The following is a 72089-nucleotide window of genomic DNA, read 5'->3' on the forward strand; positions in this document are numbered from 1 at the left end:
TTGAGTGAGGCCCACGGGCCCACACATGAGGGGAAGTTTAAAACCCTCCAAAAGGTTTCACACATCTGGTGGCACCCTCACATGACAGAAACTGTAGACAGGTTTTCAAAATGGGTAGAGGCAATTCCTACAGAAAACTACAGAATTAGAGGATGATAGGTCAGTCATTAAGTGGCTACAAACTAAGTTAATACCCAGATATGGTATACCAAGGCAGATAAGATCTGACAACCACACATTTTAGCAACAAACACCTGGAAAAGGTGGAGGTAAGATTCGGAATCATGCACAGATTCGGTTCAGTAACATCCACAGTCCCAACCAAACATTTAAAGCTAAAATAACAAAGGTTTGTGCAGGAACAAAATTAACATAGGTCCACCAAGGGAGGGAGGTCATATGCCCTCCCTTGATGTACAACAGATAGAAATGACTGATTATGTGATGAAATTGACGGAATTTTCTGCAGCACTCTCTTCTCAGGTGCGGAAGGCCCAAGAGGGGGAGCTGTCGGGAAGTACGCTGCCACTGAAGGTAAAAGTGGGAGACTGGGTGAGGGTAAAAGTCCACAAGAGAAAGTGGCTGGAACCCAGGTGGACTGGACCGTACGAAGTGAAGGAGGTTACTTCACACTCAGTCCAGGTCAGAGGTAAATCAGGCGCACCCTGGCACCATCTAACACATTGCACACCAGCCCCCACTCCTTCTAGAACACTGACAGAAGTCAGAGCTGATTTAAGCAGCAAAACCACAATTTGATACCAAACATGTATATTCCCTTATGGAACAACGAACCTCGACCAGGTAGAAGGAGGAATCTTTCCCCCTGGGCAAGGTTAGGTATCTCTGATTGTTTGTTCATATGTCTTCTGCTAGGGACAGGGTTAATACTCGGTACCCTATTATGGCTTTTGGATAAACAAAACACGCAGACTCCCCTTGATACTTTAACCTCCAAAAACACCTCAATCACCAACACCTCGGTGCAGTCACGTGTTAGACGTGCTGCAACCGATACAACATGTACTCCCAAGCAGGCTAATAGCATTGTTTTTTGTGTACCCTTAAACACCACCACTACTATTTCATTAAAATGGGAAACACTGAAGGAAGTGCATGGTGGTAGCTACAGTAGGTATGATTGGTATATGACTAGAGGGGGTTGGAATGAGTGGTCATGGAAAAATCTAGTAGCTGAAACCAGAGTTAATTGGGCTAGCTATTCAAAAGGGGAACAAATTCTTAGATGGAGGAAGAAGATAACCCTCACAAAGAATGTGAACAGGGGTCTTACCATTATCATTCGAGCAGGAGCAGAGGAAAATTGTCAGGATTTTATACTAGCACCATATATGGGTTCTGGCTCTAGACAAGCACGTTGGAAAATAAATGTATGTACCAAACAGCTGTACAAGCCGTCTGCTGTAGTGGTGGGGAACGATAAAAGCAAACCTAAAAATGTCACAGCAGGATTAGGGGTGGGAGGACAAGTTGTTATGTCTACTACTCCCCGCACCCCTGATGATGATTTTTTCACTGCTACAGGTATTTCTGGATATTTTAACAATTGGCTACTACTAACTGAGCAAGCAGCAAACATCACACGTAAAAGCTGTGTTGTCTGTATGGGAGCTAGACCCTTATTGCGAATTGTTCCGGCTGTAATTCTCAATGACTGTATATTACCCCTTATGAAAAACGATAATCCTACATCAAACTGTACCGAGTGGGATAAAATTTATCCTTTAGTGTCTAAAACCGATAAAAACCCTATTTTCTCCTCTACCGTAGCTAAGGCTAACTTCACCTGTATTAATATGACAGGTGTGGGGATGACACTGGGAGATCTGCCTGAAAGATGGTGTGGTACTACCCTTCCTGGAAATGGAAGACTTAGATCAGTCTCCCGTGCAGATGTCTGGTGGTGGTGTGGGGGAACGACCCTATTTGATAGACTTCCCACCGACTCAACTGGGACCTGTGCCCTTATAAATCTCTTGTTACCAATTTCAGTTTACCCCATAGGTGTTCACGATTTGATCACTCGTATAAATGACCAAGGCCCTAGAGAAAAGCCCAGCCGGACAAAACGCGCGGAAGGGTTCCCAACCAGAGATTCAACATACATAGATGCGATTGGGGTGCCCAGGGGAGTACCAGACGAGTACAAATTAGTAGACCAGGTATCAGCTGGATTTGAATCCTCTTTTTGTTGGTGGTGTACCATTAATAAAAACGTCGATAGAATTAACTACATACATTTCAATGTCCAAAAGTTAGGTAACTGGACCCAACGAGGTTTTGAGGCAGTCCATGGACAGTTAGCTGCCACTTCTCTCATGGCTTTTCAGAACAGAATTGCTGTAGACATGCTATTGGCTGAACGAGGGGGAGTGTGTGCCATGTTCGGGGAACAGTGTTGTACTTTTATTCCTAATAATACTGCTGCAGATGGAAGTTTGACAATTGCTCTAGAAGGTTTGAGGACTCTTAATGGTAAAATGAAAGATCATTCTGGGGTTGATACCTCTATGTGGGATTCCTGGATGGATGTTTTTGGTAAATATAAAACCCTTATTTCATCTGTATTAATTTCTATTGCTGTTTTTGTATCAATTCTTACATTGTGTGGATGTTGTTGTATTCCCTGTGCCCGCACTCTGATTAACCGTATAATAACTACTGCTATTGCACCAATTCAAAATGACCAAGCCCAGATGTATCCGCTTTTGGGAACTAATGATTTGGAACTGGACAATTTTGAAAGTGACTATCCTCCCTTATATAATATTAAAGGTGGATGGGCCTGTCATGATTACAAACCTGAACAGCGACAATTGGAGGTTAGCGATTTCGAAGACCAACTCTGATTGTTGTGTTCACTCACTAGAGGGGGACTAACATTGTTTAATTAACTGGCCATATAATTAGTATGCTAGAGGGGGATGGTTGAATTTTTTTACAATTGCATTATGCGTTATCATGTGTTGTTTTCTTTCTGCATTATTGTTTTTCTTTTAAGACTGATTCAACTATGCTTCATGCCACCATAAATAATGGATCACGTCTGGGAGACGTGAAGAGGGGGATTTGTCGTAGTAAAAATAATTTGTTATAGATTGGTCTGACTAAAATGTTCTGTAAGACCCATTTGGAGCCTGTTTTCAATAAATGCTGTGCCAGGTCAGAGAGCAAAAGGTCAGAGAACAAAAGGACAGAGAAAACCTCATCTTATCACCAAATGGCCTAGGAATGTGATAATAGACAACACCCCCACCTCCGGCCATAAACAACAGATACTCCTCAGGAGTTCCCTGGACACACACAGACATCTCAATGTGGACGCACACTCATTCTCAACCCCCCCCTCTACTGGTCGGGTGCCAAGGGCAGAGGACTCTGCCGTGCACCAATGGGGTATCTGCTCTGGACAGAGCAGACCCGCCTCCTACGCCTCGGGAACCAATCAAGGGACTAGAAGAAGGACCCCTTCCTCTATGTTACATTGTATAAAGTAATGCTGTAACTCTTTTTTATGATCCCTTCTCAACTGTCTCCATAAGAGGCAATGGAAAATGGGTCCATGCATGATTCTTGAGCAGTACCAGCTATCTCTGTTTTAATAAACTGCCTTTTGCTTAAGCAAATTCCTCTCTGTCTAGCGTCGATGGTTTTGTACTTCCTCTCCAAATTATGGTTTCACCAACACCCCTAGCCCATATGTCTTTGGTTGGGGCGACCGCGGGGGAAAACAAAGCCCCCATGTGGACTGGGGGCACTGCCCCCACAGCCGAGAGCTACAGCTCTAAGCACCATAATTTCTGACCAGAAATGATCCGGCGAACGCCGATCAACGGACCGAGTTACCCTAGGGATAAGAGCGCAATCCTCTCCCAGAGTCCCTATCGACGAGGGGGTTTACGACCTCGATGTTGGATCAGGACATCCTAATGGTGCAGCCGCTATTAAGGGTTTGTTTGTTCAACGATTAAAGTCCTATGTGGTCTGAGTTCAGACCGGAGTAATCCAGGTCAGTTTCTATCTATGAAGTGATGTTTCCTAGTACGAAAGGACCGGAAAGAAGTGGCCCATGCTTAAGGCACGCCCCACCCCCACCTGATGAAGGCAACTAAAACAGGCAAGGGGGCACACCAAGGTGTGCCTGAGATAACGGCGCGCTAAGGTGGCAGAGCCCGGTAATTGTGAAAGGCCTAAGCCCTTTTTCTCAGAGGTTCAAACCCTCTCCTTAGCAATGATCACGACCCTAATTACCTCTCGGGTATATGCAACTTCGGAAGGGACCTAAGTTGTCGGCCCCTATGGGCTGCTTCAACCCATTGCAGATGCCAAGGCTCGTGAAAGGCTACTTACTTACGTTACTGAGGGGCTGTCTGGCCCTCCTAAGCCCCCAGGTCCTGCCATTATTGGGTCAGTGGTTACTAACTTGTTTGGCCCCCAAGGTCCCCCAGGACAGGATGGTGCTCATGGTCAACTAGTAGGTCCTCAGGAGATTCCCCCTTTCAATATGTGGTTCTAAACTGTATACATGTTACAATCCCAGCCAACTGACACTCTGGCGCATGCTGATGATAAGTCCAATAGTAGATATCACAAAACTTTTTGGATCAGCTTGAATTTACACTAATTTAGTAATAATGCTTTTACCCCTTTTATAATTGTTGTATTGGTTGACTGTCCTTAGTACAACTGTCTTACCCCATCATATAACTTCAAATAAAACGTTTTAACCCATTCTTTGTTTTAGTCATATACACTACCGTTCAAAAGTTTGGGGTCACTTAGAAATGTCCTTGTTTTCCATGAAAATATAGCAAAATGCATAGGAAATGTAGTCATTGACAAAGTTAGAAATAATGATTTTTAATATAAATAATAATTAAGTCCTTCAAACTTTGCTTTCGTCAAAGAATCCTCCATTTGCAGCAATTACAGCCTTGCAGACTTTTGGCATTCTAGTTGTCAATTTGTTGAGGTAATCTGAAGAGATTTCACCCCATGCTTCCTGAAGCACCTCCCACAAGTTGTATTGGCTTGATGGGCACTTCTTGCGTACCATACGGTCAAGCTGCTCTCACAACAGCTCAATAGGGTTGAGATCCGGTGACTGTGCAGCCACTCCATTATAGACAGAATACCAGCTGACTGCTTCTTCCCTAAATAGTTATTGCATAGTTTGGAGCTGTGATTTGGGTCATTATCCTGTTGTAGGAGGAAATTGCCTCCAATCAAGTGCCTTCCACAGGGTATGGCGTTGCAAAATGGAGAGATAGCCTTCCTTCTTCAAGATCCCTTTTAACCTGTACAAATCTCCCACTTTACCACCACCAAAGCACCCCCAAACCATCACATTGCCTCCACCATGCTTGACAGATGGCATCAAGCACTCCTCCAGCATCTTTTCATTTGGTCTGCGTCTCACAAATGTTCTTCTTCACCTCAAACTTGGATTCGTCTGTCCATAACACTTTTTTCCAATCTTCCTCTGTCCAGTGTCTGTGTTCTTTTGCCCATCTTAATCTTTTCTTTTTATTGGCCAGTCTGAGATATGGCTTTTTCTTTGCAACTCTGCCTAGAAGGTCAGCATCCCGGAGTCGCCTCTTCACTGTTGACGTTGAGACTGGTGTTTTGCGTGTACTATTTAATGAAGCTGCCAGTTGAGGACCTGTGAGGCGTCTGTTTCTCAAACTAGACACTCTAATGTATTTTCCTCTTGTTCAGTTGTGCACCGGGGCCTCCCACTCCTCTTTCTATTCTGGTTAGAAACAGTTTGCGCTGTTCTGTGAAGAGAGTAGTACAGTTGTACGAGATCTTCAGTTTCTTGGCAATTTCTCGCATGGAATAGCCTTCATTTCTCACTTTTGAATGGTAGTGTAAGTCTTTGTATTGCTTGTACCTACTGAGACATATGTTTAAAACAGTAATTTTACTCCTAATTGTATGGTCAGTCTTAAACTCTCATAACTTAAAGGGCTGTGAAAACAATGAACACGATATTGGAATGCAACCCAGGGGCGTATTCATTAGGCCGAGTTGAGTTGCAAAATGTTTATTAAACGGAAGCAAACAAAACTGGGAGGGACCTACCTTTGTCCAATAGAAACGTGTTTTTCTCTGTTTGCTTCCGTTTGGTTCTTAAACGATAAACGGTTTCCGTAATGAATATGCCCCTGGTGCATGTAGGATCTTCTGGGCCTTTCCCAATCAAGGAGGACAAAACTTGCAGCCGTGCACCTCACTGAAGACAACTACTGTGGATTTGGAGTAGGATATTGTGGTAGTACATCAGGGGAGTTGGTTGAGAGAATGCCAAGAGTGTGCCAAGCTGTCATTAAGGGAAAGGGTGGATATTTGAAGAATCTCAAATATAAAATATAATTTGATTTGTTTAACACTTTTTTGGTTACTACATGATTCCATATGTGTTATTTCATGGTTTTGATGTCTTCACTATTATTCTACAATGTAAAAAACTGTAAAAATAAAGAAAAACCCTTGAATGGGTAGGAGTGTCAAACCTTTGACTGGTAGTGTATATATTTTTATTAGGTTTCTAAATACGAGGTTTATGGGCACAGAAAGCACATCTCTCTTGTTCCATATGCATATGAGCACTGTGCATCAAGGCTGGATATGCTGCACTTCCGTTGTCAAAATCCATGCCATAACCCAGGATTTCCCAAACTTGGTCCTGGGGCCCCCTATTGGGTTCACGTTTTGGTTTTTCGCCCTAGCACTACACAGCTGATTCAAATAATCAAAGCTTGATGATGAGTTGGTTATTTTAATCAGCTGTGTAGTGCTAGGGCAAAAACCAAAGTATGCACCCAGGACTGAGTTTGGGAAACCCTGCCAAGACCACCCACTGGGCACAGACTTCAATTCAATGTCTATTCCACGTTGGTTCGAAACAACGTTGATTCAACCAGTTTGTGCCCAGTGGGCAGCTTTTGGTTGGTCTTAAATATCCCCACCAGCGCATACTGAAATTTCACTTTGGCGCACGATTTTAAGGACACACCTCAGATATTGCCACACCTCTCACCTCAGCGCAAGCGAGCTCATATAAGACAGTTAAATTACCAATCCTGGTGCTAGGGTTTGAAAATAGAAGAGCGCCAGCTTTAACAGATCGAAATTGCAAATAAGCAAACGAAATTGCTAAATTTGACAATTGCGTTGGCTTACGCCAGACGGAAATAGAGCCCATCATCTTCTCACCATGAACGTACAGTGAGTGTCAGACCAGCCTCTGTCTGAGCCCCTTAGCCTTGACCAAAACTCTCTGTGGCATCTGCATTCCCTCTGTCCTACTCCTCACAGCTTCCGGCTACACGTCACCTGGCTGATTAGGACAGAGCTGGAGAGCAACCCCTTCGGCCTGTTTCGTACCTTCTCATCCTGTCAGCCCCAGCCCCTTCAGATATAGATGGAAGAAAAAAAAAATATATGTAATTGGTCACATACACATATTTAGCAGATGTTATTTTGGGTGTAGCGAAATGCTTGTGTTCCTAGCTCCAACAGTGCAGTAGTATCTAACAATTCACAACAATACACACAATCTAAAAGTAAAATAATGGAATTAAGAAATATATAAATATTAGGACGAGCAATGTCGGAGTGGCATTGACTAAAATACAGTAGAATACAGTATGTACATATGTAATGAGTAAAGCAGTATGTAAACATTATTAAATTGACTAGTGTTCCATTATTAAAGTGACCAGTGATTCCATGACTATGTACATGGGGCAGCAGCCTCTAAGGTGCAGGGTTGAGTAATCGGGTGGTAGCTGGCTAGTGATGGCTATTTAACAGTCTGATGGCCTTGAGATAGAAGCTGTCTTTCAGTCTCTCGGTCCCAGCTTTGATGCACCTGTACTGACCTGTCCTTCTGGATGATAGCAGGGTGAACAGGCCGTGGCTCGGGTGGTTAATGTCCTTGATGATCTTTTTGGCCTTCCTGTGACATCGGGTGCTGTAGGTTTCCTGGAGGGCAGGCAGTGTGCCCCAGGTGATGTGATGGCCGCAAAATTGCTTAAGTTGCTCCCAAAGGCCACCAGTCTTCTCTGCAGACCTGGGTGTGGCTCTTTCACACCTGTTTTTGTCCAATAATAACAGTGCAGTATGAGTTACAGCCTCAGTACTATTACGAAACTGTGTCAGTGTAATATGTACCCATATCTGCCATATTCTGTAACCACATTGGCAAGGTTTATTGCACTTTGCATTTCACTGTATATGCTTGTGTCCCTCATATATCTCTTTGTGTATATGCATGCAGGCATATTTATGTGCTCGTACTGTAGCCTCCAGCTGCAGGGAGAAGTTCATTCTCTGACAGAAACAGTTGTGAGACAGACACACCCAGGTAACACCCTTCTGCAAGGCTGGAGCAGCTGTATAAAGGGGTCACCTAGCCATTGTGAGCAGACACTTTGCTGTCAAAATGGTCAAACAAAATATTGTTGAATTAATGAATTGGATAAGCAGTAACTACAGGAGTCTTACTTAATTTCACATTTTGATACGTAACAGGGGTGGTAGTAGTGTCCATGACAACATGCAATGTTCCAACTTTTATTACTGTGTAAAGTGACTCTCAGAGCTTGACGTACTTTGGCTTATTGTGATGATATGACGATAATGATGACGATGATGATGATGACAACAACTGGCAATATTCTGCCTTAGAGAGAGACAGGGCTGTGGAGGCCATTATTGAGCTGTGGTAACTGGCAGCTCATATCTACTTAGGACCTGACAGACAGCCAGGTTTACAGAGAATGGTTGCTAGAGCATGTACAACACAAACTATCTCACAGCAACATCCCATTTTTCCTCTCCTCTCTCCTACAGTGTTTCTCAACATGTTTTCAAAGATCCTGAAGTGAGATGCTGAGTTTCTATCATCATGTGGAACACACTTAAACAACACTCAAAATTCCTCTGTAAAAACAAGAAAGAGAGAGTGAGAAGGAGACAGAGAGGCTAAACATGCACTCACAGTATCTCCCATGTCCATGAGTGTGAAAGTGAAGTAATGACAAATCTAGACACAAGAAAAGGCCATTGGGGAACCATAGTTCCATGAGGTATAGCATGTCACAACATATGAACACTGAAGTTATACAGCTATAGCATTGTCTATTTGCATAATGCTTTGGTATGTAAATGTGGTAAGTAACAAATGTAAGAACTAATGTGTACTGGGCCGGTAAAAATTGTAGTAAGGAGAGAGAGCAATGATAAGAGAGGCCAGCGTAGAGGGGGGATAGAGGTACTGTATTGTAGGACAGTGATAGCACCTGCATGCTACTGTAAGTCTTTGATAGCAGGGGAAGCTCTCTGCTCCTATCTCCAGCTCTCATCTCTCCCCTTCAATGGAGCTTAATATTGTTTTTGTTGCCTTTGTTCATTGGGCTTAAAAATTACATTAGAGTAAAAGTCAATGCAGCGTCTTTTCACACAAACCTGCCAGAAAGGTTATGGCTCCAATACAGTTTGATGGCTATGCTAGAAGATGGAGTGACAAAGAAAAACACAGTTACACATACACAATCCACACATAAAACTCTCACATAGCTAGAATACGGGTTATTATTCTCACTCATATACTTGCATACAACTTCAGTTTAAAACAATTATCTTCTCCTATCTGTTTGTTCTTACTGTGTGTGTGTGTGTGTGTGTGTGTGTGTGTGTGTGTGTGTGTGTGTGTGTGTGTGTGTGTGTGTGTGTGTGTGTGTGTGTGTGTGTGTGTGTGTGTGTGTGTGTGTGTGTGTGTGTGTGTGTGTGTGTGTGTGTGTGTGTGTGTGTGTGTGTGTGAGTGAGTGAGTGTTTGTGTGCTTTCAGAGTGTCTGTGGGCTGTTTTCTCTACCTCTCCTGTGATAGCATCTCTTTGAACCTTATCTCCCTCTGTGAGTGATACGGACCGAGTCTCCCGCAGACAATTCCCCCGCCCTCTCTCCTCACGCTCCAACACAACACATTAATTCATCCCCTTCCTCTTTACAACAAGACACACTCATTCCCCCCTCACCTCACTTTTTTTTAAACAGTTATTTTAGTTTCATGACGGTCTTTATCCATGATCGTCGGTTACACGATTATACGGTAATTGTGGCACCCCTATCACCCCTCTCTACAACTCAATGCACTCATCTACACATCCCTCTCACTCACTACAACATACCACATTCATCCACCCATCCCCTATCCTCACTATTTCCTTAAGATGCACTCATCCACTCATCATCCTTTTCCCTTTCCAGCAGAGCCAACCTCCCACCCCTGTACAGCAACATGCCTCTCTCCAGTCGTAAACAGTTCTATATAATCCAGACAAGAGCAATCACTGCCTGAGCTCCATAGTGGATCTTAGTAACATACCGTTACAGCAAAAACAGGAGTCAGAGCATATACTGTAACTCTCATGCAGGGAGTTACAGGAATGGCCATGGGAATAGGTCAAACCCTGAGGACTCTGCCGTGATGAGGTCCAACACACGTGCCGTGCCACTCCCCAAAACAGAACAGATCATTCTATTACAGGAACACAGTGACTCCATCCGTCTTCAGCCCAATTGAGAGCTGAGGCAGGTGGGGACGATGACAAGACATGAACAATCGATTATCTACACTCAAGATTTCTCAACAGTTTTGAGTGAAGGGGAGGGGGTGTCTCATGATTGAGTTAATTTAATGAAAACATGCAATGGGGTATGTAAAACACAGTCATACATCGACTGTTAGATGTACAGTATCATACATACTGTATGTGTTGCTGAGTTATTTATCGCTTATGGAATTGACTGCCATGGTGATGAAGCTGAAGATAAAGCTCCAAGAGCTAGCGAAGATGAGAGACTTTATCAAAAACACTTGTCTTCGGGGGGTGCGTCACAAATGTAGGCCTAACCACATAAACAGTCAGGGGTGAGCAGCTGTCAATGTTCGTATTATAGTACTTTGAGGATTCATGTTTACAAAGATATCACTCTCCATTTACATGAATCAGGAGAGAGCAAAGAGGAAACTAGAGTGGAGGACTAGGGGTGTATAAGGGGGAGGAGATGGCGAAAGGTTGAGAGGTGTGTGTGTGTGTATGAATGAATGCGTGGGTGTGCATGTGTATACATGTGCATTTGTTTGTAAGGGATGTGTTCCAACTGAAAACAGGGATTGATCCTGAGTGAGTGACTGTCCAAGTGCACTTGGGGGGTAGGCTAAGTGGACTAATGCTTACACAATAGGGCTTTGGCCCAAAACTGAAACAATAAACACAGAATCGAGTGAAATGGTGGGGATTGTGAAAGTCAATTCCATAAGCGATAAATAACTCAGCAACACATACAGCTCTCATGAGGTGCTGCCGATCACTAAGCCATCTAACTTCTCATAGAGACGTCCCACTTAATCGATCAACTTAATAGTTACGTGGAAAATGCAATGTCATTACCACAGGAAACACATACTTATGCAATCATGCTACAAGTAAAATTGGTCTGCCTTGAAGACCCCATACCCATCAAGTTCTGAAGGATGAGAGCACCTCTTTACAAAAGGACAACAGTGGCACCAAGTGGCACCAGTGGTAAGTGCATCATTATCTTCTGCTTTGGGGTTTATTGGCAGACTACAACCCAAAAAGGTGTATTGCCATCACCTACTGTGCGAGATGAAAACATAAGATCCCCCCCAAAGAAATATTAATACAAACTACCAAAATACACTAAACAAATAAACATTTTTCTTCTGTTAAAATCAAAAAGCCAACTCTGCTGTCTTCAACCAGGATCTCAGCGATCACTGCCTTATTGCCTGCGTCCGTAATGGGTCCGCGGTCAAACGGCCACCCCTCACCACTGTCAAACGCTCCCTAAAACACTTTAGCGAGCAGGCCTTTCTAATTGACCTGGCCCGGGTATCCTGGATGGATATTGACCTCATTCCGTCAGTAAGGATGCCTGGTTGTTCTTTAAAAGTGCTTTCCTCTCAACCTTAAATAAGCATGCCCCATTCAAAAAATTCAAAACTAAGAACAGATATAGCACCTGGTTCTCCTCAGACTTGACTGCCCTTGACCAGCACAAAAACATCCTGTGGCGTACTGCATTAGCATCGAACAGCCCCCGCGATATGCAACTTTTCAGGGAAGTCAGGAACCAATTCACACAATCAGTTAGGAAAGCAAAGGCTAGCTTTTTCAAACAGAAATTTGCATCCTGTAGCACTAACTCCAAAAAGTTTTGGGACACTGTAAAGTCCATGGAGAATAAGAGCACCTCCTCCCAACTGCCCACTGCACTGAGGCTATGAAACACTGTCACCACCGATAAATCTACAATAATCGAGAATTTCAACAAGCATTTTGCTACGGCTGGCCATGCTTTCCACCTGGCTACCACTACCCCGGCCACCAGCTCTGCACCCTCCGCTGCAACTTTTCATTGGACACTGTGTTAACAAACCTCCAAACGAGCTTCAACGCCATACAACACTCCTTCCGTAGCCTCCAACAAGCTCTTAAACACTAGTAAAACTAAATGCATGCTCTTCAACCGAACGCTGCTTGCACCCGCCCACCCGACTAGAATCACTACTCTCAGCGGGTCTGACGTAGAGTATGTGGACAACTACAAATACCTAGGTGTCTGGTTAGACTGTAAACTCTCCTTCCAGACTCACATTAAGCATCTCCAATCAAAAGTTAGATCTAGAATCGGCTTCCTATTTCGCAACAAAGCCTCCTTCACTCATGCTGCCAAACATGCCCTCGTAAAACTGACTATCCTACTGATCCTTGACTTCGGCGATGTCATTTACAAAATAGCCTCCAACACTCTACTCAGCAAATTGGATGTAGTCTATCACAGTGCCATCCGTTTTGTCACCAAAGCCCCATATACTACCCACCATTGTGACCTGTACGCTCTTGTTGGCTGGCCCTCACTACATATTCGTTGCCAAACCCACTGGCTCCAGGTCATCTATAAATCACTGCAGGCAAATCCTCGTCTTATCTCAGCTCACTGGTCACCATAGCAACACCCACCCGTGGTCTGCGCTCCAGCAGGTATATCTCACTGGTCATCCCCAAAGCCAACACCTCCTTTGGCCGCCATTCCTTCCAGTTCTCTGCTGCCAATGACTGGAACGAACTGCAAAAATCTCTGAAACTGGAGACTCTTATCTCACTCACTAACTTTAGGCGTCAGTTGTCAGAGCACCTTACCGATCACTGCACCTGTACACAGCCCATCTGTAATTAGCCCTATCCCCAACTACCTCATCCCCATATTGTTATTTATTTTGCTAATTTGCACCCCAGTATCTCTATTTGCACATCATCTTTTGCACATCTATCATTCTAGTGTTAATGCGAAATTGTAACTATTTTGCACCATGGCCTATTTATTGCTTTACCTCCATAATTTACTACATTCGCACACACTGTATATATATTTTCTGTTGTATTTTTGACTTTATGTTTTGTTTACCTCATATGTAACTCTGTGTTGTTGTTTTTATCGCACTGCTTTGATTTCTCTTGGCCAGGTCGCAGTTGTAAATGAGAACTTGTTCTCAACTGGCTTACCTGGTTAAATAAAGGTTAAATAAAATAAATAAATAAAAAACTCAGATCCCTACTCAGGCTCAGGAGCCTTGCGGAGGGCGGGATATCTTCCGACACCAGTACACTTTGTAGGTCTTTCGTTGAAAACTCTTACAGGCCCAAACTTTTCTTACTCGTTTATTTTATTCATGAACGCCACAAAATCCACCTTTTTCACACACATCGTATCCGGTTCTCTTGACAGGCAACAGACATTCTCAATGGGCTGTGGGGCCTCCACTACCTTATCTTCTACTACAGCATCACTTGTTCTCTCAACTCTTTTAAATCGCCTCCACATAGGAGATGGAGATCCTGACTTTTCCACCTAAATCGCCTTCACCCTTACAAGGCACTCCATGAACTCAGGATCACAGTAGTAACTGTCACGCCCTGACTCAGGGGACGCTTATATGTTGAGTCAGGGTGTGTATATTCCTTGTTGTGTTTTTTCTATGTTTGTGATCAAGTATGTATAGCTCTATGTTGGCCGGTGTGGTTCCCAATCAGAGGCAGCTGTCGCTCGTTGTCTCTGATTGGGGACCATACTTAGGCAGCCTATGGGCACTATTGAGTTGTGGGATCTTGTTCCGGTTAAAGTTTGTTGTATTGTACCTTAGGACTTCACGTTTCGTTTCGTTTATTGCTTTGTCGTGTGTTTATTTAGTTGAATAAACATGTACGTATATCACGCTGTGCCTTGGTCTGTCCCGTCATTGAACGAACGTGACAGAAGATCCCACCAAACGAGGACCAAGCAGCGTGCCCAGGCGGAGCGAATAGCCATGTCACAGGTGGGCAAATTGTGGTCATGGGAAGAGATATTTGCGGGGAGAGGACCATGGGCTAAGGTAGATGCCCAGGCAGGAGAGGTGCAACGGCAACACAGAGGAGGCCGGTCGAGGAGGAAGCCCGAGAAGCAGCCCCAAGAAAATGTTGGGGGGGGGGCACACGGGGTGGTTGGCGGAGCCTAGTGTCAGAGCAGAGCCAACTCCCCGTACTCACGCGAGGAAGCGAATGACTGGGCAGGCTCCGTGTTATGCGGAGCTACGTACTGTGTCAGTCCTGTACGTCCTGTGCTTGCACCACGCACGTGCCGTGCGAAGATGGGCATCCAGCCAGGATGGGGTGTGCCGGCTCAACGCTCCTGGTCTCCAGTACGCCTCCTCGGTCCCGCATATCCTGCACCAGTTCTACGAACTGTATCGCCAGTGCGCGTGCACAGCCCAGTGCGTCCTGTGCTGATGCCTCACACATACTGTGCGGAAGTAGGCATTCAGCCAGGACGGGTTGTGCCAGCTCTCCGCTCCAGACCTCCAGTCCACCTCCACAGTCCGGCCCGGCCTGTTCCTGCTCCTCGCACCAAGCCAGTGGTGCGCGTCGCCAGCCCGGCCCGGCCTGTTCCTGCTCCTCGCACCAAGCCAGTGGTGCGCGTCGCCAGCCCGGCCCGGCCTGTTCCTGCTCCTCGCACCAAGCCAGTGGTGCGCGTCGCCAGCCCGGCCCGGCCTGTTCCTGCTCCTCGCACCAAGCCAGTGGTGCGCATCGCCGGCCCGGCCTGTTCCTGCTCCGGCCCGGCCAGTTCCTATGCTTCCTGGCTGATGTTTTGGTCACTTTTGAATGCTGGCGGTGCTTTCACTCTAGTGGTAGCATGAGACGGAGTCTACAACCCACACAAGTGGCTCAGGTAGTGCAGCTCATCCAGGATGGCACATCAATGCGAGCTGTGGCAAGGTTTGCTGTGCCTGTCAGCGTAGTGTCCAGAGCATGGAGGCGCTACCAGGAGATAGGCCAGTACATCAGGAGACGTGGAGGAGGCCGTAGGAGGGCAACAACCCAGCAGCAGGACCACTACCTCTGCCTTTGCGCAAGGAGGAGCAGGAGGAGCACTGCCAGAGCCCTGCAAAATGACCTCCAGTAGGCCACAAATGTGCATGTATCTGCTCAAACGGTCAGAAACAGACTCCATGAGGGTGGTATGAGGGCACGGCGTCCACAGGTGGGGGTTGTGCTTACAGCCCAACACCGTGCAGGACGTTTGGCATTTGCCAGAGAACACCAAGATTGGCAAATTCGCCACTGGCACCCTGTGCTCTTCACAGATGAAAGCAGGTTCACACTGAGCACATGTGACAGACGTGACAGAGTCTGGAGACGCCGTGGAGAACGTTCTGCTGCCTGCAACATCCTCCAGCATGACCGGTTTGGCGGTGGGTCAGTCATGGTGTGGGGTGGCATTTCTTTGGGGGGCCGCACAGCCCTCCATGTGCTCGCCAGAGGTAGCCTGACTGCCATTAGGTACTGAGATGAGATCCTCAGACCCCTTGTGAGACCATATGCTGGTGCGGTTGGCCCTGGGTTCCTCCTAATGCAAGACAATGCTAGACCTCATGTGGCTGGAGTGTGTCAGCAGTTCCTGCAAGAGGAAGGCCTTGATGCTATGGACTGGCCCACCCGTTCCCCAGACCTGAATCCAATTGAGCACATCTGGGACATCATGTCTTGCTCCATCCATCAATGCCACGTTGCACCACAGACTGTCCAGGAGTTGGCGGATGCTTTCGTCCAGGTCTGGGAGGAGATCCCTCAGGAGACCATCCGCCACCTCATCAGGAGCATGCCCAGGCGTTGTAGGGAGGTCATACAGGCACGTGGAGGCCACACACACTACTCAGCCTCATTTTGACTTGTTTTAAGGACATTACATCAAAGTTGGATCAGCCTGTAGTGTGGTTTTCCACTTTAATTTTGAGTGTGACTCCAAATCCAGACCTCCATGGGTTGATACATTTGATTTCCATTGATAATTTTTGTGTGATTTTGTTGTCAGCACATTCAACTATGTAAAGAAAAAAGTATTTAATAAGATTATTTCATTCATTCAGATCTAGGATGTGTTGTTTAAGTGTTCCCTTTATTTTTTTGAGCAGTGTATTTTGAGAAAATGTTCACAAGTTTTTGCACTGCTGGGATGGTGTATGTAAAACTAGGCTACACTGTATTCTGTGGCGATTTTAGCATGTAAATCTTGGTGGGGCAAACCCCCCCCCAAAAACTGTTTTATGCATGCCAGCAAAGCCACTACACACACAACACTAAACAATACATTCATTGCACTATAACGGTGACAAACGGTGCCCACAAACTGTTAGGACCTACATAAAGCTGTCCCAACAGCAGAGCTTTCTTTTCAGCACCATGGAGTGAATCCTTATCACTGCTACACCTGGCCATCGGTGGAGCCTTGTCTGGCAGCAAAACAGTTAATGCAGCCTCATTTACTGCCCTTAAAAAAAAAACTCTTAAGAATCAGATCCTTCTTTTCAATTTCCGCCTAAAATGACACACCCAAATCTAACTGCCTGTAGCTCAGGACCTGAAGCAAGGATATGCATATTCTTGATACTATTTGAAAGTTTGTGGAAATGTGAAATTAATGTAGGAGAACATAACACAGTAGATCTCGTAAAAGATAAAACAAACAAAAAAACATATGTTTTCTATTTTTGTTGCATCATTTTGACATGATAAATAAAAGCCATGCAATCAGATAGGAAGCTGGAGGTAATTTAGATGTTGTCTACAAGAGGGCAACAGTGTATGCGCAAAGATTCAGACTGATACCTTCAAGAATGAGGGAGCTACATAACACAAGTCACCTAGGTGTCCCTCACGAGTTTGCCCAAATGTGGCCTCCAAGTGGCCGAATTGGTAAATTGATATATTTTCAAGTACATAAATATTGAGAACATACACAAATGCTATGGTAATACAAAATACAAGTTTACACACTCCCAGGAATGTCATACATGATGGATCATTAGCTTCCCTACATAAAAGGTACTAACAGGAGATGCAACAGGAATGCTGATCCAATGCCTCCCAACACAGAAGTGAACTATTTAAGATAAGGGCCATGTTAGCAGCCAACACTGATCTAATGTCATAAGTGAACACACCACAAACAAAGTGAAAAAATTAAAAATATATATATTTTTATTTACACACTATTTACAATTACAGTATTTAGAACACCCTCAGTCCTCTACACAATATTGTGCTGCTGATGCAAAGTCCCATAGCAGTCTCTTTCTGCTGTAAAGCAGAGGGTAACAGAAAAAGAGTGCAGGTGATGGGAGATTTCTTGTGAAGACACCTGGGTGACTTTATACTAAATGTTATGTAGCTCCCTCATTCATACACCTTATGGAACAGCGGGGACTGTGAAGCAACACAAACATAGGCACAGACACATGCATACAAACACACACACGATAACATGGATATTGTACTGTCGATATGTGGTAGTGGTGGAGTGTGTTGTGAAATCTGTGAATGTATTGTAATGTTTTTAAAATGGGGATCCATAATAAATACAAATACAAATACAACAACGCCTCCCTGCTGTGCTCTTTTGGCCCTGAGGCACATTCATGTCAGCAGTTATGTATTTTGGCAGGTGAACACAACTGGTGGCAGGAGTAGAGGGTTGAAGATGAAGGAGGCTGTACTTTCCAGTCATGTCCAGCTGAGGACATGGCTGCCTTTTCGGTCGAAATGTTGGTGGAAATGGCTCCACATCATCTTTTAGCACAGGGTGCCACTTCTGGGCTGGCCTGTTCACACCTCTAGAGGGCCTGGCGGTGGTAGGTGTGGAGCCAGAGACAGCAGCAGGGGTCGGACTGAATAAATAAAATAAATGAGTAACAATACTTTTACAGATGAGCCCTGCATCAATACATCAAATAAATATATATAAACATATATATTATATAAAGTAGGGGGAACACAATATAATATAATATAATATAATATAATAATATAATAATATAATAATAAATGTAATATAATATGCCATTTAGCAGACGCTTTTATCCAAAGCGACTTACAGTCATGCGTGCATACATTTTTGTGTATGGGTGGTCGCGGGGATCGAACCCACTACCTTGGCGTTACAAGCGCCGTGCTCTACCAGCTGAGCTACAGAGGACCACAATCCCTGTGGTGAAGTGTGTGTACCAATGGTAAGTAAGGCTGGTGAGGGGAGGACGGCTCGTAGTGGTGGCCGGGGTGGGCTGAGTGGAAAGGTATCAAGCACATGGTTTTCGTCTGTTTGGTGCTGTTCCATTCACTCCATTCTGGCCATTCCACTCAATTCCGGCCATTGTTGTGGGCTGTCCTCCCATCACAAGCCCCTACTGGCTTTGTGTGTGTGTATATATATCTATATATATTTATACAGTGGGGAGAACAAGTATTTGATACACTGCCGATTTTGCAGGTTTTCATACTTACAAAGCATGTAGAGGTCTGTAATTTTTATCATAGGTACACTTCAACTGTGAGAGACGGAATCTAAAACAAAAATCCAGAAAATCACATTGTATGAATTTTAAGTAATTAATTTGCATTTTATTGCATGACGTAAGTATTTGAAAAGCAGAACTTAATATTTGGTACAGAAACCTTTGTTTGCAATTACAGAGATCATACGTTTCCTGTAGGTCTTGACCAGGTTTGCACACACTGCAGCAGGGATTTTGGCCCACTCCTCCATACAGACCTTCTCCAGATCCTTCAGGTTTCGGGGCTGTCGCTGGGCAATACGGACTTTCAGCTCCCTCCAAAGATTTTCTATTGGGTTCATGTCTGGAGACTGGCTAGGCCACTCCAGGACCTTGAGATGCTTCTTACGGAGCCACTCCTTAGTTGACCTGGCTGTGTGTTTCGGGTCGTTGTCATACTGAAAGACCCAGCCACGACCCATCTTCAATGCTCTTACTGAGGGAAGGAGGTTGTTGGCCAAGATCTCGCGATACATGGTCCCATCCATCCTCCCCTCAATACGGTGCAGTCGTCCTGTCCCCTTTGCAGAAAAGCATCCCCAAAAAATGATGTTTCCACCTCCATGCTTCACGGTTGGGATGGTGTTCTTGGGGTTGTACTCATCCTTCTTCTTCCTCCAAACACGGCGAGTGGAGTTTAGACCAAAAAGCTAGATTTTTGTCTCATCAGACCACATGACCTTCTCCCATTCCTCCTCTGGATCATCCAGATGGTCATTGGCAAACTTCAGACGGGCCTGGACATGCGCTGGCTTGAGCAGGGGGACCTTGCGTGCGCTGCAGGATTTTAATCCATGACGGCGTAGTGTGTTACTAATGGTTTTCTTTGAGACTGTGGTCCCAGCTCTCTTCAGGTCATTGACCAGGTCCTGCCGTGTAGTTCTGGGCTGATCCCTCACCTTCCTCATGATCATTGATGCCCCATGAGGTGAGATCTTGCATGGAGCCCCAGACCGAGGGTGATTGACCGTCATCTTGAACTTCTTCCATTTTCTAATAATTGTGCCAACAGTTGTTGCCTTCTCACCAAACTGCTTGCCTATTGTCCTGTAGCCCATCCCAGCCTTGTGCAGGTCTACAATTTTATCCCTGACGTCCTTACACAGCTCTCTGGTCTTGGCCATTGTGGAGAAGTTGGAGTCTGTTTGATTGAGTGTGTGGACAGGTGTCTTTTATACAGGTAACGAGTTCAAACAGATGCAGTTAATACAGGTAATGAGTGGAGAACAGGAGGGCTTCTTAAAGAAAAACTAACAGGTCTGTGAGAGCCGGAATTCTTACTGGTTGGTAGGTGATCGAATACTTATGTCATGCAATAAAATGCAAATTAATTACTTAAAAATCATACAATGTGATTTTCTGGATTTTTGTTTAAGATTCCGTCTCTCACAGTTGAAGTGTACCTATGATAAAAGTTACAGACCTCTACATGCTTTGTAAGTAGGAAAACCTGCAAAATCGGCAGTGTATCAAATACTTGTTCTCCCCACTGTATATCTATATATATATATATATATATATATCTATATATATATATATATATATATATATATATATATATACACAATATATAGCCAATGTGTATTTTATGTTGACTTGGACATGCTGTGGTTGTGGTTTCTGAGTGCCATGTTTGCTGTTCATACACACATTTAATTAGTTCCCACATATGCTGAGCACTTGTTGGCTGTTTTTCCTTCACTCTGCGGTCCGACTCATCCCAAACCATCTCAATTGCGGCAGGTAGCTTAGTGGGTAAGAGCGTTATGTCAGTAACCGAAAGGTCGTTGGTTCTAATCCCCGAGCCGACTAGGTGAAAAATCTGTCAATGTGCCCTTAAGCAATAAAAAAAAAAAGCAAGGCACTTAACCCTAATTGCTCCTGTAAGTCGCTCTGGATAAGAGTGTCTGCTAAATGATTAAAATCTCAAATCTAATTGGGTTGAGGTCGGGGGACTGTGGAGGCCAGGTCATCTGATGCAGCACTCCATCACTCTCCTTCTTGTTAAAATAGCCCTTACACAGCCTGAAGGTGTGTTGGGTCATTGTCCTGTTGAAAAACAAATAATAGTCCTACTAAGCGCAAACCAGATGGGATGGTGTATTGCTTCAGAATGCTGTGATAGCCATGCTGTTTAAGTGTGCCTTGAATTCTAAATAAATCACAGACAGTGTCACCAGCAAAGCACCCCCACACCATAACACCTCCTCCTCCATGCTTTACGGTGGGAAATACACATGCGGAGACCATCTGTTCACCCACACTGCGTCTCACAAAGACAAGGCGGTTGGAACCAAAAACTCCAATTTGGACTCCAGACCAAAGGACAAATTTCCACCGGTCTAATGTCCATTGCTCGTGTTTCTTGGCCCAAGCAGGTCTCTTCTTATTATTGGTGTCCTTTAGTAGTGGTTTCTTTGCAGCAATTCGACAATGAAGGCCTGATTCACACAGTCCCCTCTGAACAGTTGATGTTGAGATGTGTCTGTTACTTGAACTCTTTGAAGCATTTATTTGGGCTGCAATTTCTGAGGCTGGTAACTCTAATGAACTTATCCTCTGCAGCAGAGGTAACTGGGTCTTTTATTCTTGTCACAGTCATGAGAGCCTGTTTCATCATAGCGCTTGATGGTGTTTGCAACTGAACTTGAAGAAACTTTCAAAGTTCTTGAAATGTTCCGTATTGACTGACATTCATGTCTTACAGTAATGATGGACTGTCGTTTCTCTTTGCTTATTTTAGCTGTTCTTGCCATAATATGGACTTGGTATTTTACCAAAAAGGGCTATCTTCTGTATACACCCCCTACCTTGTCACAACACAACTGATTGGCTCAAACGCATTAAGGAAAAACATTCCACAAGTTAACTTTTAACAAGGCACACCTGTTAATTGAAATATTATTATTATTATTATTATTATTATTATTAAATACATTCCAGGTGACTACCTCATGAAGCTGGTTGAGAGAATGCCAAGAGTGTGCAAAGCTGTCATCAAGGCAAAGGGTGGCTATTTGAACAATCTCAAATATAAAATATATTTTGATTTGTTTAACACTTTTTTGGTTACTTAATGACTCCATGTGTTATTTCATAGTTTTGATGTCTTCACTATTATTCTACAATGTAGAAAATAGTAAAAATAAAGAAAAACCTTGGAATGAGTAGGTGTGTCCAAACTTTTGACTGGTACTGTATACATGCATGCATTTATATATATACAGTATACAGTGGGGGGGGAAAGTATTTATTCAGCCACCAATTGTGCAAGTTCTCCCACTTAAAAAGATGAGAGAGGCCTGTAATTTAGGTACACGTCAACTATGACAGACAAAATGAGAAAAAAAAATGCAGAAAATCACATTGTAGGATTTTTTATGAATTTATTTGCAAATTATGGTGGAAAATAAGTATTTGGTCAATAACAAAAGTTTCTCAATAATTTGTTATATACCCTTCTGGCAGTCTGGCACTGCAGGATTTGAGTCCCTGGCGCGTAGTGTGTTACTGATGGTAGGCTTTGTTACTTTGGTCCCAGCTCTCTGCAGGTCATTCACTAGGTCCCCCGTGTGGTTCTGGGATTTTTGTTCACCGTTCTTGTGATCATTTTGACCCCACGGGGTGAGATCTTGCGTGGAGCCCCAGATCGAGGGAGATTATCAGTGGGCTTGTATGTCTTCCATTTCCTAATAATTGCTCCCACAGTGGATTTCTTCAAACCAAGCTGCTTACCTATTGCAGATTCAGTCTTCCCAGCCTGGTGCAGGTCTACAATTTTGTTTCTGGTGTCCTTTGACAGCTCTTTGGTCTTGGCCATAGTGGAGTTTGGAGTGTGACTGTTTGTGGATGTGGACAGGTGTCTTTTATACTGATAACAAGTTCAAACAGGTGCCATTAATACAGGTAACGAGTGGAGGACAGAGGAGCCTCTTAAAGAAGAAGTTACAGGTCTGTGAGAGTCAGAAATCTTGCTTGTTTGTAGTTGACCAAATACTTATTTTCCACCATAATTTGCAAATAAATTCATAAAAAATCCTACAATGTGATTTTCTGGAAAAAAAAATCTCAATTTGTCTGTCATAGTTGACGTGTACCTATGATGAAAATTACAGGCCTCTCTCATCTTTTTAAGTGGGAGAACTTGCACAATTGGTGGCTGACTAAATCCTTTTTTCCCCACTGTATATATATCAAAGGAAAAATATCTGAAAAATATCTCAAATGAATAATATGCAACCATTCAAATAACTGCATTAGCATGAGTAGAAAAAACGTATTTCACTTACCAGTCTAAATTGGCGTCCTCTCCTTCCAAAAACATATCTTCAGCTGTTGAGTCTAAACTATATTCATTATGTCCTCATCTACTGGTTCTGTGACACTTTCCTGGTCGATATCTGCTATAATCTCGTCCAAATCTCTATGCCTGGACATTGATTGAGCTTTTCCAGTATTAGTAGCCATATTCTACTTTCAGAATTTGCAGAAAACTTTGTTTGCTAAATCGAGCTGTGTAATATTAAATAACATTTATAGTAAGTATAGTATTTTATAAATGGATAAAACGATATAACAAGCAGAATAATACATCTTTAAATACAAATAATTAGAACATGGCTTTTTTGGCGGGAGGTTGTTGTTTTGGCGAATTGTTGTTGTGGTTGGTCCTGTGTTCTCTCTGGCGTCCTTTCCCCTTGCGGCAGATGTGGATGCGGGTGCGTTTGCACGCTCGGCCCATTTCTTCCCCAGTCAACCATGTGGTGTGCATTTTTGTGTTTGAAAAGGTGCGGCGTTAAGTGAGTGAGAGGGGAAATGGTTGCATATCCCAGAGCCGACCGGGGGTCTATGAGCAGGGGTAGTGAGAGAGAGAGCTTTCAATTTTGTGTAGATGAGGGATATACATTTTTAAATATAGTATACATCTAATCTAATTATTCATTGTCCTATCATGATGGAAAGATCCCTAACCCTATAACCTGGACACCCACCTGAGCGACCCATACACCAAAGAGAAGTTCCCATCTATTTTATGGACCTGCTGTGAATATGCAGCCTAAACAGAGAAATAAATGCGGTCAGAGACCTACTTGAGCAGCACCGCCCCCTCAAGATTCTGAGCCTGCCTGGCAGGGTTGGTCCTACAAAGCCAGAGCCCCCTGATGGGTGAGCATAATATACAAGGAAATTCTCAAAGCTGCTAATGAGAACCTTGACGACCTTTTACTTAGCCGGTGGGGATTCCGGTGGGGTACGCCCACCCAGGTAGTGGCAGTGCTGGCAACACTGGCTGCAGTAACCCATGGGGAGGGGGTCACACTCGGACAATCAGAGAGGGGGTTTATCATTGTGGCCCAGGTGGCACAAAATAATCAAAGGTCTGACCGCATGGAGATGCTTGGGAAAATGGTTACAACAGGGGATCAGAGTGTTTGTGTCTCAGGTGAAGAGGGTGGATCTGATCTCCTCCATCACCTAGGACTTGACATAGATTAAGTAGATTAATCAAATCTCACATTGTTATCAATTTCTGCTCAATCTGCATGCTTTCTCTATCAGCTTTAACTGTATGTGCACCCGTAGATCAAGTTATTTCTCGAGTTGGGCTCTGGGATATAACAGCCGTTGAGTATCGGATTTTATGGTGGATTGTAGAGGAGGGGGGTTGAGTGTGTTGGAGTATGTGAGTATGTGCGTGTGTGCTTGTCTGGCATCTGTTGTGGGGGGGTGGGGATGTTGGGGGGGGGGGGTATGGGATGGACCGCAGGAATTATTTGCTAGGATAATAATTGCTTGTCAATGAATTAAATGTAATACAATGGCAATCCGGGTTATATGTTAGAATCCTATGCGTGAACTGCCGACATTATTACGCATATTAATTGATAATGATGGAAAATAGGATATGCATAATAAAAAAATAAAAAATAGTTATATAGATATATATATATAGAGGTGAAAGCATTGGAAATGCTTTTGGCGGTTAATCTGCTTCTGTTTTGTGGGTGGCACTGTGTGCTGTTTTCGATGGATGGGTCCTGGCCTCTCGGGGCCTTAGGGATACGGAGGGACGTGGGTGGGATGCTGATCACTGGGATGACGGCTCAACTTGGGATGGGGAGGGGCTTTAGCGGGGGAATTAGTGGAGAACAATTGAAGGGTTACTCCGTAGCAATGCAAATATCACGGTACAGCTATATGGACACTCAATCATTACGCTATTTTTTATTGGTAAATTTACAAACATATATAATGATAAATAGACTTGAAACTTGTATCTCATTATGGTGTATGGTGAAATAAGTATAGCCAGTTATAATTGTAATGGCTTGGCTGATAATAACAAAAGAAGAACAATATTTACATGGCTCAAAGAGAAGGAATATAATATCTATTGTATACAGGAAACTCATTCAACAATTCGAGATGAAGTAGCGTGGAAAAAAGAATGGGGGGGGGGGAAATATACTTCTCCCATGGGCAAAGAAATTCAAAAGGGGTGATGATATTAATTAATAGTAATTTCGATCCGAATGTGCAAATTGTCCAAATAGATACGCAAGGTAGATGGATTATTTTAAATATGGTATTGGACCATAAACAGATATGGCTCATTAACCTTTACGGACCAAATAATGATGATCCACAATTCTTTGACAATATATATAATAAATTATCAAGCCTGCAAGCAACTCAAGACAATATTATTATGGTGGGGGGTTATAATACTGTTTTAAATAGCTCAATGGACCGAAAAGGAAATCACACCACAAACAATCACCCACATGCTCTTAAGGAAATGGTGAATGTCATGGATACATTAGAACTAGTAGATATATGGAGGCTTAAATATGCTGATCTAGTGAGATATACATGGTGGAGACTGAATCAAGCTAGTCGTCTTGACTTCTTTCTTATCTCATTCTCGTTGGCACCAAAAGTAAAAAAAAGTGTTGATAGGGGACAGAATGCGGTCGGACCATCATATAATAGGCATATACATTACTCTGACTGAATTTCCACGTGGGCGAGGATATTGGAAATTTAATCAAAGCCTATTGGATGATAATTTATTTATAATTAGAACAAAGGAATTTATAACTGACTTTTTCCAACATAACATAGGTACAGCGAATCCCCTTATTGTATGGGACACCTTTAAATGTGCCTTTAGAGGCCATGCAATTCAGTACTCATCTCGAAAACAAAAGCAATTTAGGTCAAAAGAATTTATACTAAGAAAGGAAATAGAAAGTCTAACAGAACAGATAGATGGCAATAAAAACTGTAACATAGAGGCTCAGAATAAATTAGAGGAAAAACAAAAAGAAATGGAAAAACTTATTCAAGAAAGATCAAGTGTAATATATTATAAAAATAAAGCAAACTGGATGGAATATGGGGAAAAATGCACAAAATTCTTTTTTAATCTTCAACATAGGAATGCTACCAAAAATAACTTAATGAAACTGGTTACAATTGACGGAGTCACCCATAATTCACCAAATGATATTTTGAAGGAAGAAACAAAGTACTTTAAGCATATGTTTTCTTTTCAGTCGCCTCCATCTCCTCTAACTGAAGCTAATTGTAGAGATTTTTTTCTATTGATAATGTCAAATTAACAGCCACACAGAAAGACTCATGTGAAGGTGAAATTACAGAGGAGGAACTTCTGGATGCAATTAAAGACTTTAAGTCTGGGAAAACTCCAGGGTTGGATGGCATACCAATCGAGGTATACCAAACCTTTTTTGATATACCAAGAGGACCGTTATTAGCATGTTTTAACCACTCCTATGTAAATGGTAGATTATCTGACACTCAAGAAGAAGGTCTGATCTCATTATTACTGAAACAGGATACAAGTGGAAAATATAAAGATCCAGTCCATTTACAAAATTGGAGGCCCCTTACACTTCAGTGTTGTGATGCAAAAATCCTAGCAAAATGTATAGCGCATAGAATTAAAAAGGTATTGTCGGATATTATTCATTCTAATCAGACAGGTTTTTTACATGGAAGATACATTGGAGAAAATATAAGGCAAGTATTGGAAACAATAGAACACTATGGAAAATATGGGAAACCAGGCCTGCTATTCATAGCAGACTTCGAAAAGGCATTTGATAAAGTTCGACTGGGGTTTATATATAAATGCCTGGAGCATTTCAATTTTGGAGAATCTCTTATAAAATGGGTCAAAATCATGTATAGTAACCCTAGGTGTAAAATAGTAAATAATGGCTATTTCTCAGAAAGTTTTAAACTGTCAAGAGGAGTGAAACAAGGTTGTCCACTATCGGCATATCTATTTATTGTGGCCATCGAGATGTTAGCTATTAAAATCAGATCCAATAATAATATCAGAGGATTAGAAATACAGGGCTTAAAAACAAAGGTGTCATTGTACGCAGATGATTCATGTTTTCTTTTAGATCCACAACTAGAATCCCTCCACAGCCTCATAGAGGATCTAGATACATTTTCTAACCTCTCTGGATTAAAACCAAATTATGACAAATGTACTATATTCCGTATTGGATCACTAAAAAATACAATTTTTACATTACCATGTAGTTTACCAATAAAATGGTCTGATGGTGATGTGGATATACTCGGAATACATATCCCAAAGGAAATAAATGATCTCACTTCAATACATTTTAATAGAAAGTTAGCAAAAATAGATAAGATCTTACTACCATGGAAAGGAAAATACCTGTCAATTTGTGGAAAAATCACCCTGATTAACTCTTTAGTATTATCCCAGTTTACCTATTTGCTTATGGTCTTGCCTACGCCTAGCAAACAGTTTTTAAAATTATATGAGAAAAAAATATTCAATTTTATTTGGAACGGCAAGCCAGACAAAATTAAAAGAGCATATTTATATAATTAATATGAATTCGGAGGACAGAAATTATTAAATATTAAAGCATTAGACCTATCACTCAAATCTTCAGTCATCCAAAAGTTATACTTAAATCCGAACTGGTTCTCAAGCAAATTAGTAAGATTGTCTCACCCACTGTTCAAGAAAGGCCTTTTTCCCTTTATTCAGATTACAACCTCTCACTTTCAGTTATTTGAAAAGGAAATAATCTCCCAAATGTCACTATTTCTAAAACAAGCCATAGAAAGTTGGTTGCAATTTCAATTTAATCCTCCAGAAACGACAGAACAAATAATGCAACAAATATTGTGGTTAAATTCAAATATACTAATTGACAAAAAACCTTTATTTTTTGACAGAATGTTTAAAAAAGGTATAATCTTCGTAAATGATATCATCGGTAGGACTGGTGGAGTTATGTCGCACATGCAGCTAACAAAAACATATGGAAATGTCTGCTCTGGGGCGGAGCTAGCATGTTGGAGTGAACGGCTGTGTGTGAGAGGCTCCCGCAACTTTTTTGCGAAATAATCTAACCTAATTTACTTTATTGCACTTGTTACAACAAACTTTTCTTTCTAATACAATATTGTAACTTTCTATGTGAAAATGCCTAGTAATAAGCGACCAAAGGACAATAAATCCACATCAGAGGCCTACTCCCCACCAAACAACGAGACAAACATGGCGGAAGGCACAGGTAACAACGTGACACTTACAGAACTTACCCGGGCTTTGGGAGAACTACGTGTTGCTATAGCGGAGGATCTTAAGGCTACTATTGCTGAACTGGACACTAAAATCGAGAGCACCATTCGAACGGTCGCTTCGCAGGTCCAGAGTATTGTGGACCTTGAGAAAGCTTCAGAATTCAACGCTGGTAGGATCGACGAGTTAGAGAAACTATGCACGTCATTGCAGGATAATGTGCAGAAGCTTTCTGTGAAAGTGGTCGACCTGGAGGGCAGATCCAGGCGTCATAACCTGCGCGTGGTGGGTCTGGCAGAAGGGGTGGAGGCGGGCTCTCGCTCCACCGACTTCTTCGCCAAGCTACTGAAGGATGCAATGGGACCGGATGTTTTGGCGTCGGATCCCCTACTGGACCGTGCACATCGCGCCCTTGTCCCAGTGCCTGGACCGGGCCAGCGTCCTCGCCCAGTAATCATCTGTTGTCACAGTTTCAAGACCAAGGATCTTATCCTGCGCAAGGCTCGAATGAGGGGCAACCTGTTACATAAAGGGCACCCCTTTCGTGTCTATGAGGACTATGCGCCCGATGTGGCAAAGCACCGCGCTGGCTACAGAGATGTCATGACCAAACTCTACAAACTCCATCTTCGCCCAGCCTTGCTCTTCCCTGCAAGACTAAGAATTACCCCGCCTTCCGGGGAGAAGATCTGGCTCTCCTCGGTTCTGGACGCAGAGAAGTTTGTCCGGGAATATACACCAATCCCCCGTACAGGTTAGAGTGCCTTGTCATTGTGTGTTAAGGTCTGCTCACGGACTTGAATCCATACCATACCATAACGGGTGAAACCGTATTCAACGGTCTCAGCAAGGGCTACCGAACATGTAATACGACGAGCTGACCAATGGAGGGTGGTCAGAGCTCTCACTTAACGTTAATTTCACTTTCATTCCGACTGGGTTTAGAGCGATGCCTGTTTGGGACGCCTTCCAGGTCGGATCATTGACACTTTCGGATGGATATACTTATATTCCCCTATTTTTGTTTTGTTTCGTTATTTATTTTTCAATTCTTACATTATTCCTGTGCGTACATATAATAATAACTATTTGTACTTTATTATTATTTTCTCTTTAGCATTTTAGTATTATGTATGTGTATATTTTAAATTTGTATAGATTATTATTCTGGGGTATGTGTCACGGTTTCGGCCGAGGCTGCTCCTCTTCCTTGTTCGGGCAGGCTTCGGCGGTCGTCGTCTCCGGAGTACTAGCTGCCACCGTTCTATGTTTCATGTTCGTTTGGTTTTGTCTCTTTGTAACACCTGTCCCTTGTTTGTGTTTGATTATGTTCCCTATTTAGTTTCGTTTGTTTGGGTCAGGTGTTATGCGTGATTGTATTTTGTCAGCTTGCCACAGAGGAGTTTGTTCTCTCTCGTTTATTGTCTTTTTCGAGAGTTCGCACTGCGTGCGCTTTTTCTTGTTTTCCGCACTGTGTTTGTGCGTAATTGTTCGCGCCGCCCGGTTGGGTTGGCGACTCTTTACCTGTTTTTGGATTTACTAAAGTCTGTTGAAGTCATCCTGGTTCCTGCGCTTGATTCCCTACACTCATCCACACACAGCACTCTGACAGAATCACGCAACATTCCATGGAATCAGCAGGAGCGACCGCGCCAACAGCAGGTATGGAGGAACGTCTTCGTGGGCAGGAGGATCGGATTAACCAGGTCTGTCATGCCCTGGAGGGGGTGATGAACACTCTCCACCGATGGGAAACCAGCGGGGTACCCACGACCCCACCTACCGAACCATCCCCATCGGTCAGTCCTCCTGTCCCATCTCCGGAACCCAGTGGGATTCGGCTCTCGCTCCCGAGGGCGTACGACGGCTCCACTGCCGGGTGTCAAGGGTTCCTGCTGCAAGTGGAGCTCTACCTCGCCACCGTACACCCGGCGCCCTCGGGACACGAGAGCGTCTCAGCCCTCATCTCCTGTCTCACCGGCAAGGCGTTGGAGTGGGCCAACGCCGAATGGAGGAGAATGGACGCCGCTACCACTACCTATGCGGAGTTCTCCCGCCGCTTCCGTGCTGTGTTTGACCATCCATCAGAGGGGAAGGCGGCGGGGGAGCGTCTGTTCTACCTCCGACAGGGGATGAGGAGCGCCCAGGACTTTGCCTTGGAATTCCGGACTCTAGCGGCCGATGCAGGGTGGAATGAGCGGGCCCATATAGACCACTTCCGTTGCAGCCTCCGGGAGGACGTCCAGCGAGAGTTGGCGTGCAGGGAGACCTCGTTGACCTTTGACCAACTTGTCGACATGGCCATTCGGCTGGATACCCTGCTCGCCACCCGTGGACGTCCCGGGTGGGGTTCGCCCATTCCACTCTCCAGCACCTCCGAGCCGAGCCCTATGGAGCTCGGGGGTGCTGGCGCTAGAGAACGGAGGAGTAGGAACCCGAGGGGGGCCGTTCCCTGCACTAACTGTGGCCGTGGAGGGCACACCGCGGCTAGGTGTTGGGGAGGGTCCCCCGGTGGAGGAGAAGGCAGGTCACGCATTGGGGGGTCCCCCCAGGTGAGTAGGCGCCCTACTTACCCAGAGCTTTCTGTCGTGCACCTAACCTTGCCTGTTTGTTTTCCACAGGTTGCACCTCGTTCCCAGCATAAGGCGCTGGTAGATTCAGGCGCAGCTGGGAATTTTGTAGATCGCCAGTTTTGTATAGAGTTAGGGATTCCCCTCCTTCCAGTTGATAAGCCTTTCCCTGTTCACGCCCTAGATAGCCGTCCGTTAGGGTCTGGGTTGATTAGGGAGGTCACAGCGCCCCTTCAAATGATGGCGCAGGAGGGTCATGAGGAGACGATTCAGCTCTATCTGATTGACTCTCCTGCGTATCCGGTAGTGCTGGGCCTTCCCTGGTTGATGACCCATGACCCTATTATTATGTGGCGAGAGAAAGCTCTTAAAGGGTGGTCTGCCCAGTGTGAGGGGCGGTGTCTGGGTGTTTCCATAGGGGCGACCTCGGTGGAAAGTCCGAATCTAATGACAGCACTGCATATTCCCCCCGAGTATGAGGATTTGAAACTGGTGTTTAGTAAGACTAGGGCGGCGCAGCTGCCGCCTCATAGACGGGGGGATTGTGCGATAGATCTCCAGTCAGGAGCAGCTCTCCCGCGGAGCCATGTGTATCCCTTGTCTCAAGAGGAGAGGAAGGCAATGGAGACGTACATCGCTGAGTCTCTGAGACAGGGATACATACGGGCCTCCACTTCACCCGCTTCCTCGAGTTTCTTTTTTGTGAAGAAAAAGGATGGAGGTCTGCGCCCGTGTATTGATTACCGCGGTCTCAATCAGATTACGGTGAAGTACAGCTATCCACTTCCTCTGATTGCGACTATGACGGAGTCACTGCACGGTGCGCAGTTCTTTACAAAATTGGATCTCAGGAGCGCATATAACTTGGTGCGCATTAGAGAGGGCGATGAATGGAAGACAGCGTTTAGCACGACTTCCGGACACTACGAGTATCTAGTCATGCCATATGGGTTAATGAATGCTCCCTCAGTCTTCCAATCCTTCGTCGATGAGATTTTCCGGGACATGCAGGGACAGGGAGTAGTCGTGTACATCGACGACATTCTGGTGTACAGTCCTACCCGAGCAGAGCATGTAGCCCTGGTGCGCCGAGTATTGAGGAGGCTGTTGGAGCATGACCTATATGTCAAGGCAGAGAAATGTCTGTTTTTTCAGAAGTCGGTCTCCTTTCTGGGTTACCAGTTGTCTGCGTCAGGGGTGAAGATGGAGGTAGACCGGGTGTCAGCTGTGCGTAATTGGCAGACCCCAACCACTGTGAAGGAGGTGCAACAGTTCTTGGGTTTTGCGAATTATTACCGGAGGTTTATCCGGGGTTTTGGACAGGTGGCAGCTCCCATAACGTCTCTGTTAAAGGGGGGTCCGGTGCGCTTGCGGTGGTCAGCTGAGGCGGACAGGGCTTTTGGGAGACTGAAGGACCTGTTTACCTCGGCGCCGGTGTTGGCGCATCCGGATCCCTCTTTACCGTTCCAGGTAGAGGTGGACGCGTCAGAGGCCGGTATAGGGGCCGTTCTTTCCCAACGTTCTGGCACTCCACCTAAACTCCGTCCCTGTGCGTTTTATTCTAAAAAGCTCAGTCCGGCGGAGCGGAATTATGACGTAGGAGACAGGGAGCTGTTAGCCGTGGTACAGGCCCTAAAGGTGTGGCGGCATTGGCTCGAGGGGGCTCAACACCCTTTCCTCATTCTAACTGACCATCGTAACCTGGAGTACATCCGGGCAGCTAGGAGACTGAATCCTCGCCAGGCCCGCTGGACTATGTTTCTAGCCCGGTTTGTGTTTAAAATCACATACATCCCTGGGTCCCAGAACGGAAAGGCAGATGCTCTGTCTCGGCGGTATGACGCGGAGGAGAGGTCCGTTGAGCCCACGCCCATACTACCAGAGTCTTGTCTGGTTGCACCGGTGGTGTGGGAGGTTGATGGCGAGATCGAGCGGGCGTTACGCACCGACCCAAGTCCTCCACAGTGTCCAGTGGGTCGGACGTACGTTCCGCTCGAGGTACGCGATCGCCTCATTTGTTGGGCTCATACGTCCCCCTCCTCTGGCCATCCGGGTATCGGCCGGACAGTGCACTGCCTTAGCACGAAGTACTGGTGGCCAACGTTAGCTAGGGATGTGAGGATTTATGTCTCCTCCTGTTCGGTGTGTGCCCAGTGTAAGGCGCCCAGACATTTGCCCAGGGGTAAGCTACAACCCCTGCCTATTCCACAATGACCCTGGTCCCACCTCTCGGTGGATTTTGTTACCGACCTTCCCCCCTCACAGGGGAATACTACCATCCTGGTCGTTGTGGATCGGTTCTCGAAGGCCTGTCGTCTCCTTCCCATGCCGGGTCTACCCACTGCCCTACAGACCGCTGAGGCTCTGTTTACCCATGTCTTCCGGCATTACGGGGTACCCGAGGATATAGTGTCTGACCGAGGCCCCCAGTTCACCTCCAGAGTGTGGAGAGCGTTTATGGAACGGTTGGGGGTTTCGGTAAGCCTTACCTCGGGTTACCACCCGGAGAGTAATGGGCAGGTTGAACGTGTTAACCAGGAGGTGGGTAGGTTTCTGAGGTCTTATTGCCAGGGCCGGCCGGAGGAGTAGGCGAGATACGTTCCGTGGGCCGAAATGGCACAGAACTCTCTCCGCCACTCCTCCACCCAACTAACCCCTTTCCAGTGTGTGTTAGGGTACCAGCCGGTTCTGGCACCTTGGCACGAGAGCCAGATCGAGGCCCCTGCGGTGGATGAATGGGTACGGCGCTCGGAGGAAACATGGAACGCTGCCCACGTACATCTGCAGCGGGCCATCCGTCGGCAGAAAACGAGCGCCGATCTCCACCGCAGTGAGGGGCCTGTGTACGCACCTGGAGATCGAGTCTGGCTCTCGACCAGAAACCTGCCCCTCCGCCTGCCCTGCCGGAAGCTGGGTCGGTGGTTTGTGGGGCCATTCAAAGTCCTGAGGAGGTTGAACGAGGTGTGTTACAGGTTAGAACTGCCTATTGACTATAGGAATATTAACCCCTCGTTCCATGTGTCTCTCCTCAGGCCGGTGGTAGCTGGTCCACTCCAGGAGTATGAGATAGAGGAGACTCCTCCGCCCCCGTTGGACAGCGAGGGGGCTCCGGCGTACACCGTGAGGTCCATCCTTGATTCGAGACGCCGGATGGGGGGTCTTCAATATCTCGTGGAGTGGGAGGGGTACGGCCCGGAGGAGCGGTGCTGGGTGCCAAGGAGGGACATATTGGACCAGTCCCTGCTGACCGAGTTCCATCGGGGTCATCCTGCGCGCCCTGCTCCGCGTCGTCCGGGTCGTCCCCGAGCCCCGGGTCGGCGCACGGCTGGAGCCGCGCGTCAAGGGGGGGGTACTGTCACGGTTTCGGCCGAGGCTGCTCCTCTTCCTTGTTCGGGCAGGCTTCGGCGGTCGTCGTCTCCGGAGTACTAGCTGCCACCGTTCTATGTTTCATGTTCGTTTGGTTTTGTCTCTTTGTAACACCTGTCCCTTGTTTGTGTTTGATTATGTTCCCTATTTAGTTTCGTTTGTTTGGGTCAGGTGTTATGCGTGATTGTATTTTGTCAGCTTGCCACAGAGGAGTTTGTTCTCTCTCGTTTATTGTCTTTTTCGAGAGTTCGCACTGCGTGCGCTTTTTCTTGTTTTCCGCACTGTGTTTGTGCGTAATTGTTCGCGCCGCCCGGTTGGGTTGGCGACTCTTTACCTGTTTTTGGATTTACTAAAGTCTGTTGAAGTCATCCTGGTTCCTGCGCTTGATTCCCTACACTCATCCACACACAGCACTCTGACAGTATGCATGTTTGTGTATGTAGATGTGTGTGTATGGATGTATGTGTGTATGCGTGTGTATGTATCTGTATATATTTAAGAATATTTATTTTATATGTATATTTTTTTTGGGTGTGTGTATGTATGTGTGCGTGTATACGTGTGTATATGTGTGTGTGTGTGCGTATATATATACGTATGTGTGTGTGTGTATGTATGTAGGTATGCACATGTATGTATGTATGTATGTATGTGTGTGTGTGGATGTGTATATGTGTATGTGTGCACATATGTATTTTTAAATTTTTTTACATTTTTATTTACTTTGTTATTTTTTTGATTGGGGGGTACGTTCAATTTATCAAAATCCTTGTTCCCATCTCCTAACCCACAATATGTAACTGTACTGCTGTCTATGTCGGTTACTGATGGTTTATGTTTAGACCGGTATTGCTTAGCAATAGAATCTTGTGATGTTACATCTTGCTTATCTCAGGGATTGACCCAAGATGAACCTTAAGTGCGCAATATGTTTAAGTTGCAACTTATTCTGTTTAGGTTTATTAGATGCTAATTGAACACTTTAAGTGCGGGAGCCTCCTCAGTTCATATGTTAGTAGAAGTTCTAGGATAGTGAGAGGTGAGCGCATAGTTGGGATTTTATTTGGGTTTTACCTCTTGTTCGAGGTCGCGCCGTGCTTTTTTGGCATCGGCCAGACAATGTGTTTGTTATTTTTATTTTCATATTTTTTTCTGTCCTATGTGTGTATGCCTGTTAAATGTGGGTTGATGGGGGGGGTAAAGGTTGGGGAAAGTAGGGGAACAGGGTGGAGAGTAAAGGTGCTTGCGGGGGGGGAGGGGTGGGTTGGATACTGCTCGGGTGTAGGTGCTACATATGCTGATCGTGATGGTTTGGTGCGCTTTCTTACCTTGTTATTGAGTTACATGTTATGCAGGCCACCATAGGAACGACAAATGAGAGGAGGGCGGGACTTACATTCACTTCCTGGAATGTCAAGGGTTTAAACGAACCAATTAAGAGAGGCAGGGTCCTAGCCCACTTGAAAGCACTTTCGTCTGATATTATATTTTTGCAAGAAACCCATCTGAAAAACAAATCTCATAACAGACTTAAATGTAAGTGGGTGGGACAAGTGTATCACTCTAACTTCTCTGCCAAAACGAGAGGCACAGCGATTCTGGTACGGAAAGGAATTCCCTTTCTACATAAAACCACTATTGTGGATAAAGAGGGTCGTTATGTGATCGTAATAGGAGAGATCCATTCTACTTCTGTAACTCTACTAAATATCTATGGGCCAAACATTGATAACCCCTCTTTTTTCAAAAGAGTCCTTGCCCTGATTCCAGATATCTCCCATACTAATCTGGTCATTGGAGGGGACCTTAACTGTGTACTAGACCAATATTTGGATAGATCCTCTACCCGGCGAACCCCTACCTCCCATTCAAGCGAATTCTTGAATACCTACATAAAAAATTCTAACTTATTTGATATATGGAGGATCTCTAACCCTACGGGTAGGGAATACTCCTTTTACTCTCATGTCCACAATGTATATACTCGAATTGACTACTTTTTGGTTTATGCTAAATTACTCCCCTATACCTGTAATGTGAGATATCATGATATTATAATCTCTGACCACAGTCCACTCACCTTCTCCCTGAGATTGGGTGACATCGTACCAAACGAGAGGGTCTGGAGGTTGAATCCTCAGCTCCTCACAGAACCAACATTCTGTGAACATCTTAAAGACCAAATTACATTTTTCTTTGATACCAACGACAACACAGAGACTTCCCCAGCATTATTGTGGGAAACGCTGAAGGCTTATTTGAGAGGCTGTATCATCTCCTTTCAGACTGCCAGGAGTAGGCAAAACAGAAAAAAATTGGTAGAACTGGAGGGACAAATTCACTTACTGGATAGGGAGAATGCTAGACATCCATCTATGGAGAAACATAAACAAATTATGTCTTTAAAATTTAAATACAATCAGATCCTCTCGGCTAAAATTGCCAAATCTTTTCTCTATGCCAAGCAAAAATATTTTGAGTTTGGTGACAAACCACACAAATTACTCGCCAGACAACTTCGAAAAAACGTGAGCGACCGAATGATTCACAAAGTTAAATCTGCATCTGGGGAATTACTCTCCTCCCCCAAAGACATCAATGACAGATTCCGTCAGTTTTATGAGACTCTATATACATCTAAAGCGGATCCTAACCCCTTAATTATGCAAAACTTTTTGGAGGACTGTAATCTTCCTGCCCTGAACCAGGAAGACTCTAACTTCCTGAATAAGGAAATATCTCTTGAAGAAATTAGAGGAACAATTAAATCTCTAAAGAGTGGCAAGACCCCGGGCCCAGATGGATACCCTGGTGAATTCTATAAAACATTCAGCAACATGCTATCTCCCTACCTGCACAAAATGTTGGTTCGGGCCAATGAGGATGGAGCTCTCCCATCTACTTTGGATAAGCGTTTATTACAGTTATACATAAGAAGGGTAAAGATCCGGAAGAGGTAGGGTCATACAGACCAATATCCCTCCTTAATACAGACCAAAAGATTTTAGCAAAAACTCTGGCTAACAGGCTTAGCACTTTAATTGGCAAATTGGTCCATTCGGACCAGACCGGCTTTATCCCTAATAGAAACTCATTCTTCAATCTCAGGCGCCTCTTCAACATTATGTATTCTCAGAGGTTACCTAACGTGGACCTTGCCGTTATATCTCTTGACGCCGAAAAGGCCTTTGACCAAGTTGAGTGGCCCTATCTATTCAAGGTCCTACAGAAATGTAATATTGGAGATGGGTTCATAAATTGGATCCAGCTTTTATATAGGAACCCCTGTGCGAGAATACTCACTAACCAATCATTGTCGCCCCGATTTAACCCTCACAGAGGGACAAGGCAGGGTTGTGCGCTGTCGCCTATGCTCTTCGCCCTAATTATTGAACCTCTCACTCAAGCGATCAGATCTAATTCAGCAATACACGGCTATAATACTAAAGATACTCTAAATAAGATTTCCCTATATGCAGATGATATTCTCCTCTATGTAACAGAACCCCAAGCTAGTATTCCAGCTATTCTTGAGGTGATTAATTTGTTTGGTACCTTCTCGGGATACAGAATAAATTGGAACAAGAGTGAATTAATGCCCATACGGTTGCAAAACACCTCCTGGCTAGAACATCTTCCAGTTAAGTTATCTTCAGAAAAATGTATCTACCTTGGAATTGTAGTTACCAAACAATACTCCTTACTATTTAAAGAGAATTTCCCTTCTCTGATGCAAAATCTCAAGGCAAACATACAGTTTTGGAGAACTCTCCCAATTTCTCTGCTCGGAAGAATTAATGCCATTAAAATGGTCTTCCTCCCACAACTGCTCTACCTATACCAGAACATCCCAGTATTCATACCTAAATCATTTCATAAACAACTGGACTCTATTATCAATCCTTTCATCTGGGATTATAAAACACACAGGATAGGTAAAAAACACCTATGTAAATCCAAGATGGAAGGAGGATTGTCTCTCCCAAATTTTATATTTTACTATTGTGCCGCTAACCTCCGCGCTGTTACGTTTTTGCTGGATGACGCAACCCCGCCACCCAGCTGGCTTAGCATGGAGCGGGAGGAGTGTCACCCCTTCTCTATTGGTGCCGTGATTTTGTCACCTGTTAATCTGGAGATGTCACTTTACCATAACAATCCTATTATACATAGCACAGTCCGAATCTGGAAGCAAATTAAAGTCCACTTTGAGCTTAGACCAATATCATTCATGCTCCCTGTTGCCAGGAATCCCTCCTTTGCCCCCTCTAACCTTGATAACACCTTTGAGCGATGGGGAGAGTTGGGGATAAGTACCATAGGGGATTTATATATAGGAGGGACCTTTGCTTCCTTTGAAGCGCTGAGGGAAACTTATAACCTTCCCAGAAGTAACTTTTTCAGATACCTACAAATTAGAGACTATGTTAGAAAACACCTCCCAACATTTGAGAATGCTAAACCTTCCATGTTTGACGGATGCATAAAAATATGCCCCACCTCAGACAAACTGATATCTCGTTTATATGACGCTTTTCAATCTGTTAGCGCACCCTCTACAGATGCCATTAAGGCAAAATGGGAGGAAGAACTAGGGACTGATATTTCGGTGGCAGACTGGGAGGATAGCTTGGAGTATATCCACACCTGCTCCATTAACTCCAGACATCGTCTCATACAATTTAAGGTATTACACAGATTACACTATTCCAAAACTAAACTGCATAGGATATTTCCTGATACATCCCCTATGTGTGATAAATGTCAGGCTGAGCAGGGTACACTACTCCACTGCTTTGCCCTATGCTCTAGTCTGTATGGTTATTGGTGTGGAATATTTGGGGTCCTCTCTGAAGTTCTGGAGACTTCAATAGACCCAGACCCGCTTCTGATAATCCTGGGAGTGTCCGACTCCCTAAACGGATTAACCAACTCCCAAAAACAACTAATCTCTTACAGTCTCATCTCGGCAAAAAAATTAATCTTGTTGTTTTGGAAAAGGAGGGAAGCGCCCTCTACCAAATTATGGCTCAGCGAAGTGGCAAAAACTGTACACTTAGAAAGAATTAGATATATTCTGAACAATAAATTATCAACATTTGATCAAATCTGGCAGCCTTTCCTCTCTTACCTGGACCAGTCGGTGCTGTGAATTTGTACTTTTTAACGCACTCTCAATTGTCATATTTATATACACCTTTGGGCAGCATGTGCTGGCCCCGACACTCGAGCAGTCGGGAGGGGAATAGGGTGGAATAGGGGGGGGGGGATAAAGGGGGGTATAAGTGGGGGGGTTACATCTACCCTTTTTCTTTCTACCTGTCCCTGTTCTGTATGTCGTGTTTTGTAATATTTGTTTTATGTCCAGAACTCTGGGTCTTGTTGTTCATGTCTGTTCTCTTATGTTTAGATAAGAACTGTACACATGTCTTTCATACCTATACACCATTCTTGTGTGTGTTCAATAAAAAATATTTGAACAGGAAATGTCTGCTCTACCCAAAATTACAACCAAATAATTGCAGCCTTACCACAAAAGTGGAAGAGGAAAGTTGAAGGGGGAGAAAGTAAGGAACTTGTCTGTCGGCCTTGCATTAAAGAACATAATTGGTTAAGGAAAACTGTGATAAATAAAAAAGTATATCAGTTTCACTTAAGGACCAAAGGATTGACAGCCGTCCCATATAGATTGCAAAATAGTTGGGAAGAGATCTTTGACGTACCGATCCCATGGCATAGTGTTTATGAACTGACACGCAAAACGACACCGGATTCAAAAATTAGAATCTTTCAATTTAAATTATTATATAAAATTCTTGCTACCAATAGAATGTTATTTATATGGGGGATACAATCTTCCCAGCGCTGCAGATTTTGCTGTGAAGAGACAGAATCATTAGATCATTTGTTTTGGTTGTGTCCATTTGTAGCTTGTTTTTGGACACAGGTCCAGGAATGGCTAAAGGATTGCAATATTTACCTGGAACTAACCTTGCAGATAGCATTACTGGGTGATCTGAAAAGTCATAGTCAATCAATCAATAATATAATAATACTTTTAGCAAAAATGTTTATTTTTAATTCACAATCTGTAGAAGCAATGAGAATAGAAAGGTTCAGAACTTTTGTAAAACATCACAGTACGGTTGAAATATATATGGCAAATAGAAATCCTATATGGATGGTGTTAAGAGATAGATGGGAGGTATTGAATAGAGTTGAAGGATGGGACTAATAACAAATAACAACAAATAATAACAAAGATAGCTAATAATGTAAGCATACTGTGTCCATAATAAGTATATAGGTTGTATGTTGGGAGCTTTTGGGAAAGAGCACAGTTAGAAAGATATGGCATTTAGAAGCAAACCGGATGGACATCATGAAAATGATCGGAGAGGTTGAGAGTAGAAGAAGTTCAGGAGCAAAAAAATAAATAAATATATATATATATATATATAGATATAGAATTATTGTAAAATTAACTCTGTCCATAAGGTGTAGATAGTAAGTATAGACCGGAAGTAGAGGCCTGGGCGTTGTTGTTCACTAATTTACTCCAAGTAGGGAAAGGATGGTGGGGTTGAAAAGTAATAAAGGGGAATATATATATAAAAAATAAAAATAAACATGGGGGATTGGAAGTGATGCAGACAATTACATTGATAGAAGATACAATCTATCTGCAATATTAAGCTGATCCATCCCCCAAATTTTTTTTTTTTTAAAAATAAACGAAAAAATAAAAAATTAATTAAAAAATAAATTAAAATAAAAAGACAGGTGTTTGCCTTTCCAAATCATATCCAATCAATTGAATTTACCACAGATGGACTCCAATCAAGTTGTAGAAACATCTCAAGGATGATCAATGGAAACAGGATGCACCTGAGCTCAATTTTGTGTCTCATGGCAAAGGATCTGAATACTTATGTAAATAAGTTATTTCTGTTTCATATTTTTTATACATTTGCAAATGTATAAACATTTATAAAAAGGACAACGACCCTAAGCACACAGCCAAGACAACGCAGGAGTGGCTTCGGGACAAGTCTCTGAATGTCCTTGAGTGGCCCAGACAGAGCCCGGACTTGAACCCAATCTAACATCTCTGGAGAGACCTGAAAATAGCTGTGCAGCAACGCTCCCCATCCAACGTGACAGAGCTTGAGAGGATCTGCAGAGAAGAATGGGAGAAACTCCCCAAATACAGGTGTGCAAAGCTTGTAGTGTCATACCAAAGAAGACTCAAGGCTGTAATCGCTGCCAAAGGTGCTTCAACAAAGTACTGAGTAAAGGGTCTGAATACTTATGTAAATGTGATATTCTGTTTTTTAAATTCGATTTCTTAGCAAAAATGTCTAAAAACAGTTTTTGCTTTGTCATTATGGGGTATTGTGTGTAGATTAATGAGGGGGGAAAAACAATTTAATCAATTTTAGAATAAGGCTGCAACGTAACAAAATGTGGAAAAAGTCAAGGGGTCTGAATACTTTCCGAATGCACTATAAATAGGGTAGCAGCCTGTAAGGTGCAGGGATCAGTATCCGGGTGGTAGCCTGCTAGTGAAATTGACTAAGTTCAGGGCAGGGTACTTGGTGGAGGCCGGCTAGTGACTGCTATTTAACAGTCTGGTGGCCTTGAGAAAGAAGCGTTTTTTCAGTCTCTCAGTCCCAGCTTTGATGCACCTGTGCTGACTTCTAGATGGTAGAGGGGTGAACAGGCCGTGGCTCGGGTGGCTGAGGTCCTTGATGATCTTCTTGGCCTTCCTGTGACACCGGGTGCTGTAGATGTCCTGAAGGGTAGGCAGTGTGCTCCCGGTGATGCGTTGGGCTGACCGCACCACCCTCTGGAGAGACCTGCGGTTGCGGACGGGCAATTGCCGTACCAGGCAGTGATACAGCCTGACATGATGCTGTCAATGGTGCATCTGTAGAAGTTTGGGAGGTTCTTAGGGGCCAAGCTGAATTTCTTCAGCCTCCTGAGGTTGAAGAGGCGCTGTTGCGCCTTCTTCATCTCACTGTCTGAGTTGGTGGACCATTTCAGATTGTCAGTGATGTGTAAGCAAAAGAACTTGAAGCTTTTCAATGGTGGACATCTTGAAGCACGTGGGGACTAAGTGGCTGCTTTTCCTTCACTCTGCATTCCGACTCATCCCAAACCATCTCAATTGGGTTGAGGTCAGGGGATTGTGGAGGCCAGGTCATCTGATGCAGCACTCCATCACTCTCCTTGGTAAAATAGCCCTTACACAGCCTGGAGGTGTGTTGGGTCATTGTCCTGTTGAAAAACAAATGCTAGTCCCACTAAGCCCAAACCAGATGGGATGGTGTATCACTGTACAATGCTGTGGTAGCCATGCTGGTTAAGTGTGCCTTGAATTCTAAATAAATCACAGACAGTGTCACCAGCAAAGCACCCCCACACCATAACACCTCCTCCTCCATGCTTTACGGTGGGAAATACACATGCAGAGATCCTCCGTTCACCCACACCACGTCTCACAAATGTTGGAACCAAACATCTCCAATTTGGACTCCAGACCAAAGGACAAATGTCCACCGGTCTAATGTCCATTGCGCGTGTTTCTTGGCCCAAGCAGGTCTCTTCTTCTTATTGGTGTCCTTTAGTAGTGGTTTCTTTGCAGCAATTCAACCATTGTCACGAATACTGCCGAGGCTGCTCCTCCTCCTTGTTCGGGCAGGCTTCGGCGTTTGTCGTCCCCGGAGTACTAGCTGCCACCGTTTGATGTTTCGATGTTTGTTTGGTCATGTCTAGTTTAGTGCACCTGTTTCGTATTCTGTCCTGATTATGTCACCTATAAGTTTCCCTGTGTTATGTTTTGGAGTTGTGTGTTATTGTCCGCATTGTCGTTTGTCTTTTTTCGGTATATGTTGTGGTTAGTGTAGTTTACGCGTTGCGCGTATTCTTTGCCTCCTGTGTGTTCGAGGCCATTTATTTTGGATTGTCTTTGAGTCTCAGTAAAGTCGTTTTGACTTATCCGCTGTGTCCTGCGCCTGACTTCTCCACCACATCCACAAATATACCGTGACAGAATAACACACCTTTACAATGGAGTCAGCAGGAGCAGCGGCGGGAACCGAGTCGCTGGAGGATCGGGTCAGCTACCAGGACACCAGGATCCAGCAACTCGGATCCGCCATGCAGGAGGTCATGTACACCCTGCGCCGATGGGAGAGAGGAGGTTTGCCCACACTTCCTCCTACCTTACCACCACCATCGGCCAGCCCCACCATACCAGCTCCGGAGTCCAGTGGCATTCGGCTCTCGCTCCCGAGGGCATATGATGGCACCGCAGCCGGGTGTCAGGGGTTCCTCCTTCAAGTGGAGCTCTACCTGGCAACCATACACCCGGCGCCCTCGGGATACGAGAGCGTTTCCGCCCTCATCTCCTGTCTCTCCGGCAAGGCATTGGAGTGGGCCAATGCCGAATGGAGGGGAATAGACGCCGCCACCATCAGCTACGCGGAGTTCTCCCGCCGCTTCAGGGCTGTGTTCGATCATCCCCCTGAGGGTAAAGCGGCGGGAGAGCGTCTGTTCCACCTTCGACAGGGGAAGAGGAGCGCACAGGAGTTTGCCCTGGATTTCCGGACTCTAACGGCGGATGCAGGGTGGAATGAGAGGGCCCTCATCGACCACTATCGGTGTAGCCTGCGTGAGGACGTTCGACGAGAGTTGGCCTGCATGGACACCAATCTCACCTTCGACCAGCTGGTGGACATGTCAATCCGTCTGGATACCCTGCTGGCCACCCGCGGACGTCCAGAGTTGGGCCGTCCATTCCATCCCCCAGCACCTCCGAGCCGAGCCCTATGGAGCTCGGGGGTGCTGGCGCTAGAGAGAGGAGGAGGGCGATACCGAGGGAGGCCGTCCCCTGCACCAACTGTGGCCGTAGAGGACACACTGCGGCTAGGTGCTGGGGAGGGTCTCCAGGGGTTCGAGGCAGCAGGTCGCGCACTGGGGAGTCATTCCAGGTGAATAGGCGCCCACCTCACCCAGAGCTCTCTGTTGTTCACTTTTGCATACCTGTAGTATTTCCTCAGGTTGCATCTCAGTCCCAGCATAAGGCGCTAGTCGATTCAGGCGCAGCTGGGTATTTCATTGATCGTAATTTTTGTGTGAAGTTAGGGATTTCCCTCCTGCCCGTTGATGCACCCTTCCCTATCCATGCCCTAGATAGCCGTCCGTTGGGATCTGGGTTGATTAGGGAGGTCACAGCGCCACTTAAGATGAGGACGCAGGGGGGTCATGAAGAGATTATTCAGTTGTATCTGATCGACTCTCCTGCGTATCCCGTGGTACTGGGGCTTCCTTGGTTAATCGCCCATGATCCCACCATTTCGTGGCAACAGAGGGCTCTCAAGGAGTGGTCTAACCAGTGTGTCAGGCGATGTTTAGGTGTTTCCGTAGGGGCGACCACGGTGGAGAGTCCGAACCAGGTGCCCGCAATGCACATTCCCCTCGAGTATGAGGATTTGGCACTCGTGTTCAGCAAAACTAGGGCGACGCGTTTGCCACCTCATAGACGGGGGGATGGTGCGATAGATCTCCTGGCGGGTGCGGCACTTCCGCGGAGCCATGTGTATCCCTTGTCTCAAGAGGAGACGGCGGCTATGGAGACATACATAGCCGAGTCTCTGAGACAGGGATACATACGGCCCTCCACTTCCCCTGTGTCCTCGAGTTTCTTTTTTTGTGAAGAAAAAGGATGGAGGGTTGCGCCCGTGTATTGATTACCGTAATCTCAATCAGATCACAGTTAAATACAGTTATCCTCTTCCTCTGATTGCGAGTATGACGGAATCATTACGCGGAGCGCGTTTCTTCACAAAACTGGATCTCAGGAGCGCTTACAACTTGGTGCGCATTAGGGAGGGAGATGAATGGAAGACAGCATTTAGTACCACCTCGGGTCATTATGAGTATCTCGTCATGCCATATGGGTTAATGAATGCTCCTTCAGTCTTCCAATCCTTTGTGGACGAGATCTTCCGGGACTTGCATGGGCAGGGTGTGGTCGTGTACATTGACGACATTCTAGTGTACTCGTCTACACGAGCCGAGCATGTAGCCCTCGTACGCCGAGTGTTGGGTAGGCTGTTGGAGCATGACTTGTATGTCAAGGCAGAGAAATGTCTGTTTTTCCAGGAGTCCATCTCCTTCTTGGGTCATCGGTTGTCCGCGTCAGGGGTGGAGATGGAGATTGACCATGTGTCAGCCGTGCGAAATTGGCAGACTCCAACCACTGTTAAAGAGGTGCAACGGTTTTTGGGTTTTGCCAATTACTACCGGAGGTTTATCCGGGGTTTTGGACAGGTGGCAGCTCCCATCACTTCCCTGCTGAAGGGGGGCCCGGTGCGTTTGCAGTGGTCGGCTGAGGCGGACAGGGCGTTTGATAAACTGAAGAACCTGTTCACCTCGGCTCCGGTGCTGGCGCATCCGGACCCCGCTTTAGCGTTCCAAGTGGAGGTGGACGCGTCAGAGGCCGGTATTGGGGCAGTATTGTCTCAACGCTCAGGCACGCCTCCTAAACTCCGGCCCTGCGCTTTTTATTCTAAAAAGCTCAGCCCCGCGGAACGAAATTATGATGTAGGGTACAGGGAGCTGCTAGCCGTAGTTCAGGCCCTAAAGGTGTGGAGGCATTGGCTTGAGGGGGCTCAACACCCTTTTCTCATTCTGACTGACCATCGTAACCTGGAGTACATCCAGGCAGCTAGGAGACTGAACCCTCGTCAGGCTAGGTGGAACATGTTTCTGACCCGGTTTGTCTTTAAGCTTACGTACATCCCAGGGTCCCAGAACGGTAAGGCAGACGCCCTGTCCTGGCGGTATGACACAGAGGAGAGGTCCATTGAGCCCACTCCCATACTGCCGGAGTCTTGTCTGGTGGCTCCGGTGGTGTGGGAGATCGATGCGGAAATCGAGCGGGCGTTACGCACCGACCCTACTCCTCCGGAGTGTCCAGTGGGGCGGACGTACGTGCCGCTCAAGATCCGTGATCGTCTCATATATTGGGCTCACACGTCACCCTCCTCTGGACATCCAGGTATTGGCCGGACAGTGCACTGCCTTAGTGTTAAGTACTGGTGGCCAACATTGGCTAGGGACGTGAGGGTTTATGTCTCCTCCTGCTCAGTGTGCGCCCAGTGTAAGGCTCCTAGACACCTGCCCAGGGGGAAGTTACAGCCCCTGCCCATTCCACAACGGCCGTGGTCTCACCTCTCGGTAGACTTTGTCACTGACCTACCTCCCTCCCAGGGGAATACCACCATTCTGGTCGTTGTGGATCGGTTCTCTAAGGCCTGTCGTCTCATCCCAATGCCGGGTCTCCCTACTGCCCTACAGACCGCAGAGGCTTTGTTTACCCACGTCTTCCGGCACTACGGGGTTCCCGAGGATATAGTGTCCGATCGAGGTCCCCAATTCACCTCTAGAGTCTGGAGGGCGTTCATGGAACGTTTGGGGGTCTCGGTTAGCCTTACCTCGGGTTTTCACCCTGAGAGTAATGGGCAGGTGGAGAGAGTGAACCAGGATGTGGGCAGGTTTCTGAGATCGTATTGCCAGGACCGGCAGGAGGAGTGGTCGGGTTATATCCCTTGGGCAGAGATTGCCCAGAACTCTCTTCGCCACTCCTCTACTAACCTGACCCCTTTCCAGTGTGTGTTAGGGTATCAGCCGGTTCTGGCACCTTGGCATCAGAGCCAGATCGAGGCTCCTGCGGTGGATGAGTGGTTTCGGCGCTCGGAGGAGACGTGGAACGCTGCACACGTCCATCTGCAGCGGGCTATCCGTAGACAGAAGGCGAGCGCCGATCTCCACCGCAGTGAGGGTCCAGTATACGCCCCTGGAGATCGAGTCTGGCTCTCGACTCGAAACCTGCCCCTTCGCCTGCCCTGCCGGAAGCTGGGTCGGCGGTTTGTGGGGCCATTTAAAGTCCTGAGGAGATTGAACGAGGTATGCTACAAGTTACAACTGCCTAATGATTATCACATTAACCCCTCGTTCCATGTGTCTCTCCTCAGGCCGGTGGTAGCTGGTCCACTCCAGGACAGTGAGATAAGAGAGACTCCTCCGCCCCCACTGGACATCGAGGGGGCTCCGGCGTACTCAGTCCGGTCCATCGTGGATTCGAGACGTCGGATGGGGGGTCTACAATATCTCGTGGAGTGGGAGGGGTACGGTCCGGAGGAACGGTGCTGGGTGCCTAGGAGGGATATCTTAGATCCCTCCCTCCTGACGGAGTTCCATCGTAACCATCCCACGCGCCCTGCTCCGCGTCCTCCTGGCCGTCCCCGAGGCCGGGGTCGGCGCACGGCTGGGGCCGCGCGTCAAGGGGGGGGTACTGTCACGAATACTGCCGAGGCTGCTCCTCCTCCTTGTTCGGGCAGGCTTCGGCGTTCGTCGTCCCCGGAGTACTAGCTGCCACCGTTTGATGTTTCGATGTTTGTTTGGTCATGTCTAGATTATGTCACCTATAAGTTTCCCTGTGTTATGTTTTGGAGTTGTGTGTTATTGTCGTTTGTCTTTTTTCAGTATATGTTGTGCTTAGTGTAGTTTACGCGTTGCGCGTATTCTTTGCCTCCTGTGTGTTCGAGGCCATTTATTTTGGATTGTCTTTGAGTCTCAGTAAAGTCGTTTTGACTTATCCGCTGTGTCCTGCGCCTGACTTCTCCACCACATCCACAAATATACCGTGACAACCATGAAGGCCTGATTCAGACGGTCCCCTCTGAACAGTTGATGTTGAGATGTGTCTGTTACTTTAAGCATTTATTTGGGCTGCAATTTCTGAGGCTGGTAACTCTAATGAACTTATCCTCTGCAGCAGAGGTAACTCTGGGTCTTCCATTCCTGTGGTGGTCCTCATGAGAGCCAGTTTCATCATAGCGCTTGATGGTTTATGCGACTGCACTTGCTTATTTGAGCTGTTCTTGCATAATATGGACTTGGTCTTTTACCAAATAGGGATATCTTCTGTATACAACCCCTACCTTATCACAACAGAACTGATTGGCTCAAACACATTAAGAAGGAAAGAAATTCCACAAATTAACTTTTAAGAAGGTACACCTGTTAATTGAAATGCATTCCAAGTGACTACCTCATGAAGCTGATTGAGAGAATGCCAAGAGTGTGCAAAGCTGTCATCAAGGCAAAGGGTGGCTATTTGGAGAATCTCAAATATAAAATATATTTTGATATGTTTAACACTTTATTGGTTACTACATGATTCCATATGTGTTATTTCATCGTTTTGATGTCTTGAAAATGTATGCACTCACTAACTGTAAGTCACTCTGGATAAGAGCGTCTGCTAAACGACTAAAATTTAAATGTTCACTACTATTCTACAATGTAAAAAATAAAGAAAAACCCTTGAGGTGTTATAAAACTTTTGACCATAGTGTATATCGAATCTCCCATTCCTCTAATTTGTTTTAGAAAAAGCTGTTGCTCAGCAACTCACTACCTTCCTGAAGACAAATAATGTATACGAAATGCTTCAGTCGGGTTTAAGACCCCATCATAGTATTGCTACTGCACTCGTGAAGGCTCTGCATCTGTCCTCGTGCTTCTAGACCTTAGTGCCGCTTTTGACACCATCAATCACCACATTATTTTGGAGAGATTGTAAACCCTAATTGGTCTACACAGACAAGTTTGTGCCTGGTTTAGATCTTATCTGTCGGAAAGGTATCAGTTCGTCTCTGTGTATGGTCTGTCCTCTGACAATTAAATTGTAGGTTTCGGTGTTCCTCAAGGTTCCGTTTTAGGACCACTATTGTTTTCACTATATATTCTACTGTACCTCTTGGTGATGTCATTCGGAAACACAATGTCAACTTTCACTGCTATGTAGAAGACACACAGCTGTACATTTCGATGAAACATGGTGAAGCCCCAAAATTGCCTACCCTGAAAGCCTGTGTTTCAGACATAAGGAAGTGGATGGTGGCAAATGTTTTACTTTTAAACTCGGACAAAACAGAGCTAGTTCTAGGTCCCAAGAAACAAATAGATCTGCTGTTTGATCTGACAATTAATCTTGATGGTTGTACAGTCGTCTCAAATAAAACAGTGAAGGACCTTGGCATTACTCTGGATCCTGATCTCTCTTTTGACGAACATTTCAATAATATTTTAAGGACAGCTTTTTTCCATCTTCATAACATTGCAAAAGATCTGAAACTTTATGTCCAAAAATGATGCAAAAAAGCTAATCTATCCTTTTGTCACTTCTAGATTAGACTACTGCAATGCTCTACTCTCTGGCTACCCGGATAAAGCACTAAATAACCTTTCATTTGTGCTAAATACAGCTGCTAGAATCTTGACTAGAACCAAAAAATGTGATCTGTCACACCCTGATCGGCAAGTCAGTTAAGAACAAATTCTTATTTACAATGACGGCCTACAATGATGGCCTTGTCTCCACCCCCAACCAGGTGTCTCCCATTTGTCCCCATTATCCCCTGTGTATTTATACCAGTGTTTTCTGTTTGTCTTTTGCCAGTTCGTCTTGTCTCGGCAAGCTTACCAGTGTTTTGCCCGTTCTTTTCCAGTTTTTCCCGGTTTTGACCATTCTGTCTGCCCTGAGCCTGCCTGCCGTTCTGTACCTTGTGACACTGTTCTGGATTATCGACCTCTGGCTTCCTGTTAAGGCTAGGGCTGATTTCAAGGTTTTACGGCTAACCTACAAAGCATTACATCTCCGATTTGGTCCTGCCGTACATACCTACACGTATGCTACGGTCACAAGACGCAGGCCTCCTTATTGTCCCACAGCTGGAGGCAGTGCTTTCTCCTATAGAGCTAAATTTTTATGGAATGGTCTGCCTATCCATGTGAGAGACACAGACTAGATTTCAACCTTTTAAGTCTTTACTTAAGACTCATCTCTTCAGTTGTTCCTATGATTGAGTGTAGTCTGGCCCAGGGGTGCGAAGGTGAACGGCAAGGCACTGGAATGACGTCCTACGACCCCCCTTGTCTCAGCCTCCAGTATCTATGCTGCAATAGTCTATGTGCCTGGAGGCTAGGGTCAGTCTGTTACATCTGGTGTAATTCTCCTGTCTTATCTGGTGTCTTGTGTGAATTTAAGTATGCTCCCTCTAATTCTCTCTCTCCCTCTCTCTCTCCCGTCCCAGAGCATCTGAGCCCTAGGATCATGCCTCAGGACTACCGGGCCTGATGACTCCTGTCAGTCCCCAGTCCACCTGGTCGTGCTGCTGCTCCAGTTTCAACTGTTCTGCCTGTGGCTATGGAACCATGACCTGCTCACAGGACGTGCTCCCTTGTCTCAGACCTGCTGTTTTCGACTCTCCCTCTCCCTCTCTCTCTCTCTCTCTCCCTCTCTCTCTTTCTCTCTACTGCACCTGCTGTCTCGACCTCTGAATGCTTGGCTATGAAAAGCCAACTGACATTTACTCCTATGGTGCTGACCTATTGCACCCTCTACAATCACTGTGATTATTATTTGACCCTGCTGGTCATCTATGAACATTTTAACATCTTGAAGAACAATCTGGCCTTAATGGCCATGTCCTCTTATAATCTCCACCCGTCACAGCCAGAAGAGGACTGGCCACCCCTCAGAGCCTGGTTCCTCTCTAGGTTTCTTCCTAGGTTCCTGCCTTTCATGGGAGATTTTCCTAGCCACCATGCTTCTACATCTGCATTGCTTGCTGTTTGGGGTTTTAGGCTGGGTTTCTGTATACGCACTTTGTGACATCTGCTGATGTAAAAAGGGCTTTATAAATATATATTGATACCTGACATCCTATACCCAGACAATGGCCCCCAGTACTCTTCAGACGAGTTCCGAAGTTTCAGCATGGCCTGGGACTTTAAACACAAAACATTGTCTCCAGGATACTCGCAAAGTAATGGGAAAGTGGAATCGGCAGTGAAAACACCTAAAAGACTGGTGGCAAAAGCAAAGAGAGCAGGTGCCGACCCATACCTGGCCATGCTGGATCACAGAAATACCCTGTCACAAGGAACAGACAGCAGCCCTGCAATGGCGCTCATGGGAAGACGAACAAAGACACTACTGCCAATTAGTGTAAATCTGCTGAGACCAGTGATGACAAACTGTCTGCAGGAGAAGTTCAAAGAAAGACAGCAGAGACAGACAAAGTACTATGACACCTCTGCTAAGGATCTCACAGAGCTACAACAGATGACAGGGTGAGAGTTCAGCCACTTACAGGACAGAAACAGTGGTGACAGAGGGCCACAGTATTCAGACCTGTGGAGCAAAGGTCCTACGAGGTGAAGACAGAACAGCGACAAGTCTTCAGGAGGAACAGGAGACACCTGAGGAGCCTGGCACAGAGCCAGTAAACAGAACACCAGCTGACACCCAGCACAGTGCGGAACACAACCTAGAGGTGGACGTTGCACCTCAACAAGAGGATCAAAACATCTCAGGTCAGGCACCTCCAGATGTAATCAACACTCCCCACACAAGACCTGGTAGGGCCATCCGAAGACTTATAAACCTGAAAGACTTTGTGTGAATGTAAATAAATAAAATAATGTAATGGACAGTCAGAGACATTAAACAAACATTCAGTTTACATTCAAGTTTATTGCAGACATGGACTTCAAGACAAAGTTAGGTGGAGTCTGCCAAAACAGTAGCAATACTCATATTGATGTTACACAGGAAACGGAAACAGCTTGTTACTTACTGCCTTCACGTACTTGATGAGCTGGTTAACAACATGCATAGTAAGTTTGCTTATTTATATATCTTTGTCTGTCGTGACTATGTAGTATCTGAACAGTTTATAATTTTGGCTGACGTTTGCAAATGGTGTGTTAGATGAACTTTACTCTGCCTTGCTGAAACGTCTGGAAAGCATTACTATAGGGGCCCCCTGAAATAGAGGACACTTGAATATGTGGAGGACAGGGATTGGTCTATCCAAAACCACCCATCTTATGTTACATAGGATATATACCAGGTTTTTAACAAAGGACGGAGAGAATAGTCATATTTGAGATTGGGTTAGTTGTTCTCCAGATTCTGCAGAAATCTGTAAATTGACGCTGAAATCTTTTGATATAATAAACCTTTACAATCAAAGTACAGTGTCAGCGGATTCCTTGTCAACACAGCATATCAGCATCGTTGTTCGGCCACCACAGAAATTGGCAACGAGGATTTTGGGACGTGTTGCGTCTGTTTCAGCGTTCCATCGTGGGCTGCGAGCTGACTCCTGCTACAGAGGCCGGCAGATAAGGTGAGCTTTCTCACAACTTTGGGCGCTGGTCAGTTCGTGTGCCTGTGTGTGCGTTGGGGGATGCACCGATAAGAACTTGTGTGTGCGCTTTGCTGTCATTTGCTGTGGGATGAGAATCCGTTCTAAATTTCTAAAGTTCTTTGCGTTGAAAACAACGCAAACGGGGGGGGGGTGTGAATATAATAAAAGATCTAAGGAAGACAAAAAAGGAATTGATAACACTGGGCCCAGGGAAATTTGGCTTGAATAGAATTAAAGGGAAAAAGGAATAGAATGAAGAAATAAGGGAGAAGGAACTAAGGAAACATTTATACTGTTAGGATGTTGCTGATCTACGGAAGCCCTCAAACGAGGCGATCATTAAGATGGGCCACAAAATCCTGAAGAGTCACTAGGGGCATTTTCAGGTCAGTCCAAGGGACTGGAGATTGTAGAATACACATTCAATTGTATGTTACCTCTCGGTATATAGTTGACGAGGTATATGTCCGAAGTAGCCTCTCATTGAATATCTGCAACTCAAGGTAGCAGAAATTTAGGAAGGAATATAAAGGAAAATAGGAGCGACGGAAGCATGCTTTTAAGGACCGTATGAATGGATGCATTCTTGTTGATTATGTGTGTGTGAGAGAAAGAGAGTGGGTGTGTGCGCAAAATAAAGAGGTCTCTGTTGTGTTTCAGCTGTGTGTCGACTCATGCTATGATAAGATTTATGTTAGAGATATATACATATATATGTTTTGGTTGAGAACAGGGGTTTTAGTTTTTGTAAGGAAATATGTTAATTACGGTTAAAACCTTATGAGTCTCCATTTGAGAGAATGTTTTCAAAACATTGTTAAAATCTATGAGCCCCCGGGAGGACGTTATGATTGTATAGAGAGGATTCGTTTTAAATATTGTTAAAATCTATGAGCCCCCGGGAGGACGTTATGATTGTATAGAGAGGATTTGTAATGGATAAGAAAATAACTATACATCTGCAGATTACAGTAGAATAAGTGAAGATAGTAAAGTTAAGAAACTTCGAAAAAGGATTTGTGTTCTATATTTTGTGTTGGTTTGTGCGTTTTGTTCAGTGTTACTGTTTGTCTGTGTTGGAAAGAATGGAGGGATAGCTGCTCTGTCTGCTGTTTGACTTAGAGAAAAGTTACTTGTGGGAGAGCTCCTCTCACCTTGAAATCGCACTAGTAAATGAGCTGCGCATGTGTGGGATTTTATGAGTTTAGAGTTACACAGAGCAAATATGCCACTCCCCTGCCTGCACTGAGCTGCTGGGAGACGCAGACTTAGAGCTGAAAAAGAAGGAGGGGGACTTTGAGTAGACACGAATAGAGTATTCTGTTTGTTAAGTGGCTGTTGCTTAATTATGAAACTATTTGATTGAGATCCATTGAATTTATAAATGAGTTATGTTGACGGATAAAAAATAAACATAAATAAATAAAATAAAATATTATTGCGCTATTTATAATATTCCTGAGTTAATCTGTTTGCTTATTTCTTAGCGCGAATGTGAACATAGATATGTCTAAAAGGGTATTGTATGGTTGAAATAACCCAGTGAGTGCATAAAAGACTAAATTCTTGTCTGTTTCTTTTGTTCTCCTGTGGTGTGAGAGATGAGAGGGAGGAGACAGAGAGAGAGGAGGTGCTGACCAGTGCCTCACGCGATAGCGTGTGCTGCCCCGGATCCAGTCCAATTAAGGCCAGTACTGTTCTATCCACAAACTTACTTTCCCTTACAGGATATAATAGATACATTGTGTATGCATAGAATATTTCATGTTGTGACCATTTGACAGGGACTTGGCAACAGACTGATCAATTGATGTAATTGGGAATTGCACATTAGGGTTTTTTTTGTGCATGAGTTGTTTTGATTAGAGTTGTGTTGGAAATCCAGCACTGAGATTATTCTGTAAAATTAAAGTGATTGGGTGCTTATTAAGCAATTGGTTTGTGGGTGCTGTAGTGTTGCTGGATTGCAGGTCTTTCTTTTTTTGATTGCAGAATACCGATATGTCAAATATACTTGAGAAGCTGCCTACTCTTCAAGATGGAGCATATCCTTTGATTTCTAAATTGGAAGAAATTACGGTGGGAACACAGTCTGCCATAGGAGACATTAAGAGACTTTTGGCTAATCTCCTTGGGATTCCAGGTATGGAAGACATTTTTCAGAGAGCTGGACTTAATCGATATGTGGGGACTGCGGTGAATGATCCTGAGTTGTTAGCTGCAGGTAGAAATCGGCTGTGGAGAGCACTGAAAGATACGTTTCCAACAAATGTGCATCCTGACAACATTCTGATTGACCCACTAGGACAACAAGAAAATCCGAGAGCCTATGTGTCAAGAGTTCATCAAGTGTGGAGAAATATTACCGGAAATGATCCAGATGTGAGTCAAATAGAACAGTCAATTTTGCGAGCTAAACTGCAGATGGGGCTGCCCTCACCAGTAAGCAGCAAACTGGCAGAGGTGGTTGGACTTGGAAGCATGACAAAAGGTGTCTATACAGATCATATAGCCCATCAAGTGGATCTGTACTGGAAAAAGGAACACAACCAGAAAGAACAGGACCAAGAAACTCTCAGAAAACTCAATCAAATACAACTGGTGGAGAATAAGAAGAAGGAGACGAAACAGGCTTTGGTTATGCAGAATCAGTGTTCACCAAATCAACAATCACTGCCACAGCTTCAACCGAACCAGTTCCAACCGCAATTGTACCAGCCACCACTAGTGGGACCAGTTGTTTCATATCCACAGCCAGTTTCTGGACAGACACAGAATTGGAGAGGAAGAGGACGAGAAAGCTTAGGAAGAGGAAGAGGAGGAAGATTTAAGCCATACTTCCAGCAATCTTCAGAAGTGTGTTATAATTGTGGACAGGTTGGTCACTTTGCCCGTGAGTGTAATGGGTCAGGAGGAAACACCAGAGGGAGGACCGGTGAACCCTTATAGGGGCCCGGAGCAAGGATTCTAGAGGTGCCCAGAATATCCGAAAGGGGGGTGTCAGCTGGTAGCATCAGGACCGGAAAAAGATCCAACAATTGAGGTGAAAGTAAACAATCGACCATTGGAAGTGATGGCGGATAGCGGAGCTGCTTTCACCTGTGTTCGGCCTGAAGATGCTACACATCTTCCCATGTCCAATCAACTAATTCTGACAATCGGATTTGAGGGAGTGAAACAGCTGATTCCTCTTACGGAACCAATTGAGCTCTGCTATATAAATCAGAAAATTACAATACCCATACTGGTATCGGAACATACACCTATTGCATTGTTGGGAAGAGATGCATTGTGTAGATTGAATTGTACAATAAAATGTACGCCAGATGGCTGTCTGGTAGAAGTGCCAAAAGAAAAGTTTTACCAATTGTTGATGACGACAGAGATGGACTCTTCTTCAGTATTTTGGATTGGAAATCTCAGTGCAGATTTTTTGAAGGAGGCTAAGATATGGGAGAAATTCATTGTGGCAAACATGCCAGGTGCGAGGCTTCCGGAATATCCATTTCATTGTACGCTCAAGTATTTCAAGAATGCTGCCCAATCGAACTCAGAGGAATGGTTGAGTCATCAACCAAAGAAAGTTCAACTCAGCTCATGTTGCATAATTTTAGGACCACAAGGAGCAGCTATGAAGATAAACAAAGACGATTATCTGGATAAAGAATTTGAGATTGAGAAGAGTGTGCCACATGTGACCTTGTTGGTTTCTGAAGACTATGAGCAGAAGCATATAGGAGAAATGATGACAGAAGCAGAGAAAGCTGTTTTTGTACCGATGAAAGAGAATTTGGCGATTTGGAGGAGTGAAGATCAGCGATTTCTCAAAATCATGATTTCGGCTCAAGGACAAGGACAGCCACAAGCTGTACGGATGACACATGAATCTATTTGCAGTGCGAAGATGGATTCAGACCCTATGAAAGAGGAGATGTTGCAACAAGTTCCAGAATGTTTGTGGTCTCAACACAGTGCCGATATTGGACTTGTGAAATCAGCCCAACAGGTGACAGTTGAACTTCGATCAGGAGCCAGACCTCCTTGGAAGAATCAGTATCCATTGAAAGATTAAGCAATCCAAGGGATTGAACCACAAATTGAAGGATTTTGTTATCGTGTGGGAGATAAATTGTGTGCTGGCTATGCAGTAGTTAAAGCCCAAGGAACTGGATTTGTTGTTGAAAAGGCTGAAGTAATACCACAGCCTGCGTCTGCACAACTTGCTGAACTTGTGGGGCTAACAGAAGCGTGTTTGTTAGCAGAAGGAAAGCGAGTGACGATATATACTGATTCAGCATATGCACATAGTGTATGTAATTTTTTGGAGCAGTGTGGAAAGGTCGAGGGTTTAAGAAAACGGATGGTTCTCCGATACAACATCATGCGCAAATAATGAAACTGTTGCATGCTATGATGAAGCCTAAAGAGATAGCGATAGCTAAGTGTGCAGCTCATAAAACAGATGTGTCAAAAGTCACACAAGGGAACAAAGCTGCTGATGAAGCTGCAAAAGCCGTCACAGGAGCGGACAAATTGGGCAAGGTTTTTCTGGTCACTCATGGAGTGGACTTGGAAGACAAAATTACGCTTAAGGATGTGATTTTGATGCAGGAAGCTGCTTCTACGATTGACAAACAGTTATGGCTAGACCGAGGTGCCGTCAAAGATGCTACTGGTCTTTGGAGAAACCATGAGGGGTTGATAGTAGCGCCTCTAGACCTATTAGGTCTGATGATTCAGGAAGCACATGGGTTAGCTCATGTTGCAAGGGGGGAGGTTAGGAGAAAGATCACAAAGGAGTATGGTTTTTGGGCACCATATTTGCTTGAACAGGTTGACTATGTCATAGGCAGGTGCACAATCTGTCTGAAAAATAATGTTCGCAGGGGTGTGACTGTTATTCCTGGTTACATTCCAACACCAAGAGGTGCATAATATGTCCAACTAAGTGAAAAGATGCTCAGTGTGACACTCTGGCTCTAGGACTTTTGTATGTGAGCTAGAGTGTATGTTGTTTTGTTGGGGATTTGGGTGTTTTTCTATGTTGGTAGTTCTGTTGGGTGTGTTTCTATGTTTGCAGGTCTATGGGTTATATTTCTAGGTGGTGTGTTGTAGTCAATGACTCCCAATCGGAGGTAACGAGTGTCAGCTGTCGGCTCGTTATCTCTGATTGGGAGCCATATTTATACTGCATGTTTTCCTGTGGGCATTGTGGGTTATTGTTCCGTGTTTCAGTCGTTGTACTGTGGACTTCACGAGTCGTCTTTTGTTTTGTATTTTCGGTGCTTTTCCAATTAAAGTCATGTTCGTTCAACGCGCTGCGCTTTGGTCTCCTTCACTCCTAGACGATCGTGACAGAATAACCCACCAAAGAAAGACCAAGCAGCGCGTCCAGGAGCAAAGGGTCTGGACATGGGAGGAGGCGCCGGGTCAGGAGAGAACGTTGGTGGATGTCCTCCTCGGCTGGGGACATATTACCCAGGAGGAGGCCGTCCGGTACCGGAGGGCGATGAAGGGGGAGAACCTGGCAGGAGAGGAGCAACGGCATCGGCAGGGCCATCGTCGGAAGGACGAGAGGCAACCCCAAAAAGTTTTTTGGGGGGGGCACATGGCTTGGGCGACTGAGCAGCAGGAGGCTGCCACAAGGCAGATTCAGAAGGCTACCAGGTTAAGGGGGCTGACGGAGGCAGAGAAGGGACGGATTCAGGAGGCTACCAGGTTAAGGGGGCGACTGGGAAAGGCAGGGAAGGAAGGTGTAGAGGCACGGCGAGAGGTACTGGGGTGTGTAACCAGTCCGGTCCGGCCCGTTCCTAATCCCGAGGTACAGCCAGTAGTGTGTGTCCCCAGTACGGTACGGCCTGTTCCGGCCCCTCGCACTAAGTGTACGGTGCGCGTCGCCAGCCCAGCCCGGCCTGTTCCTGAGCCTCATACGAAGCCTTCGGTGCGCGTCGCCAGCCCAGCCCGGCCTGTTCCGGCCACTCGCACCAGGGATACGGTGCGCGTCGCCAGCCCAGCCCGGCCTGTTCCTACTCCACGCACCAGGGATACGGTGCGCTTCGCCAGCCCGGCCCGGCCTGTTCCGGCCACTCGCACCAGGGATACGGTGCGCGTCGCCAGCCCAGCCCGGCCTGTTCCTACTCCACGCACCAGGGATACGGTGCGCTTCGCCAGCCCGGCCCGGCCTGTTCCGGCCTCTCGCACCAGGGATACGGTGCGCGTCGCCAGCCCAGCCCGGCCTGTTGCTGCTTCCCGCACTAGCCCTGAGATGCGTGTCCTCAGCCCGGTACCTCCAGTTCCGGCACCACGCATCAGGCCTACGGTGCGTCCCCAGGGCCAAGCATGCCCTGTTGCTTCTCCCCGCACTAGCCCTGAGATGCGTGTCCTCAGCCCGGTACCTCCAGTTCCGGCACCACGCACCAGGCCTACGGTGCGCCTCAGACGGCCAGAGTCTGCCGTCTGCCCAACGGGGCCTGAACTGTCCGTCTGCCCAACGCCGTCTGAACTGCCCGTCTGCCCAACGGCGCCTGAACTGCCCGTCTGCCCAACGCCGTCTGAACTGTCCGTCTGCCCAACGCCGTCTGAACTGCCCGTCTGTACTGAGCCTGCTAAGCCGCCCGTCTGCCATGAGCCTTCAGAGCCGTCCGCCAGACCGGAGCCGCTAGAGCTCTCCGCCAGACAGGATCAGCCAGAGCCTTCCGCCAGACAGGATCAGTCAGAGCCTTCCGCCAGACAGGATCAGCCAGAGCCTTCCGCCAGACAGGATCAGCCAGAGCCTTCCGCCAGACAGGATCAGCCAGAGCCTTCCGCCAGACAGGATCAGCCAGAGCCTTCCGCCAGACGGGATCAGCCAGAGCCTTCCGCCAGCCATGAGTGGCCAGATCCGTCAGCCAGCCATGAGCAGCCAGATCCGTCAGCCAGCCATGAGCCGTCGAGCCAGGATCCGCCAGAGCCGTCCAGCCAGGATCCACCAGAGCCGTCCAGCCAGGATCCGCCAGAGCCGTCGAGCCAGGATCCGCCATTTAGTCCGGTGCTGCCCCTTAGCCCGGTGCTGCCCCTTATCCTGGTGTTGCTCCTTATCCTGGTGCTGTCCCTTATCCTGGTGCTGTCCCTTATCCTGGTGCTGCTCCTTAGTCCGGTGCTGCCCCTTAGCCTGGTACTGCCCCTTAGTCCGGTACTGCCCCTTAGTCCGGTACTGCCCCTTAGTCCGGTGCTGCCCCTTAGTCCGGTGCCGCCCCTTAACCCAGTGGGGTTTAGTTGGGGGGTGGTAATGTGGAGGAGGCTAGGGAGGCTGGTGACTAAGGTGGGGTGGGGACCACGACCAGGGGCAGAACCGCCACCGTGGACAGACGCCCACCCAGACCCTCCCCTAGACTGTGGGTTGGTGCGCCCGGAGTTCGCACCTTTAGGGGGGGGTACTGTGACACTCTGGCTCTAGGACTTTTGTATGTGAGCTAGAGTGTATGTTGTTTTGTTGGGGATTTGGGTGTTTTTCTATGTTGGTAGTTCTGTTGGGTGTGTTTCTATGTTTGCAGGTCTATGGGTTATATTTCTAGGTGGTGTGTTGTAGTCAATGACTCCCAATCGGAGGTAACGAGTGTCAGCTGTCGGCTCGTTATCTCTGATTGGGAGCCATATTTATACTGCATGTTTTCCTGTGGGCATTGTGGGTTATTGTTCCGTGTTTCAGTCGTTGTACTGTGGACTTCACGAGTCGTCTTTTGTTTTGTATTTTCGGTGCTTTTCCAATTAAAGTCATGTTCGTTCAACGCGCTGCGCTTTGGTCTCCTTCACTCCTAGACGATCGTGACACTCAGTCGGTTGTTATGTTCTTGTGTAAAGAAGTCATAAGCAGGTGGGGACTTCCCGATCGAAAATCCTCAGATAATGGGAAAGAGTTTTGTGGATAAATCAGTGAAATTGATTTCTCAAAAATAAAAATAAATTGGGGAAAAAAGTCAGACCAAAAAGTTATGAAAACTAGGGTTGTCACGATGTACTTGTGGATGTGGTGGTGAAGTCAGGCGCAGGACACAGCGGATAAGTCAAACAGCTTTACTTGACCGAATACACAATACAGAAAATAAATGGCCTCAAAACACAGGAGGCGAAAACCTACGCGCAACGCGTAAAACACTAAAGCACAACATAAACCAAAAGACAAACGACAGGCGGACAACAACACACAACTCCTAAACATAACACAGGGAAACTTATAAGTGACATAATCAGGACAGAATACGAAACAGGTGCACTAAACTAGACATGACCAAACGAACATCGAAACATCAAACGGTGGCAGCTAGTATTCCGGGGACGACGAACACCGAAGCCTGCCCGAACAAGGAGGAGGAGCAGCCTCGGCGGTATTCGTGACAAGGGTTGAAGAAACTAGGAAATTTGGAACATCCGATCATTTTTCACGTCTTTACATATTATTGTGATATTTAGTATTTTCTTATGAATCAAAGGGGGGAAATGGAATGTGATTCATTTTATATATCATTTTTATATTATTTTTGATATTGATGTTTTAATTTGCATGTGTTGTTTTGCAAAAGATACTGGTTGGTGTTTTCTTTTCTTCCAGAAGAATATGGGGATGTGTAGAGTGGGATTCAAATACTCAAACATGGACAATATGAATGGACTGGAGGAAGTGGAACAAGGAAGGTGTGGAAATGTTCAGATTCCATCATCGACGTTACATTGAAAGTCGACACTGCTGACGAGATGCAGTGTAGTGGACTACATACCAGTGTTTGCAATGATTTATATACATATTTGCATGTGTAATACATCATTTGTGTCATATTCGTTCTGTATGAATTTTTTGAAGAATGATGTTTTCTGTTGTTGGGTACATGTGGGGACCTCAGATGTTTTAGTTTTTTTCATGGATGCTTAGGGATATTGGGTCTAGGCAGGGACAGAGAGAATCCACAGGAGGGTCCGATGGGTCGATCAGCCTGAATGTGGACATTTTTGATTGTATTTTGTTTTCTGAGGTTTTCATGTGTATTCAATTGCATCATAGCTTAACATGCATTGATAAAGATTTATAAATTGTTCTGGAGTACTTAGGTGGTTGCCTGGGACAGAGGGGCTGTGAGAGAATTTTCCTGTCTTGATTGATTGATGGATATTTGGAATGAAAGCTGCCAGACAGGTTTTTCGCTCTTACACTCCATAACAATTTGTTTACACTCCACAAAAATGTGTCTATATAAAAATGTGTTTACTCTCCATAAATTTTGTTTTATTGCTAAAGTTACTCAAGAAGAAAATTTGTTATAATCCTATTCTTTTTGTTTTCGAGACTTAATTAGTCTCGAAGGGGGGAAATATGTAGTATCTGAACAGTTTATAATTTTGGCTGACGTTGGCAAATGGTGTGTTAGATGAACTTTACTTTGCCTTGCTGAAACATCTGGAAAGCATTACTATAGTGGCCCCCTGAAACAGAGGAGACTTGGATATGTGGAAGCCAGGGATTGGTCTATTCAAAACACCCATATTATGTTACATAGGATAAATACCATGTTTGAACAAAGGACTGGGAGAATAATCATTTTTAGATTGGGTTAGTTGTTCTCCGGATTTCTGCAGAAATCTGTAAATTGACGCTGGAACCTTTGATATAATAAACCTTTATAATCAGGTACAGTGTCAGCGGATTCCTTGTCTACACAGCATATCAGCATCGTTGTCTCGACACCACACCTGTCAACTACAACAACTGCCATAACACCTACTTGTTTACTAGCCGTCTTTACGACAGTTCCTGCTATCATTACCTCTTCCCCCTTCAATTAAGATATAAGCTAAGAAACATACTGAAAACAAAAGGTACAAGATATGCATAAGATTCTTACTGTAGCCTAACTTACACATAAACCATTTTTACAATACCAACATAATAGTCATTAAACTTATTTACATTCCCATTCTATACTGTTGAATGTCCTTGCAACGTCCTGTTTATAAGTCCATTTGTGACTTGTTTCAGGAAACTAGGTGTATGTTGTGCGTCACTACTTCACAGGAGCGCCATTTGAACTTTAACCTTTTTAAAAAATCAAAATGTGTTTTTTGGGCAGAAATGCCTTCTTGAACTTGAACTTTCATGTGCCTTAATAACAAACTTGTGTGCCATCTGTAAATACAGAAAAAGACAGCAACCTTCCCGCTAGCCATGATTGGCTGAGATAATGAGTGGGCTGGACATGCCGAGAGATGAGTTCGGATTGGCCTGCCATGTAGCACGCTTCTGTCAATATGAGCTGGTCAGTATATGTAGGTAATCCTTTCTAACGCAGCTTTTTTGAAAGATATCACGTAGTAGAACTGCATAAGTGTTGCTCTCCACATTCTGGAGGACCGAGTTTTGAAATCAGTGGAATTAGAGTATGATAGTTAAGGAGTTGGAGAAAATTCTGGCATTTGATTGCAAATATGCAGACGGAGTCGAAAAGAGAACACACAGAAGGCTGTTGTATAAAACCAGTCTCTGGATGACATCTTCAAACTAAGGACAACCATGGCATCCGTGACAGAGAGGGAGAAGCGTCCATCCATGTATACGGGTAAGAGAGTCTAGCTAGCTACATTTTCAGATATTACACGTTTCTAATTTAGTCAGAAAGTTGTTTTCATTTCAAGTTAAAGTGTACTGTTAGCTAGCTTGCTAACATTAGCTGGCCGGCTGACTAGCTAGGTAACGTTATGTGTATGATCTGTGTAGTAATATTATTCGTATCTCAGAGACATTTGCATTGCTTGTTATAGTCTAATGTTAGCTAGCTAACATTGAACCTGGTTGGTTAGCTACCTGCAGATTCATGCAGGGTAGTAACGTTATGAGTTGGGATTATGGTTCATTGTTTAGCTAGCTAGCTACATGTCTAAACAAAAGACTCCACTATGCAAGTAACTATTTCAATAGAATGTTTATGATGTCACTGTGACAACTCGATAGACGTAGCTGGTAAATTCGCTCTGGCTATCTACTCCGATTTCAGAGCACTCTCGTCTGAGTGTGCCAGAGTGCAGAATAACTGACAAATTTACGAATGCTCAACACCCGTTGAATATGGCCGGTGTCAGTAAACTTTGGCAAAAAAACGTAATAAATTTTTTTGCCAGCAGCACAAAACGCTCTGGATAACATAAAAACAGCCTAACCAGCTCTGCTAGGGCAAGTAAAATGGTCAGAGTGAACTGTTCTCTCATTTGTGTCTGGAAGTAGCTAGGAAGCTAGCCAACGTTAGCCAGTTAGCTTGGGTGCTTGACTGCCGTTGTGAGGTCAGAACGCTCGGATCAACCCTACTCCTCGGCCAGAGCGTCCAGTGTGCGCTCTGAACGCTCTGAGAGCGAAACGCTCTGAATTTACGAATGGACAATCTGACAACGCTCTGAGTTTACGAATGCCCAGAGCACACTCTGGCACTCCAGATTAAATTTACGAACACACCCGTAGTATAAGGCAGCATTTAGTCTTGAAGTCTTTGTTTGTTTAATACATAGCCTTACATGTGAATCCTTAAAGAGATGGGTGGGGCTAAAGCTTAAGAGGGTGTGAACGATGCTGAATGGGTGTAAAGAAAGAGGAGCTCTCCAGTAGGTACCAAAACATTCAAGGGCCATTTTCTCAAAAGTGAGGTTACAAGTTTATCAACTTTCAAAGCAGAATTACTTTCCCATTGTTCCTCAACTGTAGTGTATGATATACAATTTTCTAGCTTTGAGTCTCTACTTTTATCCAATGTAAAAAATTGAATTTCAAATGTTGCTACATAAGACCGAATCGAGCCGGTCTGTCACATTTTTAACTACAGGCTTTCTTGTATTCTGGGACCTGCAAATATGTCTAGGGGTTTCCGGAGGCCCCTCAGCTTTGTCTGTCATGTCCATGGCTGCAACACACTGGTCCCCGGTGTTCTCGCTACTATTACCATCGTGATCATCTCCTCGTCATTTTGGCTCATTGTCAAGAACTCCTACCTGTCCTGCTTAGGGGGGAATGTCTCTGAGGTTCTGAGAAGGTGTCTTCTGTTGCGGCGAAGCACTTGGCCATCTTCTGTCCTGACTTTGTATGATCTGGGTGCAACCTGTTCTAATACAGTAGCTCTTTTAGTCCATGATCCTGGCTCCTCGAACTACGTCCTACTCCTGCAGTGAAACAAGTGGAGTCACTCTGCAGTCAAATTGAGACTTTTGTTTCTGCTTTAGTTCCTGAGGTTTGTCTTACATCTATGGACTTCCCAAGGTTATTCTAGAGCAGGGGTCTCCAACCTTTTTCTAGCAATAGAGCTAGAAAAGGTGAAACGTCCCGAGCTACACTTTTTTTTCTGTCTTTCAAATACACATTCCTATCTTATCCTCTCCCCTGCAACTCTTCCCCAGGTCCTTATTGTACAAGAGAAAGTAGTGCATTATGTTTTCTGCCAATATAACTGGTAAAATAACAGGTTAATAAACAACTCTAAGGGGGGCCCTATAAAATCATAGATTTTTACCCAAAACGTTGTTTTATATTTTTCCTGGTTTTAGATATTTTTTCGTTTTTCATTGTTTATTAGGCTACCTAAATTATTGGGATCATATGGTTACCACCAGTGTTTGGAATACATTGAGTTTGTTAACAAATGCCTATTTGTCAAAGGTCCACGGTGGGTCTGTGTAAACTATGCGATTATATTGGAGACAGGTTTATAGCAGCGAGTGTCATCTATTAATTTACTGTTGTAGTATTTCTAAGTAGCAGCCAGGGAAACAATTTTTTTTCACTTTATGATAGAACTTTTAGATTTTTCTGCCAGACTGTGGCGCTCTTTACCGGAATTGTTAGTATTTTCTTGTGATCACCACAAAACTACTTATTTTGCTCAAATAGAAATATAATTAAATGGTGCTTTTTTGAAAAGATGGGCCTGGCTGAAAATAGAACATTCAGGTTCTGCCTAGGTGTGGCGCTGTTTAATGCAATTTTTCGGGATTATTTTGTGGCCAGAACAAAACTACAGTACCTATTTTACTTAACAAGAGATTGAAATAAATGATGTTTCTTTAAAAAGATGGGCCTGGCTGAAATTGACTGTTTCCTCATCTTATTCTCCTTGTGGTTATCCATTGTTGGTTATTTAACAGGTAACAAGAAGTTAAAACGAAACAATGACTGAAGCAAGCACTCCTTATTTTACTCAACTAGAGATTTAATTAAATGGTGTTTATTTGAAAGGATTGACCTGGCTGACATGAAAAAACATTAAAGGGAAAGGATACACAGACACACAGGCTGATTATATTTCTGCACGTCTCTTTATTTACAATGTTGGCTGCCATGGTTAACACAAACGCAGGTCATTGAATGCTACCTGAATTGACTGAGAAAAGTAACACAAGGACACCTACAGTATCACAGCGAGGTCAAACAGGTGTGTGTGTGTGTTAGTCAAATTATTGATTATTCTCTACCCCCAGTGCATGCTCTCACTAACCCTCATATTTTCTCTGTCTGCCCTTCCGGAGGGCCTGAGGCTCTTGGACCACAACTGAGTACACCCTGGCCTGACACCTGGACGTGCCTGACCCAATCCCACCTGGGCCCCCTCTACCTGCTACCTGCTACCTGCCTGTTGCTGCCTCCACTGGTTCTTTCTCCCCTCAAGTCACTGACCCCTCCCCCACTCACCCAGAAACTTGGATTCCACTACTTACCATGACGTCTTTATGAAAAGCCATCTGACCATAGGGTATTAAATGTATGCTTTTATACAGTCTGTATCTCTGTATTACAGCAATTCAAAAAAAGATTTGTGCAAACTTGAAGTAAGACTTCTTTCCCCAATGAGTATTTTGTCAGTTATCAGTTATTCCTGTGATGAAGTCATACTTCGGGCTGACCGAGACCCCCAGACGCTCCATGAACGCCTTCCAGGCCCTGGATGTGAACTGGGGACCCCGGTCAGACAATATGTCCTCTGGCACCCCGTAGTGCCGGAAGACGTGTGTAAACAGGGCCTCCGCAGTCTGCAGGGCCGTGGGGAGACCGGGCATAGGAAGGAGGCGGCAGGCTTAGGAAAAGCGGTGTACAACCACCAGGATGGTGGTGTTATCTTGAGAGAGGGGAAGATCAGTAAGGAAGTCAATACACAAGTGTGACCATGGCCGTTGTGGAACTGGTAAGGGCTGTAACTTATCCGCTGGGAGGTGCCTAGGTGCCTTACTCTGGGCGCACACCGAGCAGGAGGAGACATACACCCTTACGTCCTTAGCCAAGGTAGGCCACCAGAACTTTCTGGTCAGGCAGCCCACTGTACGACCGATACCTGGGTGACCAGAGGAGGGGGACGTGTGTGCCCAATAGATCAGATGGTCACGGACAAGAGACGGCACGTACTGCAGCCCAGCTGGACACTGAGGTGGCGATGGCTCGTTGCGTAACGCCTGCTCTATGTCCGCGTCCATCGCCCATACTACCAGCACCACAATACAGGAGGCCGGGAGTTTGGGGATGTTGTCTATGGGCCTCTCCTCTTTGTTGTACAGCCGTGACAGTGCGTCTGCCTTCACGTTCTTCGTACCCGGAATGTATGATAGAGTAAAATCAAACCGGGTGAAGAATAGGGCCCACCTTGCCTGGCGAGGGTTCAGCCTCCTCGCCGCCCAGATGTACTCCAGGTTATGGTGGTCCATCCAGACGAGGAAAGGGTGTTTCGCCCCCTCGAGCCAGTGCCTCCACACAGTCAGGGCTCGGACAACAGCCAACAGCTCCTGATCACCAACGTCGTAGTTCTTCTCCGCCGGGCAGAGCTTCTTGGAGAAGGCGGCACAGGGGCGGAGCTTGGGTGGCGTGCCCGAGCGTTGAGATAGGACAGCGCCTATCCCTACCTCGGTAGTGATGGATCGGGATGGGCCAGAACCGGGTGCTGAGGTGAACAGAACCCTCAGGTTACAGAAGGCCCTGTCAGCCTCAGCAGACCAGCGGAGCCGGGATGGCCCACCCTTCAACAGAGATGTGATGGGATCTGCGACTTTGCCAAAGCCCCGGATAAACCTCAGATAGTAGTTGGCAAAGCCAATAAAGCGCTGCACCTCCTTAACAGTGTTTGGAGTCGGCCAATTATGCACTGTTGAAATGCGATCTCCCTCCATCTCAACACCTGAGGTGGTAATGCGGTATCCGAGGAAAGAGACGGACTGTTGGAAAAACAGACACTTTTCTGTATTGGCATAAAGGTCATGTTCCAGCAGTCAGGCCAGCACTTTGCGAACCAGGGACACATGCTCGGCGCGTGTAGCGGAATAGACCAGAATGTCATCGATGTAGACCACTACACCGCGACCAAGCATGTCCCGAAACACCTCAATCACAAAGGACTGGAAGACTGATGGAGTATTCATCAAACTGTACAGCATCACCAGGTATTCGTAATGCCCCATGGTTGTGCTGAATGCTGTCTTCTACTCGTCCCCCTCTCGGACACGCACCAGGTTGTACACACTCCGGAGATCTAATTTTGTGAAGAAGCACGCCCCATGCATTGACTCGATCACAGATGGAATGAGGGGTAGAGGATAACTATAGTCCCCTTGTTCAGTGCTCGGTAATCAATGCAAGGGCGCAGACCTCCGTCTTTCTTCTTCACAAAAAATTAACTTGAGGCGGCGGGCGAAGTGGATGGACGTATGAACCCCTGATGCAGGGACATATGTCTCCATCGCCTCCGTTTCAGCCTGCGACAGGGGGTACACATGACTCTTTGGAGGCATAGCGTCTACCCGGAGGTTTATCGCGCAATCCCCTGCCCGATGAGGTGGTAATTTGGTCGCCTGTGTTTTGGAAACTGGTGCGCCAAATTGAGGTATTCGGGGTGAATGCGCACGGTGGCGGTAGTGTCTGGACTTTCCACCATGGTTGCACCAACGGAAACACCTAGACACCTATCCTGACACTCACACGACCACCCCGCGAGAACCCTCTGCAGCCATGAAAAGGTGGGGTTGTGTAGTGCTAACGAGGGAAGACCTAACACAACAGGGAAATCAGGAGACTCAATAATTTAAAAAAAGGTGACTTGCTCGCTATGGGTCTCGTGCGTAACCATAGTGACTGGTGCTGTAACTTCCCTAACGAACCCGGACCCTAGTGGTTGACTGTCAAGTGCTCTGATGGGGGAGTGGAATGGATAGGGGAACCAATGTAATGCCTAGACTATGTGCAAATTACCTGTCCATAAAGTTCCCAGCTGCGCCTGAATCGACCAGCGTCTTACATTGGGGAACTACTGTGTAGTCAGGAAAGTGGATGGGTAGGGTACAGTGGGCAGCAGAGGACTCTGAACGAGTGTGGGTGTTCGATACCTGGGGTGACGCGAGAGTGCCCTGCCTGCCGCCTCCAGACCCAAAAGAACGGCAACGACAGCGTGCAGGAGAATGTCCTCTCATTCCACTAGAGTGACACTGGCACTGTCGTCCTCTGCTCACCCGGATCACCGCTCCACCCAGCTCCATCAGCTCGTGATCCAAGTTGGTGGGGGGGAGGAACGGGCAGGCCCCTTCCAGGACGTCCTCTAGCAGCCAGCAGGTTGTCCAACCGGATGGCCATGTCCACCAGTTGATTGAAGGACAACATGGTGTCATGGCAGGCTAGCTCCCTTCGGATGTCCTCTCGTAGATGGCACCGGAAGTGGTCGTTGAGGGCCCGCTCGTTCCACCCGGACCCAGCCGCTAGAGTCCGAAACTCCGGGGCGAAGTCCTGCGCGGTCCTCGTCCCCTGCCTTAGGTGGACCAGCCACTCGCCCGCCTCTCTACCTTCGGGCGGGTGATCGAAGATGGCCCGAAAGAGGCAAGCGAACTCCCCGTAGTTGTCGAATGCTGAAGCCTGCCCGAACAAGGAGAGGAGGCAGCCTCGGAGGAAGTCGTAACATTTCCATACCAAGGCTATATGAGGCTGATACAACTAATTAATCTTGTTGGTACATAACTGTTCAGTCTCAATATTACATCTTGGCTGAATTAAGGTTTTTTTAAACTGTCAAAAAGGGATACACAATAAAGGAAGTTTTTAAGCCAAGGCATTCCTTTTCAATTTGTGCATACCGGCACTCTGCATCTGTCATGGATCATGACGCCTACGCCACCGGTCGCCATGCTCCATCTTCCTGAAGAAGAACCACTCCTAATCCATCCTTGGAGGCATCTGTTGATACTTTTGTCTTCTTGTTAGGGCAGAAGAACTTACGCAGGGGTTTACTTGCCAGAACACATAGCAGTTCCATCCATTCTTTCTCATGCTCGTGACCCCACTGGAACTCTTTGTCTTGGTGTAGTAGCTTTCTCAGGTTGGCAGTTTTCACTGACAAATTTGGAATGAATCAGCCAAGGTACTTAACCATGCCAAGCGCCCTCTGAACTCCTTTTCTATCCGTAGGCCTCTTCATATCCTGTTTAGCCTGCACCTTTGCTTCATCTGGCTGGATACCTTCAGCGGAAACTTGTCCTCTAGGAACTTGATCTCATTGATACTGAACAGACTTTTGTCCTTATTTAGTTTGAGTCCATACTGCCAGATTCTTTGCATTGTTTTCTTCAGCCTCTCGTCATGTTCCATTTGAGTAGACCCCCACACTACCAGGTCATCAACGTACACCCTGACGCCATCCAGGCCCTCTATAATTTGCTTGGTGGAAATAAGTGGAAAACTGTAGCATTTAAGAATGGAGCAAAATGGGCTTAAGTTGTTAATGAAGATAGACCCCGGTCTAATAATGCTTCATTCCTTATTGGAGTATGTTTCATGGATAAGGATGTGTTTTTGGGAGATCCATGCGGTCAAGGAGATGGTGGAGGACGCACTGGGAAAGGTGGAGTCAATCAAAGTGACCAGGAGTGGTATGGTGTTGATTTATTGTATGTCAGAAGAACAAAAGCAAAGTGCATTGTCTCTTGGGAATGATCGGAGTATGAAGTAGAAAGCCTTGATTTTCTGAACAGGGCACCGGCATCGCAGTGGAAATTGAGGCTGAAAATCTAAAGCCCCATGTACCAGGATGCACGTCGATTGAACCGTATGGTGAATGGAAGGAAAGAGAAAAGCCTATCAGTGCTATTGCTATTTGATGAAGAGTCCCTTTCGACACATGTAAAGCTGGGGTATATGAGATACGCGGTGAGAGCTTATGTGAACAGACCATTGCAGTGTCTTAATTGTAAAATGTTTGGCCACATGGGAAGTGTGTGCAGACGGAATAAATATGTTGTAGAAGAGTCAGTGGATACACAGTGCTGCAATTGTGGTGGGAACCACATTCCCAAGTTCCAGGAATGCCTGTAAGGGTGAAGGAGGTCGAAGTAGCAAGAATCCAGGCTGCCCACCAGGTCTCCTATGCAGAGGCAGTGCAACTAGAGGAAGGAGCAAGTGCAAATGAGGAAGAAATGGCAATGGATGCCCCGCAGCCTGCAGAAAGTGTTGTTCATCAGTTGAGGGATCTTGAAGTACTAATAGTGAAAAAGTTGGATTTTGTTTAGCTTATTGCACAGTTGATAAATTGTACGAGTCCAACTAACAAGAAATAAAAGAAACTTGACATAATTGTGAATGCAGCAAAAAGGTTTTTGGATCTCCAGGACTTTACGGCTGAACAATTGCAGGGAATATTGTCTGAAGATGTGCTTACCTTTCAGGCCCCAGAGCCTGTAGGGATCGAAGTATACATTTGAATTGGAATAAAGGAGTACATAGATTTTTTTCATTATTTTTTTATTTTTTTTGGGGGGGGGGGGGGGGGGGGGGTAATATGAGCATGTTTTTTATTTCTTTTGTTTTTACCCCTTTCTCTATTTCCCGTGTTTTTCTGCGTTAAAGTTCTCCAGTTTTCACCCCACACAGTAGGTGGTGGCATGCACCTTTAACGTATGTTGGCAGACTGCCAAAATACCATAGAAGAAGAAGTAGTAGGATTAAAAGTGTACAGTTTAACACTCTCCTTATCAAGTTTTAACTGCCAAAACCCATGTGAGGCATCCATCTTGGAAAAGTATTTAGCTCCTGTAATTTCACTGAGTATCTCTTCTATTTTAGGGATTTAGTAGTGTTCTCTTTGATATTGGCATTGAGATCCTTGGGATCAATGCACACCCATAGTTTCTCAGTTTTCTAGGATTTTACACAGACCATGGAATTTACCCAGTCAGTGGGTTCCTCAAATGTTTTTATGACATTCAGTCCCTCCATGAGGCCTAGCTCTGTCCTCAGTTTCTCACGGAGCGCCACAG

Source organism: Coregonus lavaretus, assembly GCF_964263955.1.
Source record: "Coregonus lavaretus genome assembly, chromosome: 13".
Classification (NCBI taxonomy): Eukaryota; Metazoa; Chordata; class Actinopteri; order Salmoniformes; family Salmonidae; genus Coregonus; species Coregonus lavaretus.